The following is a 60,619-nucleotide window of genomic DNA, read 5'->3' as shown; positions in this document are numbered from 1 at the left end:
CATTGCCACAGCATGTCACACCGCAAGCCTGTTGGACCGTGGTGATGCTCCAGGGAGCTTGGGTTCAGCATATGCCATTGCCTGGCACATGATGGGGGTGGTTTTGGGGTCTCACTGCTGGCAGGGCTGGGACTGGTGGGTTTGCAGTTGCATGGGGTCACCTGTGTGGTGCCCAGGCACCTCCGTCCCATGGCATGGACAAGAGTGTGGTCAGGACATTAAGAAACATTCGTAAGCGAAGCCTGGGCACCATCTAGTGGAAATAAAAGCTTTTTGCTAGAAAAGTTTTGTGCCTGTTGAATGATCACTGGCTCTGCCTGGTTCCAAGGCAGGCACTGCTGCTCTCTTGCTACATTGGTTCCTAGGGACCGCTGCCCGAATGGTGAGGTCAGGTATAAAGCTGGCTAGTTCAGGTATAAATGGCATACATTTACAAAATAGCACCACCTCCTTGCACAGCTGCACATAGATTTTTGTGCGGTGACTCCAGAACTATGCCCTGGGGCATGCAGCATTTTGGGATGCTCACCCCAGGCCCTCTCCTCACCACCACCACCAAGGTGCCTGGCTGTGATCTTTCCAAAACTTGCTTGCCACATAGCACAGGTGGCCACCAAATGAAGAAACTGCACGTTTCCCATGGAAAAGATTTTTCCTGGAGTTCTGGAGCAGAGCAGGGAGGTGTTTTTTTCCTTTGCAGTGAAGGCCTGAGCTGATGCACGCTGGCAAGGCGGGAGCTCACAGAGTGGCTTGCTGCCATCCCTTGTGCCCTGACACCTGCAGCAAGCTTACAGCTGGGCGAGAGGCAGGTCTGTGACATATTCCTCTGCAGCGCTTTATTCTTCAGTTGGGCTGTGTATTTCTGTGCTTTAATACACATGGATTTAATTCCTGTTCCCATCTTTTTTTTTTGTTTTTTGTTTTTTGTTTTTTTTCTTTTTTGAAGGGCATCAGTGATTTATCTCCAGGGGTTTCTTCATACAGGGACAGCCAGAGGTGATGCTGAAGTTCCTTAGAGTCTCTCATCCCACCCTGTGAGTGAATAAGCCCAAGTGAACAGCACTTTCCAGGGGTCCAGAAACTGAAATTAATTGTCCCTAAAGATCACAACTTCCCTTACAAAGACTAACTGCAGGGATGTGGCCAGGCAAGTATAGGCAGTTGTTTATTCAGGTAAATGGCATGCTTAGAGGAGAAACATCTGCCATTCTGGGCCTTCACTAATTTTTAGTGCCTAAAAGCCCTGGCATGTGAGGTGCAGAGGGTTTTCTGCAGCAGCTGTGGCAGTGGAAACCCATCAGATTTTGCAAAAGTGGACTTCAGTTAACAGGGACTTGCACATGGGCCAGTATGTGCAGCAGTTCTGGCAAAAAGCAGGCACGGGGTAACAAGGGTATCAGCTGTCCACCTGGAGTCAGGTGGGCCAGATGCCAGAAGGGTAAACTACCATCCCTAATTGGGGATTGTTGCAGGTCCTCTCCCTGAAGCACACGCAGCTGCAAACATTTTTCAGTGATTCATTCTTCAGCAGCATCCTCGTTAAGGAAACCTGCTGAGCCCAGCCCTTTGGTATTTGGCCTTTGGGAAAGGCTCCTTATTTATTCTAGAAGAGATAGTGGTACTATCCCCTTTGCAGCCCCCCCTTCCTCCAGACTTTTTTGGGGAGGTCCTGAGGCTGTGGGGGCAGGATGGGTGCAGCATCTCCTGCCCTTGGCTATGGGGCCAGCAGCACTGCAGGTACTGACACCAGCAGCGGAGTGTGAGAGGGGGTGTGATTCCCTGGAGTTTTGGGCAGGGAGAAAGCCAGGGCCAGCCTTTCCTGAGCTCTCCTGCCTAGGACAGGCTTTTACCTGGGCAGGTCAGGGACTGGGAACCTGGCTGTCTCCCCAGTTTCTTTGCTGTAAAGAGGTGAGGGGGGATGACCAAAAAAACAACCCGCCCCCCAAAAAACCCCACCAAACAAACCACGCGCACACAAAAACCAGCACCCCATGACACTAAACCCTTGCTACATGTCTTAAAAGTAGGTCTCCTTGTAATTAAACTTCATGGCTTTGTGCCTCATGGCTGTATCGGGGCTTATTTGATCAGGCGAGCTGCTCCACCATGTGTGTGTTTAGAACATTGCATCTGGAATTGGTGTGATTGTGGGTACCTCACAGACATCCTTGGGCATGCTGGGTGAATTATCGTCACCTCTCCTTGCCATCACAACTTGTACCATGGCCTCAGTCCTCTCCTAGTGCTTTGTTGATCTGGTGGTGGTGATGCTGTAACCTGTGTGACTAGGAACCTGTTGCCTTGGAGCTGCAGACTAGGGAACTTTTGAGGCCTTGGGCAAATGGGTGTCATTGGGGTTCTGGAAAAGTGTTATTAACAGCCACTCTGTTTCAGTTTTTAGAGGATACAGAGGCATTTTTATAAAGTGAAAGGTTATCAGCTGCCTTGTGCTGTGATTTCTGCAGCCATGCTGAAGTGAGAATTAAACCATCTCTTTTTCTAGGAAAAAGGTGCTTTGTGCCTAATAATGTGGGTGTAGAGGACAGAGAACTTCTGGCTTCTGTGAAATTGTAAAAAGCAAAGGCTTCAGTATGCAGCTCCAGGTATCAACATCAACTTCCCCTGCCCTTAGGGGAAATTGCCCTTTTGGGGGCATTTTTGCCACTGCTTTCCTCCCCTTGCTAGCACTCACAATCCTTTGACTGGTCCAGTTCAAACCTCAGAAATGTCCCCATAGATTTCAGAGGGTGCTGACCCAGCTCAGCACTGTTGCATGTGGACCATGGCCCACAGGGTGGCTGTACAAAGTCACAGAGCCCCTGGAAAGGTGTTTTTCTTCCATGGTGACAACTGAGCCATGGTGCAGGAAAGCCACTGTGTGTTGAGTATCTTGGAGTACACAGCAGCTGTGGACAAGCCTTCCCATGCTCACCAACGTTTTGCCTCTCAGTAGCTGTGCTGGAGAAACCTGTCAGCAGCAGGTCCTGCATTTACACTCCCCTTCCATAAAGAAAAAAGCCTCTGATCCAAGGGCAACTTCTGACTATGAAAAGTACATGTTTAAGGAAATCTGGTTGGATGGCAGTCCTGCTTGGGCTGCTCTGTAAATAAACATTGGGATGTGTAATGCAATAGCACCTATACTTGGCTGCAGCTGGGCTGTTTCTCTATAGTGTGTTGTTTTGGAGTGTGTTCTGGATCAGAATTCTGTAGTTTTTGGCGTTGTGTTTGGTTTTTGTTGTTGTCCTGTTTTTGTTTTCTTTTGTTTTTTGTACCAGCGACTCAACCGCTGAACTGCTTAACCTCCTCCACAGTCAGTGCCAAAAGGGAGCGAGTCAGACTATATGAAAACATGAACTGTAGACTGGCCTGAAAGCCAAAAGAAAGCTGTAATTTACTGGAAGGGAAGGTCCTCTTTAAATTTACAGAAAAGAGCATATATAGAAATCTAACAAAAGCATGTAATGATTGTCTGGCAGAAAGCAGGGGATGCTGCTGCGGGAAGCAACCATGTGGATCAGCCATCACATGTTAAACACAGTTTGTTTTGATCAGGTTATGGTTCCACATCCTTGCTGAGGAGCATCTCTTCCTTCTTCCATCGTCTGCCTTACCCCAGCCACAGCCAAAGGGTATGGAGAAAGGAGTTAGAGAGCACTGGTGGCCACAGCACACTGCATTGACATGCCTGTACATCCACTGACTCCTGCATTAAACACTTCTGTCTGAGCCATAGAGCGTGCTTTGGGAATAGATGTATTAAATACATCTGTATTTGGTTTTATTTGGAGTGTTAACAATTGAAAGCCAAAGATTTAGCAGAGCAAAGCAGCACTGTAAAAAGCATCTTGCTCAACTGGAAGTCAAGAGAGGGATGAATTATTAGGGCTGGAAATAGAGACTTGGTTGGAAAAGGGATGCTTCTGCTCAGGGAGGATCAGTCACGTAGCTAAGGAACACACCGGGTTTTGACTCTTTCCTGTTTATTTTCTATTAGAGCAACTGAATGTGTACATTAATAGCAGCAAAGTGCTGATTGACTGCTGTGGCATCATCCCTCTTTTGAGAACAGTGCAATAAGCAAAAATGTTTTGTGACATGAGGTTAGTTCTTCAGCTGCCTTGCTGCCAGCAGTCACGTTCGTGTCCTGAGCAAAGCGGGGCTGGGCTGGCACCCTGCAGGCAGGGGAGGGCAGCTGGGGGCACCCAGCAGGAGGTGACATGTCCCCAAGAGCCTGTGCAGAAAGGAGGTGATGCTCCAGCACAGGGTTTGCTGGCATACGGCAGAGAAGCAGGGTGTGGGGGTGCCTGTAATTGTAAGTCTGATGGCAGCAGAGTTGATGCAGGAGTACAGAGGCTGGCGGATCTGCTGCAGTGGGGACCACTGCTGCAGACTCGGGCTGTGCGGTGCTGGTGGGGACAGGGTGGCTGGCACCCTGCTCTGCCCCTCTGCTTCAGCTCTGCCCTTTAAAATGGCTTCCCCTTCCTTATTTTGCTTCCCAGCCCTGCTTTCCAGTTCATTTCCTCAGCTACCTGTGCTTCAAGCCTTCTCCCCTGCCAGCCTCCTGACTTTCCTCCTCTGTTTGCATTTTTTTCCCCTTGGGCCTTTTTTTTCCAGCCTTGCCTTTTCCGCTATGCATTCCCACTCTGGTGTTTCACTTCTCCCTGTGCTGCCCTCCATCTGTGCTTGCCTCCTCTCAGTTTGCTCCATCCTGACTGAAAAATCTTTGCCTTTATTCCTGTTTATTATTAATGCAGATTGTTATTGCAGAGGAATGGTTCTTGCTGTGAAATGGTCACCTTGTGCTCTGTATGAACTATGAAAAGTAAATGACTTACATTAGGGATGATAGAAGTAGGATATCACAGAATCACAGAGTGGTTGTGGTTGAAAGGGTCCTCTGGAGATCATCTAGTCCAACCCACCTGCTAAAGCAGGGTCACCAGAGCAGATGGCACAGGAATGTGTCCAGGTGGGTTCTGAATGTCTCTAGAGAAGGAGACTCCACAACCTCTCTGGGCAGCCTGTTCCACTGTTCTGCCACCCTCAAAGAAGCTTCTCATGTTTAGATGGAACTGCCTGTTACCAGTTTGTGCCCATCACCTCTCCTCCTGTCATTGGGCACCACTGAAAAGAGTCTGGTCCCATCCTCTTGACACCCACCCTTGAGATATTTATAATGGCATACTTATAATTTATAATGTATTCTAGACCTGTAGGTTAGTTTGTTCAGACCTCATCTCCATGTAGCAGGAGAGGCTTGTGCTGCAGATAATAGACAGGTCCCTGAGTTTCACAGATGGCTTTCATGCACCCAGGTTAAGGTATCAATATTATGAATGTATATATGAATGTATGAATCACTAACAGGCTGGTATGTTGACCTCCAAGCTAATTTCCTGAAGCAAAGTTGCTTGAGGTGGGACGTGAGCAGCTGATGATTTTGTCACCTCATTTGGACCCAGTGACTGCCCTGTTGCTGTCCTGGCTTGCGTGGGCTTCCTTCTGGAAACCAGCTCTGACACATGCCTGGGGGCAAGATGGGATTTGCTGTGCAAAATCAGGAGAACCGTTGCTGCTCTCAGCATTTCCCAGCAATGAGTAAGTCATCCTGGAACCGGGTGGCAGGAAACCCTGCCTTCCTCCTGGGAGAAAAAGTGATCTTTGTCCTCCGCAAGTGCCCTCTCCCTTGTCACCAGCCATGGAATGCTGGGTACCAAAGATATTTAAGGTGAGATGCTGTGGTACACAAGGCATGACATGTTTGCACCCTCTCCCAGTTTCCTGCTCAGGAGGATGTCTCCTCTCCCAGTACAGCCTCTCCATAAGCCCTGACCGTTCCTCGCCCCATCTTGTCTTGCCTGCACTTACCGCTGTGCCCTACAAAAGGGGCTTTTGTGGATGTGTACTCCGGGGAGGTAGTTAATTTTTAGCTTCCTGTTCTCTGAGCCAGGAGTAAGATTTTAACAGGGGCTGTGCTAGACTAGAGATGTTTTGCTGTTGCTTAATGAGGACTGCCTGGCTCTGTGCCATTTAAAACCAAAGGACAGACCCCAGGAAAGAGCAGAGCATTGCTACGGTCACTTGAAAAACAAAACCGTGCCTTTTCTTCATGTGGCTCAAAGGCTGCTGAGGCTTGTGGTTTCAGAGCTAGAGAAGTCTCCTCTGAGTTGGTAGGTGGAGGCGTTTGTCAGGATGGGGTCTTGTATTTCTCCACTCGGGGGTATGGATGGGAACTGGGGGGCGTCTGTGTCATCTGGCAGAGCTTTGTGGCGAGGGAGCAGCTTTCATCCTCTCTACCGCAACCCGTGGCCACTGCATCCGATTCTTGGGTGGGGAAACTGGCACCAACGCCCTGGGGACTGAGTGCTGTCCTGTGTGGGACTGTCTGGGCTGTCTGCTCTGGCACACCTAACGGGAAAGGAAGGTACCAGTTGGGTTTGGCAGCAGCAAACTATGCACCCTGCTTCTTCCCTGAAAGCCTTGGTGATTAAAAGGCATGAATGCTACCTGAGAGTTTATGACTAACTAGAAAATGACATTAAGTTAACAAGGTATGCATTAGGATAGCAGTGAGATTAAATCTCTGGATTTTTAATTACAGCAGTAAAGTATTTCTGCCTCAGGGTACAAACCCCTTTGCCAGTCACTGACGTGACTCAGTTTCCCTCCTATTCAAAGACTACTGTCCGGGACAAAGCGGCTAGTACTCAACTTTGTGTCAGGGCCTTATCTGGAGCACTGGAAGAAACAAGCAAGGTGGCCCCTTCCCAGGGATGCTAGGTTCAGAAGCCAGAGACAGAGCTGCACAGGGCTTGCTTTGGTGCTGTCTTGCTGTTTTGGTTTTTCATGGTTCTACTTTGTCAGAATGTTTTCAAAACAGCCATTCTGCTTCTCAGAGTCTGCAGAAGATTTCCAATGGCCATGAGGGCCATGGAGAAGGTTTTTAAGTGCTCAGAGATGTAGGAGGTGCAAAGGCAGAGGTCAAAAGCTAATATCTTCAAGGGGAGATAAAGCCCCAAGGCTGTAAATGGCTCAGAGTGGAACAGCCGGGTCTGTGTGCAGTTGGAACCCAGGTACTTAGAGCAGCTACTGTGATGTGCTTTCTCAGGAGATGAGAAACAGCTGAAAAAAAGGTATTTTACTTGTTTTGCTTCTCCTTGATCCTCCACAGTTGCCAACTAATTGCTTGGTGTGATTTGTATCAGAAGGGGAATGGTGATGTTGCATGTTTTGATTTACCCTTTCTGCATGTAGGATCTGTGTTTCCAGAGCCTGCCACAGGTTCTGACCCTTAGCAAGGGCTGGTGGCCAGTCAGTATAGCAGGCATAAAGGGAAGGTTTTGCATAAGGTATGTGGCATGGCATGTTTTTCTTAACCCTGCTGCTTGCAGAAACCATAAAGACTTGTGATATGGGCAGCAAAATGCTGCTATATTTCAATTCAGTTTGTATGTAAATACCTACCGATAGCTACTTGTGTTTTCCTGATGTTGCTGGTTTTTCAGTGTTTGTGTGCTTGAGAGAGACTCACTTGGGGTTGTTCTTGCCTTATAATGATGTGCTGTTCTTAAAGACCCTCAGGAAAACAGACCTTGTGCTGGAGAGGTGCTCTGTGGCTGGTGCGAACATCCTCTTCTTTCTTTCAAGAGAGCAAAGCACTGCTCAGCCTGGAGCCTGCTCTCGTTAAGGTGAGCAGCAGAGCACTATAACCCCCTTTGTCGCAGGAACTGACACATTTACATTGCTGATTTGCCAGAGAAAACATGATTCATAAGCCATCAGCCCAGCACTGGAAGACTGCTGGAAAATACCAGTTGAAAGGCTTACAGGTTACTGAAGCAAAGTGGTCTGTCACACCTCTGGAGCTGGCTCAGGAATTATTTGTCTTTCTTTGTGTTTGGCATACAAAGGGGAAATTTGGCATCCTCACCCCCTCGGACCTTCTCGCCTGTGTTGCTTCCATGGCTGAGCATGAACCACCTGGACAGCTGTATCCCTGGGTGTCACAGATGCTCTCCCTGCTGCCAACACCCTGCTTGAGTTGGTGCAAAACGCAGTGGGATCTTGCCCAGTAACGGGACTGGTTTAGAATTTGCTGCCTCCTCATGTGTGTGGCTAATGAAGGAAGTGACTTATGTGTGTGTGATTGCATTTTCGTCACAGGTTTGTGCAAGAGGGAAATGTGTCTGCCTAAGGCTGGCGCTTGCCTGGCTGTAGGCGGCCTGAATTGGGACAGGCAGGAGGGCAGGTTCTGGCAGCAGTGCCTTAGGGGTGTTTTGGGAAGGCAGGGGTGTGCATCTGCTGCAGAGAGAAACAGTCTCAGCATCTGTGTCCTTGGCATCTGTTCCTGATGCAAGGCTAGATCAGTCACAGGCTCCACAAGCAGAACTAAAAGAGTAATCTGGAACCTACTGCTGGCTGGAAACATCAGGTCTTATCAGGAAACCCCTTGCTGAGCCTTAGCTGTCAACGTTGTATGGTAACAGAGTAAGTCACCGGTCCTAACAGGCCAAAACATTGTAAAACACATATGAGGGGACATCTTTGAGGCTCCTGGCTTTCAGCACCAGTTTGATTCTAGAAGCTCTCCAGGTTTTGTGCACTGGCCTTTGTGCAATTACCTGGAAATCAAAAAGCCTTCTCTTCACCTTCCTTTACTTTTTCTGTATTGCTCCTCTTGTTTTGGAAAATGTGGTTTAGATCTTAAACACCTTCCAGGTAGGATGGGGATACCTTCTGTTAGATATCTAGATATCTTCTGATATCTGGAAAAAATACTTTTAAAAATGTGCTACATGCATATACTGCTTTTTCCTAGTCGTGTGTGCTCCTATAGCCTCCTAACACATGCCTTGGCTGTTGGGAGAAGCACTCCTTGATGTCCATAGGTCACTTTGCCACCTCCCTGGGCAGTAGGGGTGATGCTACTGCTGCAGAAGGCACAACAAGTTTCTTTCTAAGATAGAATCATAGAATTATTTTGGTTGGAAGAGACCCTCAAGATCATCAAGTCCAACCATTAATGTAATTCTGACACTAAACCATGTCCCTAAGCACCACATATATACGTCTTTTAAACACCTCCAGGGGTGATGACTCCACCACTTCCTTGGACAGCCTGTTTCAATGCCTGACAACCTTTTCCATGAAGAAATTTTACCTAATATCCAATCTAAACCTTCCCTGGTACAACCTGAGGCCATTTCCTCTCATCCTATCACTTGCAAGATGCACAAGTCTGGCCAGAGCACCTGGGCCCTGACGGCACAGGAGGACAGATGGACAGACAGGCACTGCAGGAGACAAGAGGGCAGCAGCGATGCCCTCCTGTGTTCATGTGTCAGGGGAGAGCAGCTCTCAGGCAAAGGGGTTTTGCTCCCATATGGATCCTGCCAGACCAGCCTGGTGTCACTTTACCTGAGCATTAATACAATGTGAGGAGTTTGCTTGTGCAATGCTGATGCCCTGTGGTTTATTCAGCCAAGACACTTGTGCTGCAGTGCCTTTTCATATGGATGAAGGCCAGAGTATTTACTTGTAAATTCCTGCAGTGACTTGAGAAAATAAGGTAGGAAGTATCTGATAATTTTTTAAAGTACATTGGCTCAGAAAGGTTAACTATTGAGCCCAGATCCAAGCCAGTTCCGTAAGTGTGTTATACCTACTTATACTAGTGAGGTTTTCCCCAACAGAATGCAATTTTTCATTTTTGTTTAATGGTTGACCTTATTTGGAGAGCAGGGGCAAGTAAACCATTTGTTATTTCGGTCCTCTGGGTTCTGTCTTGAATTATACGTTTTGCATGTGGGGACACGTTGCAGGGAATTACCCATCTGGGTAAAATTACCTCCGGCTAGGAGATGCCTTGCCACTGTTGTCCTAGGCTGTGACCCTGCAGCCACGTCATGCTGTGCTCCACTTCTCTCAACAGCTCCTGGAGCTCAGCCGTACGTGTGTTTAAATGCTTTGCCACCTCAGGAGCAACTGCAAATACACAGCAAAATGTTAGAGCAGTCCTGTGTTCAGTCAAGTTCTTCCACAGTTAGGAAATGCTTTTGCAGAGGAAACTTTGACTCATTTCTTTGACTTTGAAGGAATATTTCACATCTTCATGTGAGCTGTGTTTGAGAAAGTGTGTGTATGTATATACATACATATTTATTTATATGTATATGTATATACATACACACATACCAGGTTTGTCAGAAGTATTTCTATGGAAGTTTTAATATTACTTGAGATCAGATTGGGGGTTGCCATGTTGAACAGGATCACAAAGCATGTGCATGTTGTGGCATATGTTCAGTCTTTGGAAAACTGCATTTATAGATTGGGGGAAACAGTTGCTTTGGGCGAGCCAGCTGTCATTATGGGTTACGGCCGCCCTTCCCAGACCATGGGCTTAAACAGGAAGGCAGAGAGACATCTGCCCTGTCTTCAGTTTGACAAACCAAACTTGTCACAATATTTTGAAATGCACAAACCATAGCCCAAAATAACCCTATTCTTGTGCTTTGGTTTATATTTGCGATTATACTTTGCGACAGGAAGAAAACTATGTTAATTACATTTCACAGAAGAAACGTTTCACTTGTGCTTTCCTAGAATGTTCTGTGGGCAGATCACTATGTTGAAATAAAAACCCAAACAAATAAACCAACAGCTGTTTGCATTGGAGAACCTAATTTCTGCCTCACCGCTCATTAGAGTAGGGCCTAGGCAGACCAAGAGATTTCTTGGAGAGTAATGGCTGAACCACCTGCATGAAGAATAGCTCCTCCTGGGCAGAGGTCCTGCATGATGCCCAAGTACAGGTGTATTGGTAGACCCAGCATGACGGATTCTGACCCTGCCCGGGGGAACGTGTCCATGGGTGAGACTCCACCAAGGTGGGCACCCTGCACAGAGCCCTTGGGTTCCACCACATGGAGTAACCCGGCAAGCTGTGGTGAAGCTTCCTACGTACAGAGGTGCTGAGCAGGTGTCGGGCAGGAAGGGTCCTCTGCTTTGGGAACTGACCCACACTTCTGTTTTAATTCCTTCAAATCCCAAAAAGTTATTCCTCTGGATTCCTAGGACAAAAGCTTGGAGTGGGATAACAAGAGAGTGGACAAGAGGGAGTTTTTATTGCATTGAGAGGAACAGAGAAATACTGTGCCTGATTTCTCCCAGTACTAATTTCCAGATTTTTAAAATTACATGTGTGCTTCCAATCCCTTTTCCATCAGAGGCTCAGCTGCTTTGGTCAACTTGCTGTCATTCAGAGCAGATCATTGAGGGAAGAAACATTGTTTGGAGCATCTTGTCCAGACTGTGCTTGTGCCAAGAAAGGTTGGACCAGATGATCCTTGTTGGTCCCTTCCAACCTGCTATTCTATGATTCCCAGGAAGCCAGGAGACGTGCATGCAGCCTAGTGGAGTTTGGGGAGCTGACACTTCCTAGAGGGTGCAGACCTGCTCACCGTACAGTAAAGCAAAGATTTACTGGGCAGCAAAGTCCGAAACTGGAGCAGGACAAGAAGCCAGTCTTCTGGGAAGGATTTCTCAGCTGTCAGCAGAAGGGTGCTGGAAAAACCTCGCCAACATTGCCATCAGGGCTGTCTCCCTTGAAAAAAGAATATAACTTGTTAATGGTGGTACTGGAGAAGCTGGAATACAACTGAAAATTGTGAGCCAGGCTGCCATGTTTACACGCAGTTGAATTGTATAAAAGGCCTGAATAATCTCTTGCCCACAAGAAACAATGGGGAAGCCTGTGCATAATTTAGTTCTTAGAGTTACAGATGGCTGGTGTAGTTGCGCTTATCAATGTGATTTTATGGAAAATGGCTTTAACACAGAATAACACCAGTTCAGTAGGAATGACTGGGGGTGAGCAAATGAGAGTGCTAGCAAGACTGTTAATGGAGCATTGAATACTAACTGATGGCACCTTGAAGATGTTAATGAAAATCGGAGGGTATACTCCTTTAAAAATAAAGCATGAGTAGCCAGCCACCTCTTATCAGAAGGCTAGGAAAATGCACTGTGCTGCCTAATATGTGGTTTAAAAAAGTAAATTAAGAAATAAATAAAAAAACAAACAAACAAACAAAACCCACACAATAAATAAATGTGCACAGTCCTAGAAGGGAACCATTGCCAGTGTTATCACTAACAAAAGAAATGCTTGCAGCAAATCTGCTGCATGGCAGCGTTCAGCCAAATGTCAGCTGTTAGGGTCAGTAGTATCTGGAGCCAGTCCTTCTGTCTGATTTTTGTAGTGGGTCTAATTAGAAGATGGTTAGAGGAGATGTGATTTGGAAGTAGAGCAGCCCAAGCAGACAGGCTAATTGTCAGCAGGCCATATCATGGTGAAACGGGAGCAGCCCTGCTTGCTTAAGCCTCAATTTGCAGTGTCTGTGTAGCCCACGTAATTAAAAAAAGCCGCCCTCTCCGCCTGCCTCCAACATGCAATCTGTGTATGTGTGAACATAGCTGTTTTCCACTGAAGTCTGTGGTGAAGACTTCCTGTTAAAGAAAGGTATTTAAAACCCACAGCTAGGGAATGCAATTACTTGGCCAGGTTAATTTTTTTTTCTCTTCTGCCTCGGTATTGTTCTCTGCTTTCCATCTCCATGATGATGGGATGCCAGTGTGTTAAGAGAAATGCTAGCATAACTGTGAGTTCACAGTGAGATTTTTAATATTTCTTGGGCATCTATTCCTTGTCTGAGGCATGGGCAGTATTGAGCCAGGAGCTGATAAACAACGGGCAAATCATTAAATGTTATAGTTGCTTCCTTTTTAAAAGGTATTTAAGAGTCCTTACGTAGGACCTAATAACTGCACGCTCAATAAGGATAAGCTCGTGCCCACAATAGCACCTTTGCAAGATTAGAGACATAATGAATATTAATTTTGTTGAAAATTATTTAAGTCACATGTTACAACATCAGGATGGGAAGAGGAGGTATGGTAGACATGAAGTTAAATGAAAGGCTACTTAAAAAAAAAAAAAATCTTGTTGTGGTAGTTTGCATTTCTTAATATTTTGATGTGCTTTTTTCTTGCCATGAGAAGGGACTTCTTCACCCAGACCAGATTGCTCAAAGCCTCGTCCAGCCTGGCCTTGAATCTTATATCTGTGATTTCCAGTCCAGTTCAGCCCACATTACTGCCCTGCTGCTTGAGGCCAGACCAACACAGCTCCAAGAGACAGTTGTGCTTCCTCGTTTTGTCTAATCAATTGCTTAGATGTGAATTAGGCTGTGTTTCAACATAGGTTATTTTTGGGTAGAGCAGATCAAGTTTCTCCATACAGAACGGATGTTGCTTCCCAAAATTGCTTGTCATCCTCTGTGTTCACATTTTCCATGGGTGAGGAGAAATCACTTGACTTCCTTCTGATAAACAAGACTCAGTGAGCAAACAGCAGTTCTGGTTTGTTATTTATTGACCAGGAATGTTTTTCCTAATGCAAAGAGCCCTGATGCTGCATATGCTTCTCAAGAGTTAGTTGCCCCATCGGCTGCCCCTTCTTATTGTTTGCTTCAGAGCCTGCTGGTCAATCCAGTTTCCTAGGCTTTCCTTTCCTTTGGTTAATGTATAGCTGCAGTTTCCTTCCTGCTTTGCATCCATGTGCCAACCACAGTTTGCCATTTATTCTGCCAAATTTATAGCTACATGCTTAACCAATAATCTGTCTAGGTAGCCAGTAGGAATTATGTGCAAAATGTTATTTCCTAAATCTGGATGTGATTATCTTTCAGCTGTGTATTTTCAAAAAAAGCCACCTCCCTTCCAAAGAGAGCTGGTAAGCAAGGAAGGACAGAGCAGGGGCTTGCCAAAAGTGTGCTGCAGTGTTCCTGTACCTAGCAGGCTGTCTGTCTGTCTGTACTCCCAGCCAGCCAAGTCCAGCATGCCTCCATGCAGCTCCTCTGTATTGTGGGCTGCTGGTTCTCAGTGCTGGGCAGGGTTAGGGACTGGCTGGTCCAGGAGGTGACAAATCTGGGGAGTGATGGCACCTGCCCTGCGTACATGAGCATGAGCTGCCAGTTCAGGACATAGCACACAGGTACTTAAGGAAACAAAATATTTGTGTTCCAGTCCTGCTGAAAGAGAGACAGGGAAGAAAAAGAAAACTGACTGAGCATGAGAGAAAGTGAAAAAAGGTACCTTTCTAAGCAAAAGAAACCTTTTTACTTTTTTCCAGACACTTGTATTGCCCATCATCTGAACCATTCAGCGTATCAATTATCCTATTTACTTGAAAAACTATACAATTAGGAAAACTAACATATTTTTTTGACTTGCTGATGGTAATACCTGTCAGGTGTGAGTTTGGCTGTTCCAGCCAAAGAAAAACCAAAACCAAACAAAACCAAAAAACACACCACCTTAATTTTTAAAAATTGAAAATATTAATACAACTTTAATAGGCAAAACACAAGGAAAAAATGCTGGGTCTGAGAGATGTTCTCTACTTGCTTATTGTACAACAGGTGGCTACCCAATACCGATTAAGATGAAGTATCCTGACATGCAGGAGGCATCCTGGCTTTCTAAGCCAGAACCAAAATGTTTCATTGCTGTAGTAAAGCCTGGTTCCAGCAGAGCTCCCGCCTGAATGGGCTTTGAGGGAAAACAAGCCTCATCCCCTCCAAGCTCCAGCAAGCTGCGAGGGATCTCTCTCTGACTCAGTTGGGATGGCAGAGGCCTTGACCCTTGAATGCTGGTTTTCTGTTCCCCCTCCAAAATCAGATCAGGTTCTCGGCCAAACTACTTCCTCCACAAATCCAGTCCCCAGCTCTTTAATTCCCTTTCTGTCGGGCCCACAGATGGGTTTTTCCTCCTACTTGGCTGGCAGGGGCTCCAGACCCCAGCGCACAGTGCGCAGGAGATGTTTGTTTCCACGCTGACTCAGTTCTGCATCCGTCCCACCTCAGACCGCAGCAGCCCCAGACAGCAAAACCTGAAACCACATGAAATCTGAAGGGTTTCTGGCACATAGCACAGCCTGCGGTCTGAGGTCAGGTTCGGTGGCGGGGTCACAACCTGTCCTAGCAGTCCTGTACTGCTTGTACAGTGCACGCTTCACCTTCTCAGGACCTTCTGGAGACATGAAAGTCAGAAGAGGCTGCAGGCAGGAGGTCTTGTGTAGAGAGAACCACAGATATGCAGGCTGTGAGCCTGTGTTGTATAATGCCTGGCATCTCTTCAAATTATCTGTTTTTGCTCTGACCCCTTCCAGGAGGCACTTGGACAGTGTGCGTTGTAAAAGGTTTGTCTCTGGGATTGGTAGTGACCTCTTTTTCGGACTCTGTGCTTCTTGTGCTGTGAGCCTTGTGGTGTTGTGTGTGCAAACACGACGTGAGCTCAACATGGTTTATGCGGAATGCAAAATCAAGGCTGATGTGTGATAAGAATTGAGGGCACAGTTAGGACCCATCCGCCATTGTGCAGTATGGGATTGCAGTGCTGATCTCAGTTATCATAGACTCAGAACATCCTGAGTTGGAAGGGACCTGCGAGCATCATCGAGTCCAACTCCTGTCCCCGCACAGGCCTGTGGAGGAGGAGTTGGCTCCTCATCTTTTCTGTCGTTCTCTCTTGTGCTGTTATCTGTTCTGCTTCTCACATTTCTGGCAGCAAGGACATGGCTCTTTGTGGTTTTCCAGTGGAGCTTAATAAAGATGTGAGCGGAGTGGTGCTGGGTGTGCAGTACCGTTCCTGTGGTACCCTGCCAAAAGTTCCTGCACTAGGTGAAACAGGCGTCTTGTGACTTTCCAACAGTTTCACAATGCAGAGCAAGAAGATGCTGTTCTTTCCATACCCATTCTGCATATTCAGATGTTTCCATTAAAGTTCTTTCTTACTAGGAGGAGAAAATTTTGCAGTAGGATAGGAAATGGGGAACTGAGTGGGGAGAGAAGGAAACAACTTGTCACAAAGTTTTTGCAATGCTTGTCTGTAAAGCAGTCTTCTGTGAAGCTGCTTCCTACCATTAAATTCCCCTCGGTACTTGGACTGTGAGCCCTGAGCTGGCAGCTGATGGCCACTTTCTTATGAGTACATAAAGGAGTTAAGGACAGGCACCCTGCATGCATTCCTTCATTCTGGAGCGTTATCTCTGCGGCAGGGTTCAGGCTTCGGAGCCAGCATCTTAAGATTGAGCTCAGCTCCCTTTGGGATGCTGAAAGTTTTGTTCTCCCACTCTCAAACATTTCCTTTTTGAGGGTTACATACATCACAAAATAGCACAATCAAGAAAAAATGAGGTATGCTGTATATGTTATACTTTCACTGGTTGCTTTTAGTAGTAGTTCAGACTACCAGTCTAATACTAGCTCAGACTATTATTGCATTTATTAATTTCTCCAACTGAAAAAAATGCAATTTTTTCCCCCTCAATTCAGAGCTGAAATGCAGTCACAAAAGCAGCACTGGAGTATCTGGTGTTTTGCACTGGAGTATCTGGTGTTTTGTTCTTCACATTGGTAACTGTGATGACCCGAAAATAACGTAATGTTTCTGTGCCCGTTTAATTCCTGCTGCTCCACTGACTTCAGTAATAAAATCCATGAATTTCAACAGGAAGATCCAGAATTTTTTTTCTAGTCAAGGGAGGAGATGTCAGGAGGGCTCCATCTTAGGAAGCTACAGACAGCTGGACTGTATTTATGCTGTAGTAAGAGCAGCCTCTGGCCTCTGTGAAAGCTGGGATCTGACTGAGGCTGTTCAGCCTCCAGGATTTGTGAGCCACAGCTGTATGACACTTCCTCCAATATATTTTTTTTTCCTTCAGTTTCCAAAGCTGTTCCTAAAAAAAAGGGCCTTTGATAATGTCAACGGGTAGCAACCAGTCTCAGAAGACAGAGCAGGCTCTCCTTAGCTTATTAGGAAATAAGCGCAGAATATAGGAACATGCTCTCTGTCAAACACTGGCACTTTTTAATGTGCTGTCTGCTTACAGTGGGGTTGTTGCCCAGAAACTCTCTGTTCTGTCCTGATTAAGAATCTCGTACAGCTCTAGGTTCATGGTGTGCCTAGTCCTCCAACAAACCCACGAACGGCTAGGGAAAGTAAGAAACCATAACACCCTGCATTGCCTGATAAGGGTTAAATGGAGCTCACCTTGCCAACCAGGCGTTACAAAACAGAAGCGATGGGGAGACTGGAAGGTCACGGACCCCACATTGTTTTGAGCTGCCCTGTCAATGCATGAAGGCTTTTGCTTGGGAGACTCTTGCAGCTGCTGCTGGTTTGATTGCTGCTCTGTTTTTGAAATGCTCCCAGTGGTGCAGAGCAGGAGACAGGCGGCTGTGCTGCACAGCGTGAGTTATTGGGGTGCCCTGCTCACACGTGCACGGAGCAAATCTCTCCTGTAATTTCTTTATCAAACAGCTCTGACACCTGTATCCCTTCTGCATGTCGAGTGCACTCCTAGGCCTGGACACGAATGCTGTTGTGGTCTGTGTAGTCTCTTTAAGAAGCAGAAGGTTTTTCTGAAGCCTGCCAGGTGTCAAATGTAAGCTTTTCTGCACTTTTGAAGCTTTAACTGGGATAATTCAAGGGCTTTTGGGGATATATAATACCGGCTGACATGCTCAGTTTCCAAGGTACTTTTCAAGAGTATTTTATGGTACCAATGCAAGAAACTCTTGATTTTCATCTGTTTTTCACAGAAAACACTGTTTATTAAGCCTGCTTTTCTTTGGGACATTCTAGCTGCAAACAGTTTGTAAGTTAAGAGTTTATAAGAGCACTGCCAAGCTGGGTTTTTTGGGGCTTTCACTAGATAGTGTTCTTCATGCTACTGAAGAAATTAATCTCTCTCTCCCAGTCTTGGTGTTTGCCAGACAGATGCTGCTGCTCTGGTCTCCCCCAGGAACTGTGGTGGGGTTTTTTTTGTGAACAAACCTAAACAAAAGCCGTCTGTCCTGAAAAACCAGGTCACTGCAGGCAGGCTGGGACTTCCTATGCTGGCCAGATACATTGCCAGGTATCGCACCGATGTCTCAGCTCAAGATCTGAGGTACGTGTTGGAGGCTGCACTGATAGCACTTCTCAGTGACACGAAACAGCAGCCTAACCACATGTTCCTAGTGCAGCCCAAGATGGAAGAAATTGTGGTCAAAAGCTTTGTTTGACACGATAGCTGAGTAGAAAATGTACCTATGTGCAACAAATTACAGCCTGTCACTGTCGTGTTCCACACAGACCCCAACAGCTCGTGGAAGCTGAAATCATGTACCCTCCCACCTGTACAAATCCAAGCAAGTCGCTTCTGCTGTGCCTCTGCCAGCCAAGTGCTCTCTCCAGAATCAGGCATCTTCACGTGGGAAGTGAAAATGGTGAAAGTTCCCCCCTTTCTGCCCTGCTTGTTCCTTATCCCTGAGAGAACGAGACAGTGCTACCTCCAACCAAGGCAAAGGATTTCTCAGATAGATGAAATGATTTACAGGGTGAATAACCACATAATGATGGGCATGAGACAAGTGCTAAATTTACTACAGCTCTGTACTGGCTGATCCTGCATAAAATGAAACCATTTAGTAATAACTGTCTCTTCACGTCCTGCTTCTGGATTACTGCAAAACATCACTGTTGTTCCTCAGTTCTTACAAAATCAACCATATAGCTTTGGCACCAGTACTGAGAAATGCTGCCGTTGCTAAGCACACTGAAAATATCAGTTGTTTGCCAGAAACAATTCCCTAGGGGTCACATAATGTCTCTGCTGGGAGACAAGTATTCCAGGTACTTGCAAAACATTTGCCTTGAAAAGCCACAGTGATAATTGACCTGTACAGGAAGGTCTTTGACAAACTGCAGGAAGATTGTGTTTCTGAAGGCTTTGAGCTTCTCCATCAGCATGACTGACAGCTGCTGCTGAACTTGGTGAACCAGGTTGTTTACAAGTCCTGACATTATATGTATTTTACTGAAAGTCAGATACACAGTAATATACCGTTATGCAAACTGCATGTGCTGGAAGTTTCTTGTTTTGATCAGGCAACAGCTCTAGGGAATTTTTCACTATGTTATTCAGTTCTGTATCTCTTGATGAATCATCGGTAGAGAAAATTGATTTTTTCAGGCTCCAAATTTGATCCAGTGTATGTGTGGGTAGGACAGGAGAGCAGGATGTGACATACCCAGTCCTGCATTCAGTGGTGTGAGCCACTGAGCTTCTCTGTGTCTCAGGTTCTTGTTCTGGCAGATGGAAGTGTGGTGATTTGGTTTGGTTTGGTTTGGTTTGGTTTGGTTTGGTTTGGTTTGGTTTGGTTTGGTTTGGTTTGTTTTTCTTACCAGTGCTGGGAAGCTGCAAGTTGCACTGCTCATGTCTATGGGTGTTTGAGATCAAAGGTACTTGGCCACCTAAGGGTCTGGTTTGGGGTTCCCTGGTGTCAATCACAGTGGCCTTCTGAAGCAGTTACTAATCACAGTGTATTGCAATCTAGGTGTATCAGCTACTACATAATGCTCAAGCCTAAACGTCTAGCTAGAACCCACTTACAGCTCTGCATCTGCACTCAAGAGCTTCTGTAGACTGTCTGGTTTTCAGAAGCACTGAGCCACAGAGATTATATAAGCCACCTAAATCTGCAGAAGATCACACTGCTGAAGTCCTAATTTCTGAAGGCTTTTTTGCTTGAAAAGTCTTTCCTGATTTAGTAAGCAATAATGATCACATAGCTCCAAAAATAAAAGCTAGGATAGTCCTCATTCAGGTGGACACATACGTGGTTTATGGACATGCAGGACTACTAATGACATACTATCTTTTTAACCAATCCACCTACTCGGGTATTAGAATATTAAGCAGACTAAGCTAAACTTTTAACTATTGCTGATCTCAGCTCTAAAATATATTTAGATAGATCCATGTGATGATACGATAGGCAGTTGCTGAGCTAACTTGAGTATGTTTCTCGTGGTGTTTCTAAACATGGCACAGAAGTGTTAGTAAGCACAGAATAATTGGTAACATGGCCTGGGGCATCAAGACATCTGTTTAATTGCTGCTTGACTAAGGACACAACACTAGCTGGGTATCAGAAATTAGGAGAAAGATAACTGCTTTGAAACAGTTGCAAATATTCTGCCTTCTAAAAGGGCTGCTTGGAATGCTTTCCTGTGTTGGATTGACACCTCGTTGTCATTTTAAAGAAACGCTGAAAGGAAGAGGGTCTGAGAGTCTTACAGCACATCATGGATGGGGCAGCATCTGCCCATCTGTTGCCCCTCAGCAGGCCAATGCACTGCTCCATAGCAGATGTGGAATTTCATCCCATGATGTCCTTTGCTAGTCATGGTGGTATTCATATTGGAGCTGTAGCTGCCTTTTTTTTCTCTTTTTTTCATCTAGAAAAATATCTGAAATCTGGTCCTTGGAGGCATCTGTAGCAGGTGACCCAACCAAACCACCTGAGAGAGTGAATGAAAATAAAAAAGACATAGAGGGGCTACAAATGAATAGAAAAGCAATAGGAACTTTTGAAAAATGTGCAAAAACTCTTTTTAATTGGACTATCAGTGGCTCTTGTATACCTTTCTAAACAAGGTTCTGGATGCAAAATGCCTATTGAGACAAACTTTTTTTTTTTTGACCCCGTTAAAACCAAAAAGGCAAAAGGCCATATTTTATACTGTGTCTTCACAATTCCCCTTGCAACATGTATGCACTGGAGAGAAAATGCACCACTTTTCAGAAGTATGAACACTTTTTTGGGGAGACTTTATGTTCAAGTCTCCTTCTTCCTGCACACATTACACGTTCCTACCCCCTACAGAACAGGGCAGGAAAGGTTTCGGGGAAACTGGGCTCTGCCTTTTTGCAAAAGGAAGGTAGATGTGCCCTGAAGTCCTCCTACACAGTACCAAAGGCTGTGCATTCAACAGACCTGCTGGTTAATGATCTTGCCCATAAGTAACATTTTAACCATAGAGTAGTGTGTGTTTGCTTCAAAAACCACAAAGCCAAAGGGGAAGTGTAGGAGAACGTGGGCAGGACGGTGGCCAGGAGCCTCATGACCTCATCTTTTTTCCGCCACATGGGGATTGGTGGCCGTGCCTGGGAGAGCATTTAAATTCCCCGAGGTTGGAGATGTCAGGCAGTCGGGGGACGAGGGGAGAAAGCCAGAGCCACTGGGAGCCAAGCAGTTTGAGCTGCTGCTGGGATCACTAAGAGAGCTCTTGTTGCAGCTGACTTCTCCAGCACCAGAAAGGTAATTTTTCTTGCCTTTTTCTTTTTCTTTTTTACCTGACATGTTCCGTTCTGTCTGCAGCTCTAGCTAAGGAAGCTTTGGACAGGTGATCCTGGAAAACTGCTTCACTGCCCAGGGGCGTTTGATGTTTCTCTGCAGAAAAAGGTCTACTTTTACAGGAGCAAGGTTGCTTTAGGGAAGCAGGGTACTATACCTAATTGCCAGTTAAAATCTGTGTGCTGATAGGTGTTAGGAGGAGGTTAGTGAAAAGTCTACCTGTTCAATTTCTCAGGGATGTTGCTTTTCCTGAGAACTGGTCTGTCCGCACCAAAATTTACTGTAGCTCAGTACTATCCTAATTTAATCGGGAATCACTCATTTATTAAATTGCTAAAACTGCAATGTGAGCAGATATTTCACTTCATTTCTTGCCTGGAAACACAGGTTGTTCTGTTCAAACTTCTGCAGGTGAAAATAAAGATCTGTAAATAAAAGCAGTTTATGCTCATATAAATGGAGTTTACTCATAGTGACTCCAGTTAATAACCCTGAAAACTAGTTACTTTAAAATAATTGAAACGAGAACCTCAGCTGGGCTTATCTTATCCTGTTTCTTCTGTCAAAATGATGTTAAAGGAATCATGATAAATCTAATCTCATCTTTGCAGTGCTTTGTTTTTCACAAGGCTTTTCCTTTTGCCAGTGCAAGTCAGCAGATGAGAGGAGTCTGCTCACCCTCTCAGTGTGGCTACTCTCCGTACTTTTCAATATCTGGTTTTAAAGTTCTTGTAGCTTTTGTGTTGCTAAGTCATTTAAAAATGGGCTGGGTGTGGTGATGGAAGACGGATGAAAAAGATTGGTCTTGGCATGGTGAAGAACACCAGAAGGAAGCAAAAGCATATGGCTTTTTTTGGTGGTATTTTACATTGTTGACTCAGAGTTTCAAAACATTTTCTAGGTAAAACATCACAATGAAGGTGGCAGTCCTGTGTTTATGCCTTATCAGCATTGTTGCTGCATGGCCAGTAAGTAAATCACAATGTGTATTAGCCATCACATATTCCCTTTGCACATTAGCAAAAAAAATTTCATTTAATTTCATTTTCTCCCTTCAAGGTGAGTAAATCCAAGCAGCATGCTGTTTCTGGCAGCTCCGAAGAAAAATACGTAAGCTCCTTTTGTCTTTCTATTAATTTTCCTTAATAAATACTTTTAATTTTTTTTTTTTCCTGTAATAGACATTATCTGATACATGGTTTATGACTGTAGCTGCTTGCAGAACATGTCCTCGCCTGGCTATTACGAGCCAGTTTCTCAGGTAGCTAAAGCACAGAGCCACTGAATTCAGTAGACTTTTGCCATGTTAGGCATCCTGGTACCTGGTTGTGGACTCTCATTGCAGTTACATCTCTAGACCAGCACTGGAAACCTCTTTTTCTTAATGAAAAATGTGTAAGCTGTCAGTTAAAAAGAGAAAAGGACTGTAGCATGGTGTAACTGCTATAACCCACAGTCATTAGTGTGGATCAGATGGCAATATTTGGTTTGGAAGAGCACTTCAATCCACTTCCCATGAATTTTTGGAGTGGTATGAGTGAATGGTACTGATCTTGTATATAGCTATCTAATTTATACTCCATTGCCAGCTACTGCTCATGTAAAATCAGCTATTTAGTCTGAGAATCAGCTACTGCATTTAACTTAGAGTCTTCATGATATGGGGGATAAATATTTCTTGGGAAAAGAACCTGAGAATTATTTGAAACCATGGTTGTTAGATATAACTCCAACCTTTCTTTCCTTCTCTTGAAGGATCCCAGGAGCCATCACTCACACAGACAGCACCACAAACATGTGAATTCTCAGTCTTGGGAGAGTCTGCAGCACACACAGAATGACCTGGCTCAGCAGGTATGTGCAACTAACTGAAAGAGAAAGAAGAGCATCTCTTAGTGCCGAGATTTGCAAGTTAGGATTAAATGCTTAAAGAGCAGTCAACATGCCGATCAGCTCTATTGTACATGCTTCAGCGTCCTAATAGTGAGTTTGCTGTCATTTTCAGACTCTACACTCTTCAGAAGAAAGCGTGGATGTCCCAGTACAACCGGTAAGTGATTTGAATGGCAAAATGGCAGCCCAATGTGGTTCTTGTGGTAACAGCTCTCCCGAAATAAAATAAAGCCTCAGGTGGGGTGAGATGAATTCAGAGCAATTTGTGCACTTAGTTCTTCAACAGTGTATAAGCCCTGGGTGAGACAGGACAGATAAGAGTATGCGTGTCTTGTATATGTTCTTTTGCCTGATGGATAATAAATGCTTTGCAGCGCTTTCCTGTTGTATCAAGCAAGAGCCACGAAGATGTCGATGGTGATGATGATGACACAGATGAATCCGATGAGGACGACGATGGTTTTCCCACAGACGTCCCAGTAACCGTACCCTTCTCTCCTTTCACCCGGGGAGACAGTGCTGGCAGAGGCGACAGCGCTGGCAGAGGCGACAGCGCTGGCAGAGGTGACAGTGTGGCCTACGCGGTGAGGGCAAAAGCCACAGTGGTGAAGTCTAGCAAAATCCGCAAAGCTGCAAAACAGGTAAATAGTACCCAGGTTTTAGGAAAAGGGTAATGAATTTGAAAACAGACATTTTATGGGAGTTAGCTGTGAAAAGGATTAGGAGAGGAAGGTAGGCATAAGGAATGTATTTGCTTTCTCTGGATGCCCTAAATCGGTGAGGGCTGCTGATAAGCAGAGGCAAGAGTGCAGCCTGCTCCTGCAGGCTCTGGGATACTGCAAGTTGCACTATCGTAAGGTCCTTGCACACTTGAAATCTGAGGTCAAGATCAGACTTGAGTTTCTCATAATGTGAAAGGTTCATGCAACTCCATTAAAAGGCCACAGCAGAGCAGTATTACTCAGGCTTTGAGTGACCATACAGACTATGCAGCTTGCTTTGGTGACAGACCAGTTCCTCAGTGACAACGGCTCCTTCTTGTTCTGCCCTGTTACACAGGTCATTGTGTACGATGCCACGGAGGAGGATGAGAGCGCCCTGGATGCAGACAGCCGGCAAGGGCACCTCTCCCAGGAGGACCTGTCTGCCCGCCGCTCCCTGGGGAAGCTCAGCATCACTGGGGAATGGGCTGCCAAGGGCCACAGGCAGGACAGCAGCGAGCTGGACAGTAAGCTGCGTGACCGGAGCGTGGAAAACGACAGTCGGCAGAAATTCGACAGCCGCGAGATGGAAGGAGATGATGACAGCAAGGCTGGTGTAAGAGGGGACAGCCACTGGAGTGTGGAAAGCAGGGAGAGCCAGGCCCGCGTTCTGCCTGAGATCCCTGATGAGAACAGCAATCAAACTCTGGAGAGCGCCGAGGATGCTCAGGATCGTCACAGCATTGAAAATAATGAAGTCACCCTTTAAAGTGAAACAAATGTAGTTTTTTCCCCTTCTTCATCAGTTCCTACCTAAGCGGGGGCGGGGGGGGAGTAGCTTCATTTCAGGTAACTGTTTGTAAATGTAGAGCCGCATGGTCATTTTTTTGGGTTTGGGGCATCCTCCCCTCGGCTGCCAGCGCTGCCCGTTGCACCAGCGCCCCAGGATATGGTCAGGGAGGGTGCGGGGAAGCCAGATGAACACTGCTGGACGCACAGAGCAAGCGTTACCTCTCTGGCGTGCTGCTTTTCTGTACTGCCAGCCTGTATTTTGCTGTAACTGGAGTTACAAATAAAAACACAAAAAACCCTGAACCTCTGGGCTGCATTGCTCTGTGCTGGGGGATTTCTGGCTGTGTAAAGAGGTTTAATACCACTCCTTTTGGAAATTATGTCAAGTCAGCCGTTCTCCCGCGCTTTATCAAGTGGGTAAAACCTTCGGCGGGGTCTGCTCGTGCTCTTACCGAAGCGGAGCGGCGAGCGGGCCGCTGCCACAGAGGGCGCCGCCGGGCTCCCCGCCTCGGGAGCGGGTGGGCGGAGGCGCTCGGCCCCCTCTGAGGGCCCGGCCAAGGGAGGGAGGCCCGGGCTGCCGCTCCCCCTCGGACAACGGCATCTCTCTCCGTGTCCCGGGCGTTCCGGGCCGCCGCCGCAGTGCCGGGAAGGGGCGGCGGCGGCTGCTAATGGCGGGCCGCGGGCGGGAGCAGCTGGAGCTGGAGCGGCTGGGCGAGGCGGAGCGGGCCGGCTCCTGCCCGCCGTCGCCGCCGCTCTCCGCCTGTTCGCGGCAGGCCTGGAGCCGGGACAACCCGGGCTTCGAGCCCGAGGAGGAGTCGGCGGCAGCAAGGCCGGTGCTGGAGATGGACGTGGAGTGGGGCAGCCCCGCGGCCGGCGCTTCGTCGTCGCTGGGCAGCGGCGCGGCCGGTCAGGCCGGCGGGCGGCGGCAGCGGCGGCTCCCGGCGGGGCGCGGCGGGGCGGAGGCACCGGGCCGGCCTCAGGGACCGCCCGACGGCGCCGCGCCCCACCGGGCGGCGTGGGCCAAGCGGCTGGCGCGGCGTCTGCGAGGTGAGACCCTCTGTGCCCCCCGCCCGCCTTCCTCACAGCCCGGCCCCTCCTCCCCGAGCGGGGCGCCGACTTTCCCTGGGCTCCTGCGGCTCGGCTGCCTCTTCCCGCAGGCCGCCGCCCAGAGGAACGTCCATGAGTTGTTTGTCGTCCTTCCCTTCCACCCGCCCCTTCGCTACCTGTCCTGTTTTTCCTCCACCCGTGTTCTTTTCCCACCTCCCGTCCGTGTCCCCACGTCTTCATGCCCCTCCATGTGCGCACCTCTGTCCCGTTTACACCCGAGCACACCCCTCTCTTCTTTGCTCCCCTCTGGAGCACAGAGCTCTCTGACCCCCTGAGCCCTGGCTGCTTCAGTGCAAGATCTCCTGAATAGTTTTTTGGATGCATGTGGCTTTCCTGACCCCCAGCACCTGGTCTTTCGAGGACTGGAGGAGAATACTTGTCTTCTTGCCCCCTTTTTCAGCACCCCCTGCCCTGTGAAAGGGCAGCATTTGTGCTTAGAGCGAGGTTGCTGGCAAGGTGTTTTATTTAAGAAGAGACTGGACAACGCCCTCAGAGACATGGTGTGAACTGTAGGGTTGTCACATGCAGAGACAGGAGTTGGACTTGGTGATCCTTGTGCGTCCCTCCCAACTCAGGATATTCTATGATTTTATGATTCTATGATTCTGTTAATTTTACAATACTGTGCATGGCCTTGGAGCTGCCTGTTGATGTGCAGCTTATGACTGGGCACATAGCTTGAAGCATAAGCGGGACCACATCAAGTGAGCATTTGGGGTGTTGTCCTAAGCTTACTGTATTAACTTTGCTGAGCCAGCCCTGCACAGGGGTTGATTTGACACAGCAGAGAAAATGATGGATGGGGAGTCCTTCAGAATCAAGGTTGTCCATCAGATTTTTTTTTGCTCCCCCTGTCCTCTCGATGCCATTCTAATAAAGGCTTGGTAAAATACTTTAATTGAATAAATAGTTCATATCCCTTGCCTGCCCTGCTACCTAAAACAATGTCCCTTGGGCTAGAATAACCAGTTTGGGAGCTGATGTGTATCTGTAGCTTGAACTTTTAAAAATTTCTGCTTTCAGGCTGATGGATGAGGACCGTCAAGTCTTTAACTTGATAACGTGATACATCCTTTCAACTGGTGTGGTTCTCTTTTTAGTGTGAGCCTATGCATCAAGTGTGTGCTGCGTGGAGAGGGTGCAAAGTTACATATTCCTGCAGTGAAAAAAAAAAAAAAAAGAAATCTTTTCAATAATGGCTGTGGATCAAGCTGTCTCTTGCTGTTTGAGACAGTGTACACTGGTAGTATACTATATTTAACTTTAAAATGAAAAGACGTGGTTTCATGTTCCAGGAATGTTCAGAGTAGGTTTGTCCCTGTGGTTACTATCCACAGTTTCTGTTGATTTCTGACCTGCGTACATTTTGTGTTTATAGGCAAGTGTAGCTAAAGTTACTTTTGTGTTTATAGGCAAGTGTAGCTAAAGTTACTGTAGTAGACAGATCCTTTTCTGGCTCTTCCATGAGAATGTTGTTGCCATTAATTCACAGGGACAGTAACTGCCTGGGTGTGACTGATGTGCTGTGGAGGAGCCGCAGGGTGCTGGAGAACACGATCGCTGCAGGCTGCATAGGAAAAGGGCCTATTTCAAGCCTGAAATTAATATAGGGCACTTGAAAGATAACCGAGATTTTAACACGGTAAAGAGTACTCAATAGATCTTCTGACATTTCATGGATAACCGTGGGGATCTTTGAAGACTGGAAAATGGCAAACTCAGTAGTCAGTTTTATTTCGAGATGTCTTAGAGGCAAGTTGGCATAGATTTATTTAATGAAATTCCATTTCATTAGGCAGGATTCAACACAAGTGATTAATCCTGTGGATATCAAAAGTGATAGTGTTACTGTGGCTAAATAAGTTACTGCTCATCAGCTGAGGGATATTGCATGGCAGCTTACACTTTTCTTGCTGTCATTTGTGAAATAAAGCTTGCACAGAGGATTTAGAGTAATGGGATTTTGGTAATTGCTACCATGAGGGAGACTGTAACAGGAGTTACTAAGTGAATAGAAACTCAGCCGCTTCAGACTATCTGTATTTTGGGTTCTTTTGGGGGATTCTTTTCAAATTCTAACGTGATTCTCTGTGAAGTAGCTTCAGTCCCCCTGGTTTTGCAGATCTCTTCAACAAACATCCCAGCTGCTGGGGGGGGAGTAGAGCATGACTTTTCAACTCTGTTAAGGAGAAAGTCATCAAAAGTTTTTATGGGTAAGAGCAAGATCCATTTCCAGAGCCAGGCCAGGAAGCTAATCTTCTCCTCAGAGCTGCACTTGGTCACCCGGTGCTACTGTGTCCTCATGTGCATCAACCCTAAGGAGTGGATGTGGGGTGTTTCTTGAAAGGTTTTCTTGGTTATTGTCAAATGGAGGTGTCATAAATAATTTCCAGTCACTTATTAATCCTTACTTTCATGAAGAATGCATCATGACCATTTTATTGAGTTGAACTAATGCAGGCTCCGATTATACCTTGCTAAGGGATATGAACTAAGGATTGTGAGGCTGTGTTTTGTTGTTGTTTTGGGACAAAGCATCTTTGCCTGAGGGTCACCCACCTTCCTCAGCCCCTTTCTTTCCCCAGCATCTGAATTGCTGAATAGGCAGATTAGTTATTGAGATGTATCTTGGCTTGAGGGCTTTCAGAACTCAAGACTTTTACATAAGTCTGAATTCATGTGCATTCTGTACCTTATGAACTTGGATTTATGATTAGGTGTATGTGTATATGTAAGTACATATACATTATATTACATGTATGTGTGTATATATAACATTTTATGTGTCTGTAAACAAAAATATTTCAATTTCTGGTGTTACGTGACAAGCTAGACTTTTTATTGTAAGATGAAATTTCATCTTTTTTTTTTGCAGTTGCATTTGATCGTTATTTTTTGACAGCTCTTCTGAGTTTGTATACTCTTTAGGTAAGCCATTTGGGCTACAGAATGAGCATGAGAGAAGTGTTACTTGCAGATTTGTTTGATAAATGAAAGTGCATAGATTCTGTCAAATACTTCATGAATAGGAAATTTATATAGGGGATGAACTGAAAATGATTAATCAAGGCTGGAAAGGAAGTGTTTCTGATGCTTGAAGTAGACATCACCTTAAGCCCAGCACTAATCACCACCACTGTTCTCAGTGCATCTAAACCAATATTCTAATAAGGTGAAAAGGGGAATAATATATGTATCTTCTGAAAACGTGGCATCTAATAAAAGCTTCAAGCTAGCTGGTGGGCAAATCAAGAGTTCATTTAGCACAAAGATAATTGAGCGATCACTGCTATTGGTTTATTTTGTTTGTTGGTTTTTGTTTGTTGATTTGGTTTTGTTTGTTTGTCAGTGTTTTTTTTTTCTTTTGTTTCTGTTTTTTCTTCGCATGTAACTTTCTGTTCCTTGCTGACTCCTAACAATATCCTAATATAACAGAATTTGAGCTGGCAGCCTCTCTGCTCGCCACATTTCTTGTTGGTGAGTAATGTGCCGACAGCCGGGACGCAGCTTTCTCGCCAGCTCAGCTCACTGCCTGTTCCAGCCTTTTCTTCCTCTCTTCCATGATGTTTTCCTGCCCTTATTATGAGGGTTGCTAGTGCAACGTAGTGCTGTATTAGAGGCAAAATTTATTGAGTTATTTTTTATTAGTGGCTCTGTAAATGTTCTGGTTCCTGTTTCTGTCTTCAAAAATGACCTAATGGTGAGGATTTGGCATTCTGTGTAGTAAAGTGGTAGTCTTTATCTGTACATTTTCAGACTTAGCTTTAAAGAACAGCCTCTAGTTTTGGGGGCTGACACTAGTGAAGGTTATAACTAATTTAGGAGTGCGAACAAGAGATTAATGCTAAGAATTTTAGTGCTTGCTGTGCCTGCTAGAGAAGTTTCCTAGCTGACTTTGTGGTTAGGTCACAGCTTAAAAAATGTGGTAGCTGAAAGGCTTCTAAAAACATCTGACATGTTATTTTTTTTTTCTGAATAAACCTTGGATTTGCAGGTAGAGCAAAGAGCTTCCTTATTCCTGTCTCTTAGTTAACAAATGAAGTTCTGTAGCAAGGAGATTAGCCTGTTCTAGCCTTGCAGCAATGGTTGCAAAGCAGCAGCTCTCGCTTCATTGTCACCTTTATAAAGTTGCTGTTTCAGTTGACTCCAAATTGCTGTGCTATATTTGGTGGATCCAAGCTTTTTTCCTAGGGAGTTTGAGGTTATTTCATTTCCATCTACTGGGAACATAAAGAATGTTTTAAAAGGTTGGCTGTTTAAAATACCTGAAAAGAAAAAGAGTGGAAGTTTGGCACTTTCTGAAAGAGTGAATATTTATATACTTTCTCTCCTGCTGTAAACTAAGGTCAAATCGCCTTGGTTTATTTAGCCTTAAATGAAGAGAAGTTCCTTGAAGGTAGCAGCTTTTTTTCCGTTCTATATTAGGCACAGAAATAAGTATGGTGGTTGATAACTGTCTGCTGTTCTCAGATGATTGTTTCTTTTAGTGATGCCATTTAAAAAAAAAAAAAAAAAAAAAGTCTGCTTTTCTTTAATGTTTTTGGGATTGCCAAAGTTCAATAAGTTCCACTGTCTTCTTGAAAACCTCCCGTATGATATCATGAAGCTACTAACAGGCATAAGTAGTTGAGCTAACACAGTTGCCCAGTTTGACAGCAGGTGCTCATTTAGACCACTCCTGGTGTTTCACTGATAACTTTTTTGTGCAAGAAAAGAAATCATGGAAATACTCACCAAGATCCCCACTGTGTCTTTATTGGACATGGCTTGCCTATCTGGGAGAGGACGGTTACTATTTGTTTCCTTTACAAATATATTTGACTGATGTATCCTCCTTTTTGGTAGAACATTAAGATTACTAATGAAGATTCAATACTGAAAGTGTGTTTTCATTCACCTGACAATGCTTTTTGTATTTTAAACAAACACCACACTGCGTTTCTTGAAGGATGGCTATCTGTGGGTGTCTTAGTGTACTTACGGAAGGGCAACCCAAAGAAGTTGTTCTTGCTTGAACTTATTAATACATCAGTTTTAAATCCTTAGAAGAACCTTCCACAGACATGACGTGGGTTAACCACTTGACTAATTATGTCGCTTGTGTATCTGGTATCAGACACCTGTGTATATCATTATATATATATTTTCCTTTTAAGGTCTGTGGGGGACAAGACTCATGGAAGAAAGCAACACCAGCAGAGAGCGATACCTGAAAAGTGTTTTACGGGAGCTGGTTACGTATGTGATTTTCCTAGTGGTCTTGTGTGTCCGTAAGTACCGTTCAGCATTAATGCATCTAGTTCTGTGCTGTCTGCTATTTGTGCTTCCAGAATGAAGATGGTTCCAGTGATGTGGGAGAATTAATGGGCAGGTGTGGAGACAAATATTTGTAATTAAATCTTTCTCTTGTTTCTGCACTTTGATTGTTGCTCGAGATTGAAAATATTAATACTGAAACTTTCTGTGCCTTAACAAATTTTGCATCTTTAAGCAGGATGGTGATATACTTGTTGTTTTTTAGGGAGCCTTTTTTGTGTGTGTAGTACCACATTGTGTGTCATGCTTCTGCTATGCATTTCAAAATCACTGAACAGAACTGTTATATGTGAAAAGTAGGAGTTAGTCATCTAGGAGTCTAATTAATTAAATTAAATCACTGAGTTTCAAATTTATCACCAAGCTTATGTACAGATCATTTTAAGAATGAAAGTTCTTGGTAGTAGCTGGAAAGACAGATGTAATGTTAGCTAGTTAGAAATATCTGATAATCTGTGTTTGCATGATGCTGGATGTTTTAAGCGTATCTGCAGCCTATGTATAGTCAAGTGTATATGGATCACAGCCGGAGACTTCCATGATATAAGTGTGTCACTTTTTGTCTATGAGATCATATCACAGAACCACAGAATCGACTGGATTGGAAAAGACCTCAGAGATCATCAAGTTCAACCCTTGGTCCAACTCCAGTCCATTTACTAGATCATGGCACTAAAGTGCCATGTCCAATCTCAATTTAAAAACCTCCAGGGATGGCGAGTCCACCACCTCCCTGGGCAGGCCATTCCAATGCCTGACCACTCTCTCTGTAAAGAATTTCTTTCTAATATCCAGCCTAAATTTCCCCTGGCAGAGTTTAAGCCCATGCCCCCTTGTCCTATTGCTAACTGCCTGGGAGAAGAGACCAATCCCCACCTGGCTATAACTTCCCTTCAGGTAGTTATAGAGAGTGATGAGGTCACCTCTAAGCCTCCTCTCTCCAGACTAAACAATCCCAGCTCCCTCAGCCTCTCCCCATAGGTCTTGTGTTCAAGTCCCTTCACCAGTCTTGTTGCTCTTCTCTGGACCTGCTCCAGCACTTCAATGTCTTTCCTGAACTGAGCGGCCCAGAACTGAACACTGAACTGAATACTCCAGGTGTGGCCTCACCAATGCAGAGTACAGGGGAAGGATCACTTCCCTTGTCCTGCTGACCACGCTATTTTTGATACAGGACAGGATACCATTGGCCTTCTTGGCCACCTGGGCACACTGTTGGCTCATGTTGAGCTTCCTGTCAATTAGTACCCCCAGGTCCCTTTCTGCCTGACTGCTCTGCAGCCACTCTGCGCCCAGCCTGGAGCGCTGCAGGGGGTTGTTGTGACCAAAGTGCAGGACCCGGCACTTGGCCTTATTGAACTTCATCCCATTGGAATCAGCCCATTTTTCCAGTCTATCCAGATCCCTCTGCAGAGCCCTCCTGCCTTCCACCAGGTCGACACTCCCTCCCAACTTGGTGTCATCAGCAAATTTGATGGTCTCAATCCCCTCATCTAAATCATCAATAAAGATGTTAAACAGGACTGGACCCAACACTGTCCCCTGGGGGACACCACTAGTGACGGGCCGCCAGCTAGATGCAGCCCCATTCACCAGCACTCTCTGGGCCCGGCCCTCCAGCCAGTTCTTAACCCAGCAGAGAGTGCACTTGTCCAAGCCATGGGCTACCAGCTTTTGCAGGTATGAAGTACCGCAACACTGTAGAGCACCAGGGTAACTTTTTTTAAAAAAATTTTTACTATTAATGTGTTGATATTGAATCCTAAATATAGACTTAGCACAGAAGTGAGGAACTTGGTGCATCTCCAACCTCATACCCAACAATATTCCTGCCCTAAATGGAGTTTAGGAAGGAGCCTGAACTGAATTAACTGTTCTTTACTTAGTGAAGAACCTTTGTGATACTGGAGCGCGGGTAGTACAGGATGTTTATCAGAGGCCTCACACAGCTCTGTGAACGGTCTTTTTTTCTGGCAGTGGGAACTTGAAGCCCTTATACAATTCTGTTTCAAGATTTCTAGTATTTTTTAATGTTAACTGTCAAGACATATTCATGTATTTGCATAAGAGTTAGCAAGACACTACAAAATAAAACTTAGTAAGGAGTTGTGGAATAGATGTATGCTTTATTTGGTTACTAGGGAGAATAACAACAGAATCCGTATGCATTAAGTGACTACACCTTTGGAAAGCCAGTGTGTTTCAAGCCTCCAATTTTTAGCATGGGCAGTTCCATTCTAAATGTCTGAAATGTCTGTGACGCTTAAGTTGTTGTCTGTGATAATTTATAACAGGACAAGATGATGTTTTGTGAGAGAGAATCTTGGAGTGGAAAAAAAAATGCAAAACTACATTGGTAGTCTGGCTCTGAGAGCAAGTCTGCATTGCTTGTCTGAAGTAGAATTACTAAAAAACTGCAAAACCCTGAACCTTTTACCATTGACAAAACTTTTTTGTTGTTGTGCTGCAAGCATGGTTATATACTAAGTATCATTTTTAAAAAAAAATTTCCTGGGTCATTTAAGAATGCTTAGTGCAGGTTTATGGAGAAAGCAGTGTAAGGCTGCTTGTAGCTTGGAGAGGTGTACCAGTGAGGGAATTGAATTAAAGTGAAATCAGTTTCAGTTGCAAAAGTCTGATTAAAGGCTGTTCACAATTTGTTTTGCTGGAGAAAAAGATTTTGGGTAACAGAAAAAAAAAAAACAGTATAGTGTGTTAAATATGTACAGATATTACTAACTCATTAGTATCTTTTTAAGTACTAATATTTTTTAATTTTACACTTCAGCAATAGCTGTGGGACAGGCTGGTCTGTGGCTTGGCATGACTTAGGAGGGAGCTTTCCAGTGCAGGCTAAATGATATTGGCGTTTCTTGTACTCTTGTATTTTTGAGAGTACATAGTTAGAGAGAATCCAGGTATTACACAATCATGTGACACATTCCATGTGCCACAGCAGAAGTCTATTAAAAATACTTCTTGTTCTCCAATTGCTGAAGAAAACACATTTTCTTCCATGTGATAAAATATTTTTACAAAATTGTCGAAACTGATGGAAATCATTCAGTGTAGGCTTAATCTCTCAGGCTTCTCTGAGTTTCAGCCATAAAACGGTTTTAAATATTTATAGGCAGTAACAGCACAAGCACCAAAGACTGTACTCTCAAGCTGTCTTGGCTTTGTAGATGATTTTGTAATTTATGCTCTGTGCTTCTTACTCAAACACTTGGCCCAGCATGAGGAAAAGTAACAACACGCAATTTCTGCGGGGAGATTCTCTTAGGAGCACCGGACATCTTGTGTGGAGTTTCCTTGTCTAACCATGGGCAGCTTGTGGCATTTGCAGTGCCCTGCAATATCCTGGTGGACCCTCATTATTTGCTCAAGCAGGACGTATTTCACCTGAGGGCTTGTGCCTTCCGTGCCAGCTCTCTGTGGATGCCTTGGATAGCACTAGCCACCCAGAAAGGCCCTAGTTGCCTCTCTTCAGGCTGCTGAATCCTGCCCCTGTTTTTCTTGAATTTAGCTTTTGTAGAAGCATTAATAATAGAACGAGGTGTTGGAAAGAGAATTGAGTATTTTAAGCCAGTCTATTGTTCACTGCTTTTTGCGTTTTAATCATAGTTGCTCGGTGTGGATTTTGTTTTGTTCTGAAGCTTAAACTTTTCAGTGCAAACTCTGTACAATACAACCTGATGTATTCAGTACAAGCAAAGTACTCTTTTTGAAAATTTTCTTGTTTTTTTTTCTTCTCTCCCCTCCCCTTTACCTCTCGCTCCTTACCAAATCTTTTGCAGTGACTTACGGGACAGTGAGTTCCAGTATGTACTATCACACAAGGGTTATGTCTCAACTCTTCCTGGAAACACCTGTATCAAAAATGGAGAAAACCGATTTCAAAACTTTGTCTACCATGGATGACTTCTGGAAGGTGATCTAAAACCATTTTTTTCTCTCTCTGTTGTTGCGATTTGCTTGTCCTCTCATGGACCATAAATTCAATCTGCAGACTCTTTTTTCTAATGTGGTGGGGGTTGTGCATGAAGAGCACTTTGTGCTCAATGTCAAAGCTATGCAACAAAGTAGGCCTTTAATATGTGAGTTTTTAGAACCCAGATAATGCTAGTAGGGCAGGGTGGTGGAAAGTTGGGGAGTGTCTTTGGAGGACACTTTGGAGGACACTTTGGAGGACACACAAAGGTAAGGTCTTTGCCTTAATGTCAGAAAAATTACCAGCTGCAATTCTGACATATCCACAGAATGAAGGTGTATAAAAACAGGGCTGGCGACATGTAAACTAAAATTCTGTCTTCCTCCTCAGTTCACAGAAGGCCCTTTGCTGGATGGTCTTTACTGGGACATGTGGTACAACAACAAAACCAGGGCAGAAAACAAAAGCTTCATTTATTATGAGAACCTGCTCCTAGGGGTGCCTCGCATTCGGCAGCTGAAAGTAAGAAATGGCTCATGCTCAATACCTGAAGATTTAAAGGATGAAATCAAAGACTGCTATGATGTCTATTCTGTAGCCAATGAAGATACTGCTCCTTTTGGGCTTCGAAATGGAACAGCGTATGTAGTATTTCTGTAGACACATATATGGGGTTTTTTTCTGACCCAAGTGATGCTGAATTACACAATGAGTCACTTGGCAGAGGTGACTCTACCTTTGCCGTATGTTCTGTCTAAAGCCAGGTAAATCCAGAGCAGCTGCCAGTTTTGCTCATGGAGAAACCATGCTGAACTTGGAGAGCACTGTGCTCTTGATCCCCACTTGAGTTGTCATCCCTAGCTAAAAGATGGGACTAGCACTGCCTCTCTTGGAGGACAGTGTGAGAGTTGAACTGTAAACGGTTTTGGGGGTAGAATGTAACTAAGTAAAAGCCAATTTTCTTTGTTTCCTGAGGACAGAAATTCCTTATGTTCTCTTTTCACAACTAAGACACTCATGACCCATTTTTCTATCTTAATTTGGTTGTACTAGTCAAAGGAACTTCGTAAATCTTTCTCCAGGGTACAAGTGTCACAAATTTCTGCAAATACTTCTTAAATGAAAGATGCTTTAAGTAACTGATATGCGTGAGGGTTTTTTTTGTCGGGTTTTATTGATATCTGGTTTTGTTAATTGGAAGTTGAAAGTGGAAAAACTCACATGCTCTGTTTCACTTCCTGCTGAACTAGTTGGACGTACACCACTGAGAAGGATTTGAATGGGAGCAGCCACTGGGGCTTGATTGCCACGTACAGTGGGGCTGGTTATTACCAAGACCTTTCACGGACCAGAGAAGTGACAGCGGTGCAGATTGCCAGCCTTAAGAAGAACCTGTGGCTGGACAGAGGGACCAGAGCAGCTTTCATTGATTTCTCTGTATACAATGCAAACATCAACCTATTCTGCGTTGTCAGGTATGAACAGAACCGTGACAGTGTTCAAATTGCACAGTGTATGTGGTAGAACTGCGGTTTTCTTCAAACTGCTTTGTTTTGAGGATGTGGGAAAGCATGTATTTTGTACCAAGGAGGCAGACAGCTGAAGCGATGTGCCTCCCTGTTGAAGAAGCAGGACACCACATGGCGGCTGTACTCGTCATCTGGAGGCAGTTCTGACTTTCCTGATGCCACAACGGTTTGGGTGCAGTTTGCAAGCAACTTCTATAGTGGTTGGCTTGTTAAAGTAAATCACAGAATCACGGGGTGGTTGGGGTTGGAAGGGACAAGATCATCTAGTTCAACCCAACTGCTAAAGCAGGTTCACCTAAAGTAGGTTGCACAGGAACATGTCCAGGTGGGTTTTGAATGTCTCCAGAGAAAGAGACCCCACAGCCTCTCTGGGCAGCCTGTTCCAGTGCTCTGGCACCCTCAAAGGAAAGAAGTTTTTCCTCATATTCATATGGAGCCTCCTGTGCCTCAGTCTGTGCCCATTGCCCCTCATTGTGTTGTTGGGCACCACTGAAAGGAGTCTGGTCCCATCCTATAGGTGGCTATATGACATGAGTCTTTAGTTTAAACAGCATGAAACAGATACAGATGAGGACAGGTCTTTCTGTCTCTGTTTTCTCACTGCTTCTGAAATGTTATGGGTTTCAGCCAAAATTGAGAGTGCTCAGATTTACACCTTCTTTTCTATGTAGTGTCTTCTCTGAATTGTATATGGGCGCTTTTGCCTGTTTCCAGTATTTAAATAATTGTGTAAATAAACCCATGTGTCTTTTAGTACTGCTGTTCATTGGCATTGTGTGAGATTTTTTTTCTTTGCCTTTTTTAAATGCAGGTTGTTAGTGGAGTTTCCAGCAACTGGAGGCCTTGTTACGTCTTGGCAGTTTCAGCCAGTGAGGCTGATTCACTATATCTCCACTTTTGATTTTTTCCTGGCAGCCTGTGAAATGGCATTTTGTCTTTTTGTTCTTTATTACATGGTGGAAGAGATCTTAGAAATTCACATTCATAGGTTGCACTACTTCAGAAGTCTCTGGAATTGCCTCGATATCCTTATCATTGTGGTAGGTAATCTTTATAACAAAGCTAACATTGCTTTCTGAGAAGCACTTTGTGGGAGATGTTAATGACTCCATATTCATGTTGTGGGTTTAAGGGTTAGGGCCATCGTTAAGAAGGATAACAACAGACTATAGACTGTTGGGCTGTTCTGTCTGAATAAGACAGTTTTATTCTGTGTTGTCATGTCAGTGTGTTTTACAAACTTGGTTGTTCTGGCTTTGATGGTTTCAACCTTTGTGTCTTGGTGAAAGTTTTAGAGTATTTGTCCAGTATGCTTTTTCGCAGCTTTTATCTCTAAAGACACAGATGTTTTGGGAGGTAACAAACTCCTACTCATTTTTCTTCCATATCTCTGATACAGACTATTGCAGTGGCTTCCAAGTAAGAAAATCAATGGCTTTAAAGTAGTGATTTGCATTGGGAGGAAGCGTATCGGGGTTTGAATATGTTCGCAATGAACCACAAAGAGATTTAATGTGGTATTAAAATACTTAGCAGCTAATACCAAGTTTGAAGAAGTGTCTCAAAATTGTAGAGTGCTAGCAGCTATCAGGGCTGCTCTCTTGATAAAGTGGACAGTGTTGCAGATCAGTAATTCTGGTATAGCAGAAAATCTGAGTTTTGAATTTAAACCTATGTAGTAAATTCTCTCTGGGCTTATGTCAAGCTGTGCTTACCAAAAATGTACAAAACCAGCAGTGCTGAAACAGTTCCAGTCCCATGCTTGTTTTGTGTCTTCAGGCTTGGACGAATCAAAGGTTTAATTTGTGAAGTTAGTATTTGTAATCAAGTGAAATCATACTTGCATCACAGTGCTTTGTAAATGAAGGACCATTTAGAAGGGTGTTTACATGAGCTGTGTGCTGTTCATTATACACTGGGAAATAAGATGCTTTGCTGTTACAGCAGTGAAGTGCATTCATGTCCAAGTGTTAAATTCAGTTCACACAAGGGGTCAAATTCTATGTTTATACCTTGTCTGAGAGACATTGTTTAAATTTAGGATTATTTACTTTATAACTGTATACCTGGTGAAGTGTTCACTTACACTAATAAAATGGACATTTGCAGAGGTCAGAGCAAGAACCTTACCCATATGATAAAATTACAGCTTCTGTGTTGTTGCTTGCTCTAGTTTAGTACTGGTCAGTCTGTGCTCCAGAGAAAATCTAGTACCTTTTTGGCTACTGCTATCTTCCTGCTATTTACTCTTTTTCACCTTTGTCTTTTTGAGTTGTCATCCTTTTTAGTTTGTATTTCCTTCTCCATGACAGCTTCGTTTTTCTGAGCCCTCTGTGCTTCACCGTCATCTTGTTCTTCAGCTATGGCAAGGCAAGGATTTCTAAATCATCTTACTCCCAGGCTATTTATCTGTAATCTGGGACTATAATAATTTTGTTGTGAAACTTATTTCCCGATCTGTTCAGAAATTCTGGTTTGAATCCCATCTCAAACAGCAGCCACTGGGCTGTTAAATGGCTCCTGAATGAAAGGGGGTGAAATATGCGCCCCTCCAGCCCTCGCAACTGCCTGGCCCTAAGTGCTAAAGTCATCAGTGACCAGAGGGGTTAACCCTGAAGGGCTGTGAGAAACTTGTATCTATGATTTATTCTAGGTTCTGTGCAGTCCCTAGCTGTTACTTTCCCATTGGAAAGTGTAGCTCTGGGGCCAAGACATCTTGCAAATAGTACTTTTGCTTTTACGTAAAGCTCACATTATGGTAGTGCTGTAAATAACATTAAGTTCTTCATATCTTTAACTGACGTGGCTGAAACAAGTTGTTTTAAAATCCTCATCACCTTTTGTGTGTTTGTGTGTTTCTTTTGTACTCAGCTCTCCGTGGTAGCTATAGGAATTAGCATCTATAGGATGTCAACTGTTGATATGCTCCTGAAGAAGCTGCTGGAAGATCAGAACTCATTCCCCAATTTTGAACCTTTGGCATATTGGCAAATGCAATTCAACAACATTGCCGCGGTCACTGTGTTTTTTGTCTGGATTAAGGTAACTCCAAAACACACATCCTTTTCCTCACATTAGAATGTAAGCAGCATTCTGAGTTTCACATTATATATATATATTTGAGGTTTAGTTATGTTTCTCCTAAAATTGGTCATGCTAGAAAGTCAGAGCACAGGGGTAACTTCTTGCAGATTAAACACAAGGTTATGGTTTTGCCAGAGGTTTAGTCAGCCCTTGTGTAAGTCTAGAAGTTGTAGACAGTGCTGGTGCTTTGTCACAGCAGAGATGTAAAGAAATGTTTTTATTGTTCCTGAATTGATAAGTCAGTAATTCTTACTGGGTATTACTTTTTCCTAGCCTGGTTTAAGTGTGCCCATTTTATCTGTTAAAAACTTCTGAATCATTAGAAGGGTTGGTAAAGCTAGTCCAATTCATTTGAAAGCTAGATATGTTGCTTTACTTAATTTCTCTATTCTATTGCCTCCTTCCTGTCCATACTGATTTTTCTGTCCTCTGTATGTAAAAAGTTGCAGAGGAGCATTCCATTAATAAACTCTCTGATGGGGAAAAATGTAAGACCAATGGTATGTGAATTTCCACTCTGAAACTCCAAACTGATACTTAGTTATCAAACAAGTTAGCTAATCTCTCATTGTTTTATAAGGCAAAGTTACATCTAATTATTGCATCATGATTTAACAAATAAAGTGGCTCATTATAAGACATAGTGGTAAACTGCAGAATACTGGACTAATACACATTGGAGGGGACCTTGGGAAGTCTCTTGTCCAGCCACCTGCTCAAGGCAAGTTCAGCTGTGAGACTGTCTTTTCTCACATTTTACTACTTCATGGCTATTACATCATCTTCATTGAAGATAAAGATAAAGGAATAGGCTTTTGGAAGCATTTCAGTAACACTGCTCTGAAGCCAGTCTGCCAAATGGAGGAGTGAAAAAAAAACAGCCAAACAAAACCCCACACCCAAACAAAAATTCATAGTTCTCACAGAATTTTCTTTAGATTTCAAAGCTCAGTGTTTTTAGGAAGTGATGTTATGTCTAAGTGTAAATTAACTGACTTTGTCTCCAGTCATATCAGTAACACATCTCATGGGTAACAGGCTGAAGAATGATTGTGTAAAGAAATTGCTGTCTTCCTTGTCCTTACAGTTGTTTTTTTCTCTTTTAACAGCTTTTCAAATTTGTTAACTTCAACAGAACGATGAGTCAGTTATCCACCACCATGTCTCGCTGTGTCAAAGATGTCATTGGCTTTGCTATTATGTTTTTTATTATTTTCTTAGCATATGCTCAGTTGGCCTATCTTGTCTTTGGCACTCAAATTGATGATTTCAGCACTTTCCAGGACTGCATGTAAGTACAAGAATAAAAAATACAAAGAATTTACATTGGTAAATGGATTTGTTTGCTTCATCAGAGACCAAACAAATCCTGTGACATTCATCTCAGCAGATAAGCTGCAGGCATATCACTGTTGATGTAGCTCAGTAGCAAATGCATTTTTTGATAGCATTATTAGTGTAAAAACTGTCTTCGCTGTGAGGGTAAGATTATACTACAGTTAGATCAGTGGGCTAAAAATGGTAACTTCTGATGGTGGAATTGACACGTTTTTTATAACAATTGGTCGTGTTCCTGGACAGACCATTAACTCTGTCTTCAGTAGCTGAATGATTGATTATGTGCTTACTGATGTTTGCAATGCTTACAAAAACTTTGTACACATAATAATGCTGCATTCCTGGTAGTGTGTGCAGTTGGTTGACTCTATTTGTGAGTCCATCTTAGACAGTCAACTAGTAACTTGTAAGTATACGCTGGATTCCAGGAGACGACTTAGTATAGGCTTGTTAGCTAGTTTTTGCTTTATTGACTTGGTACAACATAACCTGATTCTAACTGAGGCAATTACCAGTTTGGTCAGTTATTGATTTTCCCCTGCCCCCTTTCTTTGGGGCAGAGCATTGCAAAGAGTTTCTTGTAGAGAAGCAGAAGAACTTGAGATATGCTGGTAGTGCTGTACAACGCCAAACCTCCTCCAGCCTTGGCACTGTACAGATGGCTTTAGAAGGAGAGGGTTGGGGCTGTATGTATCTGAGAGACATGGGAGTGGGTCTTAACACTTCACATGGGTAATCAGTGGTTTTCTTTGCTTCTTGTTGCCTCTTTTACTGGTTATGACCAAAACCCAGTAGAAACCACCCTGGCTTTGTTCTGTCTGTGTGGCATCTGCAAATTAGGTGATGCCTAGAGACAGGCTTGAGGAATTGATTATTGCAGTGCCTGATAAAGTACTGTAGTAGCGCAGACCTCTCTGCTGCCTGTCAGTCAGGCTGTCAGGGTGAAACACATTGAGAACTCTTGTACAGCTCCAAAAGTGTTTTTTTCTCAAATCCTGGATGTGTTTTGTTTTGGTTTGTTTTTTAAGATTTACTCAGTTCCGCATCATTTTGGGAGACTTCAACTTCACAGAGGTTGAAGAAGCTAATCGAATTTTGGGACCAATTTATTTCACTACATTTGTGTTCTTTATGTTCTTCATTCTTTTGGTATGTATGCCTTTTTGCATCTCCTTGTTCTTTGATTCCTACTGCTACCGGGGGCTTTCTTTTTGGTAATGGTGAGTGTGCAGTCCACGTAGGGCCCTGAATTTTACGTGCCCAGTCACTACACTCTTTCATTTGTTTCTTCTTTTAAAATAGATTTGCTTTGTGTATTTGTTGTCTTTCCCATATGGTGCTTCACATTTTGTTGTTTGGTTTTTGGGTTTATTTTTAATTTTTAAAAATTGTTATTATTATTTTTTTTTTTATTTCTAAAATTTGAATTGTGCTTGGCTTGCATACACAGCAAGCCTGTATCTTTTGGTGAAAAGTGGCTGTAATATTGCATATAGGCTCCTAGTTTATAAAATGCTCTAATGAATGGCTGGCTGCATTTACAACAAGCTAGTTCATGCAGGCAACACGCAGCTTGTCTGCTAGAAGAGCCTACTTCATCAGCAGTGATAAATTCAGGGAGTATATTGTGAGTGGACACTCATTGTTTGTATACTCTGTTAGTATTGAATTCATATTACAGTCTTGCTAACAATTTATATAACAAAAAGTGGAGGAAGGAGACCTCTCAGAAAACTAGGAGACAGAGTAAAATAATTTTTTTTAATGTCGATAGAAGCAAAGAGGACCAGGATCTTCTACCTGGCTGTAGTTTTCAGTTAGTTTGGCACTAACATTAATATATAGTGATCTTGTTTTTTGATTATATGTGAGGGAAGCTGTTATGTGAAAAAGAAGTCCTCAAATTATTCCCAGAACTGTATGTCTTTTGGTGATCTGATAAGGTGGCAAGCATTAAAGCAGGATTTTATTAACCTTATCTTCGTAACTTTTAGAATTAATTACTGAATGAGGCTTTATGTTATTCCTTGAAGTGAAGAGAAATGGCACTTGGATATTATTTGTGGAGATGGGAGAATAATTCATCTTGGCTATTCATTAGTAAGGAAGCAGAGAATCTTATGTGTTCAGTGGGATGGACCAGTAGTCAATTGGAAAATAATATATGGGTCATTCTGGCCAAAGAAGCACATGAGACAAGTTTTGTGTTTCATTTGAAGCACCTCACAAATCCAGAGGACCAGAGGCTAGTGTCTGGCAAGGGAAATAAACACTTTTTTCTAAGGGGTAGCAGAAAAGCGCTGGAGTCTGAAGATATAGCAGGTTATCCAAAATACTGATTATATTTTGTATGTTTATTAATTTCTGCACATTCTGTAATTTGACTGGATTGAAATGTTGCTGTAAACTCCCTGGAGACCAGTCTGAGACCTGGAAACCAAGTTAGGGAAGATGGGTAGAAAGCACCAGCTCTTAATGTTGGGCATCTGAAAGGAAAATAGACACCAAATTATCTCTTACTTCTCTGGTGTTGGGCAAGAATGCATAAAGTTACAGCACTGGAAGATTGTTCTCCTTAAGTCATGAGGAAATAAAGGTTAATGCTGCCTTTCTGCATGAGAGTGGCACATGGAATGTGCCAGTAAATTGAGTAGCTCTTTCTGGACTTGAATGTCCAGATTGCAATTCAACAATGTTTACCCCATGTTCTGTGGGACCCTTTCCATAATCACAGCATGGCTCGAGTAAGTTATGTGCTTGGCACAGGGTTAATGAGACCAATTTTTTCTCTTTTGTCTGGACAAGCGACCAGACTCTTTTCAAGGTTCTAAGCTTTTTTGGTTTTATCTTTACTCTGTAATAAAAGCAGAGATGTAACTAGGTAAGAACCTTGTGTTTGTGCTGGTTATTACAAGATTAATAGTAAAGTTGGTTCCTAACTTTTTTTTTTTTTTGCCAGCTGTGTTGCCTAGATTAATTCACAGTTGTTACTGATATAAGTCTGGCCTCGCAGGTAGAACATGGTTTATTGCCACTGCTGTGTGTATGTATGAACTGTCTCTGGAAAGTAGTTCTCTAGTTATGTTAATAGCTAGCAGTCTTGATTAAAAGTTATTGGGCTTCAGTGTATCATATTTCAGTATCTCGAACTCTTGATGTTAGTGCTTTTTAAACAGCCCACCATTTTCTTCTGACCCCTTTTAAAAAGTAAATGTATAGGTCTGCACACGAAGGTCATGGGAGTAGTAGGGCTCAGACTTGGTCAAATCTAAGTAGGCTTTCTCATTTCTCTCATGAACAGAACATGTTTTTGGCCATTATCAACGATACGTACTCTGAAGTCAAATCGGATATGGCACATCAGAAGGCGGAAATGGAACTGTCTGACCTTATCAGAAAGGTATAAGTTTTGTTTGTTTGACATCTCATTCCTCACAGCTGAACTTACTCCATAAAATGCTCTATAAACCTACAAAGTAAAACTGGCAGCAGCTGATGAAAATACACATCTCTCACTTAAATGAATTTGAGCTGAGTGTTATTTAAATGTATTAAAACTTCCCATCAGAATGTATTTTAGTCGTCTGAGACTTTGCATTGAATGATCCGCCTGCTGAATATGACATAGGATTTGTCTGTCTAGGTACACAGAGAAATATTGAACTGGTGAAGCTAAACTGCTGTTTGGTTTGGTCACAGAATTCAGAATTACCTCATTTCAGGCAATAAGATGAGGCAACTCTTGGATAATGTGTTGGGAGCTCCCAGGGACGGCTGCCTGTAAGGTTGTTGAATACAGAGTTCAGAGTTTGACCTGACTCCCAGTTGAGGAAAAACATGTTCACGTGGCACGGATCCGGTGCTGTACCACGACCAGAAACATCTGAATGCACACCAGTAATTCAGTGTTTAAAACCTGGAAACTGGTTATGAAAACAGAGCAGAGAAAAATGAAAAGTGCTACTTTGTTGGGATGAGGATTTTTTTTTGTCAGCATCATTTAAAACTGTCACTTAACTGTCACTAACTGCCAAAGCTGACTTACTGGGACAAAATGCTCCATTCCTGCTGACCTGCAGTGCAGACTGAATGATGAAAGCCTTACCTCTAACTGCAAAGGTATTTGTATGTTGCCCATTTAAATGATGATATAAAAGATGGATAAACTGGAGGAAAAGACAGATTCCTGCAGGACTTTTGGAACACACTGAATGTGTATACCAGCTGATTTTTGTGATCAAAACAAACATTAGAAATCAAGTGTTAACATTTCATGAGAAGTAAAAAAACAAAATTTCACTTATTCTTTCAGGGCTACAACAAAGCCATGATCAAACTTAAACTGAAGAAAACTACTGTTGATGACATTTCAGAAAGTCTGAGACAAGGTGGGGGAAAACTAAATTTTGATGAACTTCGGCAAGATCTAAAAGGGTAAGGAAGATGTTACTTCTTATCCTGAGTAGTATCCCCAAAGATGTGTGATATTAAGTCTCTGATGCAAGCTTCTCTCACTTCTGTGTTGTGGCAGGAGTGTTGTGGTGGGAATAAAGACAACACAGCCAAGTATTTTCCTTTTGATTAGCGGGTAACAAAGGGTATGCTTTTCCTGTGTCTGGTGGGAGGTTTATGTGAACAGATATGTACAGGCAAACCATCTTTTCATAGAATCATAGAATAGTTTGGGTTGGAAGGGACCTTCAAAGCTCATCTAGTCCAACCCCCTGCCATGAGTGGGGACATCTTCAGCCAGATCAGGTTGCTCAAAGCCCTGTCCAGCCTGGCCTGGGATGTCTCCAGGGATGGGGCATCCACCACCTCTCTGGGCAACCTGGGCCAGTGTTTCACCACCCTCAGTGTAAAAAATGTTTTCCTCGTGTCTAGCCCGAACCTCCCCTCCTTTAAGGGTGTTATCTAGGGGAGATTTGTGCTATTGGCTAATGAAAGGTGAGGGCTGAGCTTTTTGTTATTATCAGCGTTGTGAATTTCTATGCAGCACTGGGTTCAGGTTGCGTCTTTGGCTTGGGGGTGAAAATTTGGTTGGAGTGAAAGGTTTTTCTCATACTTGAAGTTTGTTCAGCATCTGAAAAACGGAAAGTAAGGGAATGGTTTTTTCTCTGTTTTCAGGAAGGGGCACACAGATGCAGAGATTGAAGCAATATTTACCAAATATGACCAGGATGGGGACCAGGAACTGACAGAGCATGAACATCAGCAGATGAGAGATGACCTGGAGAAAGAGAGGGTGAGCTCAGCGTTGAGTGGTATTCCACCAGTACCATCTTCCAGTCTTCTTGTACTGGTTTACTGCCCCAGAAGAGTCCTCTTGTTTCCCTTTACATTTACATTTACATCTCTGGCTCTCTGAGCAGAACTGTAAAAAGGCAAGGGCGAGATGATGGAGGACTTTGACACCTCCATTCGCCTCGTACAGGTGAATGTCCTTATATGTTCTCTGTCTGTGGCTTATGTTTTCACAAAGGAGGATCTGGACCTGGACAGGAGCTCTCTTCCACGTCCTCTGAGCAGCCGCAGCTTCCCCCGGAGCCTGGATGACTCCGAGGAGGACGAGGATGAAGACAGTGGACACAGTTCCAGGAGGAGGGGCAGCAGCTCTAGTGGGGTTTCCTATGAAGAGTTCCAAGTGTAAGTTTATCCTTCTGAGGGGGATAAATCTGCATGATGGTGTTCTTTTTCCTTGTGGATTTTTTTCTTTCAGCTATTTAGTAGTTCTTCCTGCAACTCTGAATATTAATCAAATATTCATAAAAGTCAATGTTATGTTTTTAAGGTGTTAAGTTACTGCTTTTAGTAGCTTTCAGGTAATATCTGAATTGGAGGTACCTTAGAGGGGCTCCTGGGAATCAGTAAGAAAACCAAAAGCAACAAAACCAAAACAAAAACACAAGCACAAAAAAACCAACCAAACCACACCAAACAAAACCAACAAAACAAAAAAACCCACCTGTTCTTAAAACCTGGTCATTGAAAAGACAGAGAAAATAGTCGTGCTACACTAGTGGCAGAAGACTTTTCTGCTTTTTTTAAGTAGTAAAACCTTAAGGTTATTGTAGGTTCAGTGGAAACTTCAGCTGTTGTTTTTAATAAGTTACCTGTGATTGTGTATTTTGTCTAAAATGATAGAAATGCTAGCGTTGCTCTTAATTATAGCAGTGCTAGCTGAATGAAGAATTTGAGTAACTAGAACCAACAAGTTTTGATGATGATGCCCTAAAAGCAGGGAAAACGGAGTGGAATTTGTGCTTTTTTTCCTATCTGCTTTGCCCCTGTGTTATCTTCTTGCTCTTGTGTACCTTGTCCCTTCCTGGACATTAGGACTCATTTGCGGCAAGTCAGATGTGTGCTTGAATTAAAATGCTGTTTCACCCGCTCTGTGTGACTTGAAAGTGTCCGAGTCACTGGAGCTCCTGCTTGTCGCCCTCAGACTCATGAGACGGGTCGATCGCATGGAGCACTCAATTGGCAGCATCGTCTCCAAGATTGACGCGGTTATTGTGAAGCTTGAAGCGATGGAGAGAGCCAAACTGAAAAGGAGGGATGTTTTGGGCAGACTGTTGGATGGAGTGACAGAGGTAAGAATCGCCTGCTCTCTCCTCTCTGGCCACTACCTGCGTAGCTTCCTTCTTGTTAGCACTTCTTCCTTCTACTGCTGCTCATGGGAGGGTTGAGGGAGCGGTGGTTAAAAACAAGGTTGGTGCTTCAGCAGTGGCCAAGTCATTTCAGTTTTGTGTTGCTGGAGGGACATGATGCAAGTTTCAGATATGTCAACCCAACTTATAGTAGGCCTGTGTCAGGCTGAGACAGCAGAGCACCATCTAAACCCTTGGGCTGGACAGCCATGGTGTTCAGTAGTCGCTGAAGCAGCTCGTTCATCCCTTGGTGTCACTTAGGATCAATACAAAGCTTTTTATGGACTAGTCAATTAGAGTTAGGGGGAACTGGTCTGTTAAGAGTCAGGGGGATCCAGCCCAGCAGGCCTGTGCAGTCTGCTCTTCTTCTCCCATGCTGCTTCTGGGATTGTGTGTAGCCAGTGGAAGCAGGTCACTTCTGTCACCAGGCTTATCTAGCTTCTATTGCCTTCTCTCCCACCTTCTCTTTCTTGAGAGCCCTTTGGAAATGGCCAGTGGGACAAACGCATTATTTATGTGGACGCTAAAACCTGCCAAGTTCCTGATGGAGCAAGAACAGAGGAACAGGGCTGTTAAGGGGTGGGCAAGATGGTCTGTCTTGGTTTCCCTGCTAGCCTGTGGAATTATTTGAGTAGTATAAATATTTCCCATGTTTGTATAGGGTTTTTCTTAGGCTGCAGGTTGGAAGCTGTGTTTCCAGCTTGTGTCTTTTAATCTATTCAGGATGAAAGACTGGGCCGTGACAACGAAATACACAGGGAACAAATGGAGCGTCTCGTGCGAGAGGAGCTGGAGCGGTGGGAGTCGGATGATACGGCGTCCCAAATGAGCCATCGTCCGGGAACGCCGCTCGGGCTGAATGGCCAGCCCCGTTCCAGGAACTCTCGGCCGTCTTCCTCCCAGTCGGATGGTATCGATGGAGGAGGAGGAAACGGGGGGAATAACATCCATGTGTAGGGTTAATTTTGTACGTGATTCGAAATGTTTCAGGTCAGCGTTAAGCCAGGAAATAACACTCCTCCACGGTTTCTCCAACATGAGGTGGTCATCCTGATCAGACCACTAAGGACAAGTTTCACTGGTGGGTAAATGTAATTTTTCAGACCTACGTAAGCCACGTGTCAATTCAAGCTGCCAACAATGAGACTCTCAGCCTTGGACAAGAAAATGCAGGAGACAGAGTGGAAACCAGGTGTGACAAAATGTACCTGGACAGAAATTTGTGTCTGTGCATGTACTGTAGTGAACAGTTTCATGAGGGCAGCAAGTTTCAGGCAAAATACTGTGCTGTGGCTAGAGCACTCAAATGAAGGGCTGTGTGTTTTCTGCTTTCTCTTGGAAAATACAATTTTAAGTACTTTAAAAAGCAATTTATAAAAGAAAATTGCATCAGTTTATTGTCTTAGTCGTTATTAGAGCTGACACTTTTCAAAGAGATAAAACAACACTTTTTCTACTTCGGGTTTCTTCCTATTTTTCTGACTCTTGGTGTACTAAAATTTTAATTGATTTAAGATGTTAATTTTTTTCCTGTTTTTGAGAAATACTATGTTTCTTTAAACAGAAGAAAGTGGGCTTAGTTTGTACAACTGCAAATCACATTATTCTGTAATAGAAACCATATGCATTACGTGGTTTTGCATTTCATTAGCATTTCAAAAGTAGTACTTGGGAACTGCCTCTTCACACCCAACTAGCGTAACAATTTTCAGCTCGGTTACACAAGTGCCCATTTTTTTAATGCTGTGTTTTCATGATCCGAGTGTTCCAGGGATAAACATTCTACAGTTTCTTAGGCAAAGATGGTTACTTTCTGGAAAATATACTTTTTTAAAAACAATTGAAGAACACTATCTCTTCCTTGGGTGTGACAGGGAAGGGGGCAGAGAAGTTGCCAACAGTTGGGAAAAATCTGGTCTTGTGGTCTACAAGTTCTAATAGCATCTTGACAATATCTGTATTTACCTGTAATGGTTTTCAGTGTACTCACTGATTTTTAGTATTTAATCTCCTCTGCTTTCTGTGTCATAGAAGCTTTCTTTTTGAAAGGAGATGCAACATTGAAATTATGTTTGTTTCCTACAGGAAGTGTTTGTGGGTTTGCCCAGCAAAATGTTTCAGTGTGTGGCACGCCAGCTTAGGAGGGAGGTTGGCAATTGTGCTTTTTTCCTGAAGATGGCACTTGTCTTGTATTTAGAGACTTAGAGTTGTTGTAAAGGAAAATGGAAAGCTACGTAATCAAACACCTTAGCTATTAGTAAGGTATATAGAGGAAAAAATGTCTTGTTTGACCATGTATATATATGTTATGTTGGTGCTTTTTGTTTAAAAAGCAGTTATTGCCAGGGATTAGCACCTTATTCTTTGGGAGTACAGCTTGGGCAAAGCTACGTCTTGCATATGTTCTTAGAACTGTATTGCCTGGATGTACAATGCCTCAGAATGCCTTCCCTCTAACCAGAGGACTTGCTAAAACTAAATAGACTTTATGCCTTTCCCTGTTTTAAGTTTATGAGAAACCATAAGCACAGAAGCATAATTAATGTAAAGTGGAGCAGGAGAGAGTTCAGTGTGGAGACTGGAATTTCTTAGTAGCTTTGGCTCGAGAACAGAATGACCAGGGAGAACAGGTTGTGATTCTTGTCAGGTATTTTTTCTTTCTGTGGGTTATTTTGTCCTGTACTAGGAAGAAATTTATACTCTTTCACAACAGACCCCATCAGCTTCCCAAAACAGTCTGGTGCACAGTGAAGCCAGAGACACTAAGACTAAGCTCTGTCTTGCCTCGATTGTAAGTTTTTGGACCTTAGAAACCTTTCTGAGGAAAGCTTTTCCATGTTAAAATGGCATTTCTGACTTTTAAACCAAAGAAACAAAACCCAAAAAACCACTAGCTCTACACATGGCCAGCTGGTGTGCCGGGAAAATAGAAAATACAATACAAAGCAATTTAAATATATGTGGCCTTGTGTAGTGTCTTGCTATGTGACATGGTTTCCAGTCTAAACTTTGAGGCATGCGGACTAATTACGTGTGTGTAACATGTAATTGATGTTGGGTTTCTAGGCTGAAGGGTTACCTAAATGCTAAGATAGTATTTCAAATAATTATGTACTTAAAATCACTGACTTTGGGCCAGATGACCAAACTTGAGTTGTCCAGCTGTTGGCTGGAAGGTTATGACGAATGTCTCATGTTAAGGTTTGTGCCCGTGGCCTGCAAAGCATGCGGCGTGGAGCTATAGATGCTGATGGAGAAGTCATGTCATCTGTTGGTGACACAGGGCCTTCCTGGGGGGAAAGAAGGCAGAACTCAGCCTATTGGGATGGTTTTTATATAGGTTTTTAAATAGGTTTCCTGTTAAAAAAAAAAAAAAAAAAAAAAAAGGTATATTTCAACATGTAAATTCGATCACACAGCTTATCTTGTATTTGTATTCTATTTTTATTATGAAAGGAAAATATTTGCATTCATAGCTGTATTTGTTGAGGTATATTTCTGTAACGTGTCGTTACTTAATAACAAACTTCATCTTGAAGTGCAGTAGGTTTTCATGGGGTACCCGTGCCTGTTGATAGTGGGCCTTGCAGTAAGCGTGTGGCCACTTGACAGATGTTACAAACATTTTAATCATTTTGTTTTTCAACTTTAGATTATAGTATAATTTCCCACTTATTACAAAGGTAAGATTTTTGCATAGTAATATAATGTACAGTGTTTGGTCTTATTAGGAAGCTGTTAATTATGCAAGACTTCTACAGTGATCAAGAATGTATTGATTTGTAAAACTGAGCACTTTACTTCCTAATAAACGTTTTATATAATCAATAAAGCAAACGTCGTGCCATACACTTGATTTGTTTATAAAGGAACATTAAGAATCCTACTTTTTTTTTTATGTGTGTTACTTTTATCTCATGCCATATTCTCAGGTTACCTAAAGGGAGTACAGAGTGTAAATGAGCAGAGAGGACTGGGCTGATCCTACTGCTTCATTGTCCAAACAGTATTTTTTTTAACACTTTATTTCACATTTGCATTTGTGCAAATGAGCAGGTCTATTTTCTGCTATTTCAGGTAGCAGCTCTGACTGCTAATAACTCTGGTCCTTTATTACTCACAGTTACTGTGTAAGTTAACTTCTCTACTTTTTTCACTATCCGCCTTGATTTTCCCCCATTGTTTCAGGGAATCCTGCAGCATCTGGAGGGTTGCATGGTCCTTGGGAATCCCAGGCTTTCATATGAGTTCTGTCTGGGCAGCAGAGAGTTGGCAGTTGTCTCACCAGGTCAAAAGCGTATACCATAATAATGAAAACTGAATGCTTAATGTAAATCCCTCTCAGTCTTTAATGAAATACATACATACTGATGGTGGTGTCGAAGGTACAGAAGCAGCTCTGCTTTCAGGAGGGAGAGCCTGGCATTTCAGAAATGCTTAAGGAAGTCGTGACAGTCTCTTTTCCAAATTGTATTGCTGAGATTCTGATGCTCACAAAACGTTCTTCCCTTTTTGCACACAAATTTAATAAATTCAGAAGCACAGTTGTCTTCTGTTCTGCTAAAAAAAGGGTTTTTCAGTCATGGCTCAGATTATTCCTTGTTTTTACCTGAAAGATGCTGTGGATAGCTGGAAGAAAAATGTGTTCTCAGTTGCTAGCAAATAAATGATGAAGTATTATTTACTAAAGCATGCTAAAGAAAAGAAGATGGTACTGCTGTATACCCCTTTAGTAAGAGCTTAGTTCATGCTCTGGGTCTTCCAGAAAATAACATTATATTTCAAAGGAAAATAAGTAGTTTGCAAAACAAACCAGCTTTCTACAATGGAAAAATGAAAAAAAAAAAAAGGCTGTCAGAAACTTTTTTTCCCTTTGTGCAATCTTAACAAATACCAGCTTGCGTTCTGAGTTGTTTTCAGCAACGCACAAGTGGATTAGAAGGCTTCTGATTCCGATTCCACAGTAAGTCTGCGTACCTCCAGGTTTTAAGCACTGATTGTGCAAAGTAGGTGCAGTAAAGAAGGAAGCAAACTCATGCCTTTTGTAATAGACCTGAATTTGGACTTAGTACAAGAGCAGCCTTCCTGCAGCCGGGTATTTTGGAGCAGGCCTGCCAGCACTGGGATTCGAGAAAAACAGCAAAATTTTTGGGGGAGACCCTGAGAGTGGCCTGTGTCTGTGGGGGTCTCGAGAAGTTTTTAATAATAAGTGCAATACTTAGATTGCCAGTGGACTGATGGTGACAACTTGTGTCAGCCACAGTTAAGCTGGTGACATCTTGACAAAAGTTTGGACCAGTAAATGTGTTCATTTGCAAAGCCGTGAAATGTAGAAAAAGATGAGCAGGTATTTGCAGGGACTAAATGCTTGTTCAAGGACTATTCACGCAAAGCAAATCAACGATATTGAACTGTTACAGGGCTAGAATTTGCTTCAGTAGATTTTGAGATTTCTACTTTTGAAAAAAATCGTTCCACTGGGAAGAGTTGAGCTTTGTGTTCAGGTGAGTCACATTTAAGGTATTTTCAAAATACTCTTTTAACAGTGCTTTGACGGCAAGAAATCCCTGTTTGTGCCTGCATGGGCTGCTACTTTTCACTGTTGTGTGGAAGACGATACGATGAAAACTGAGACAAAACAACAAAAAAAACACCACTTATTTCAGGCTAAACTTGCAATTACCATCTCATTCCAATGCCTGAGGTAAGCAGACTTTTGTACTGCCATCAGCTTTTCCTGCAGCTGAGGTGGACGCTTAAGACCCCAGAGCAATGTCAGACCGGACCGGGCTTTCCGGGCTGTCTCCCTTCACAGCTGATGGCACGGAGCCTCTTCCCTGCCTCCCAACTTCTCCCAACGCAGGAGGAGACAGCCCCGGATCTGAAAAGCTCTTGGCTGAAGTAGGTTTTTAATATTTATATATTAATATAGATTTATATGTCTAGATTTATATAGAAGTAGGTTTTTAATATTTATATAGAAAACCACAACAGCTGTTGTGGTTTAAACTGTTACTGAGCTTCAGGTACTGATATTGTAAAGATAATAGCTGTGCTTTGCCAAGTAGACCATCACAGTAACACACATCAAGGACTGAGGACGATTTATGGAGGCATGGCTTTAGAAACTTGAGTGCAGATAATTTCCCTAAAATTTGGGATACTTTTTTTTTTTTTTTAAAAAAAAAAGAGGCAGCAAGTCCCCTTGTGAGAACCTCCAACTTTGGTCTTGAAAAAATGATCACCTTGTTCTTGTGAGGCCCAGAAGAAAGCTGAGGAGGAATCCTTGCACGAATCATGCATTTCTCCTTGTAAAAAATTTCCATTTCTCTCAATGTTCTTACGGTGTTAGAGCTGTGTAATAAAGGCCAGTTGGGTTTCCTGGCTTAGTTGTTTAAGTGAAGAAACAGGTTTGATGAGGGTTTTAACAGTCAAACTGTTCGTTAATTTGTGGCCAGCAGGCAATAGGAGGGAAGCTCAGACTGGGAGAGAAGCAGCATTTATAGTACATTATTTTCAGAAGTCTTTTCCCTTTTTTGATGGCTAGCATTGAGATTAATGCAAGCTCTGTCTGACAGAAGGAGAACTCATTAAAAAAAAGGATGGAAATATTGAGACTGAAAGAAGTTGTTTATATCTGTAAGAGCCATAATCACACAGATGCAGATTACTTAGAAGTGTGTCACATGGAAGCAACTTCAGGACTCTGTTGGCACTGCTGCTGTTTATTATACATTATCAGACTGCACTGATAACGTATGTCTCTCATGCCGTGCTGTACCATTTGTGTAAAAATACACTGCTAAACATGGAGTGAGTGATTGCACTTTGTCGAACGTTTGAGGGACAGCAAGTTGATGTTTATGCACATAGCACATACTAGTTAATACTAGAAAACCATTTTCCCCCTTTTATTTTCCAAATTAAATTATGGTCTCTTTTGGAATATTGAGTAAAATGTGCAGAAAACCTAGCACTGCAGCGAAGAATACTGAAATTTTTCATCCAGGAATGAAAAATTTGAATATTTGTAGTATGTATCGGCATCTCAGAGAAGTTCTGCAGAAGCACGAATCCGTAACAGGTTGGTTTGAAGAGGTTTGATGCACTTTGGGCAGATGCCAGTGCACTGTCTAGAAACAATTTTCATCACATTGCCCGAGGTGCTTGTCTGCAGGCATACAGAGCTGGGTATGGCACCTGAAGCCTTTGACCCCCCAGCTCAATGGGAATGTACTCAGCTCCTTACAGGAGGAAGGTGGTCGTTCCACAATACTGGAGAGCCAGGGAATAATTGCGGTGCTATATTCTTTGAAGAAGGATGCCTAGAATATTGGCAAGGCAGCTTTCTGGAGAAGGAAGCGGTCTGCATAGACAACAAGACTCTAAATCCTACAGAGGCAAAGATTGTTCCTCTCAAAGTATGAAGCAAATAGATGACACTGGAGAAGCAAAAATTATTAATTTATATTCAAAAGCGAGGTTAGGCATTTGTGATGTTTGGAATATGGTCCAAAAGCGGGGTCAAGAACTGATAGAGTGTCATGGTCTGTGAGCACATTTTGACCTGCCTGTTCTTGTGTTCTTGCATGGGTTAATCAGTAAGTATGTCTGATAACCTCTCACCCTCATTCTGTCGTTATTTCAGTTCCATGTATTGTCTTCATTTTTTTGGATAAGGATGGTTCTCAGCAGTGTGGCAGCAGTTCAGAAATTGCGCAGCCTCGGTGATGCGGTCGGGAAGTGCTTCCATCAAAGAGTTCTGTAGGTGTAATACATCAGAGACTGCAGTGGCAGCAACCTGGCCTGAGCATCAAATGTAAGTTTTCTTCTGCACAAGGCACCTTTGTCTTTTTTTACATGCTCTTTTTCAAGGATTATAGCCATCAGGTTTGCAGTGTAGTAAATGGGACAGCGTTGTCAGACATTGTTCCAAACAACATTGTAAACATAGCTCAGCTTTCCAGGGGGCTGCACTGAGTTGCTTTAAAGCGAGTGTTAGAAACTTTTGTTTTTCAGCAGTCTGATTGTGTGCCACATCAAAGACACTTAGCACAAACTTTTAGCACTCACAATCATAAAAACAAAATAAATGTTTATCAGGAGATTAGCAACAGTCATAGCATTTTGTACAGTTGCTTTTGCTAGAGCCATCAAACTGGCTGTTTAGATGCTGGGATGAGAGTAATTGCCATAATGGAGAAGGCTGCAGCTTCAGCTTGAAACACTCAAAATGAAAACGTTAGTTGGTCCTACACCAGGCCAGAGCTTTCTGATTTGGCTGGTAGTGGTGTGGTTTACACTAAAAAAAAATCTTTCTAATTGAAGCTTGTTGAGAGACAAGGTAAAAACAGGAGGAGGACTTTTTCTGTGTAAGCAATACTGGTTGTGTGGTTGCCCAGAACTCTCTGCTGGGTAGGTAGGGCTTATATCGATGCATTTTACTTTTGCAGAGTACTTGTCTATGGTGAAATCATGTGTCCATGTGAAGGTGATGCTTGGCAAAGTCCTGCTGGATATTAAATCAGCCAGTATCCAAGAGAAGAAATAAGCAGTCACATATATACTTATGTCTTGAACACAAAAAGAAACATATGTTAGGAGCATATTTTGGTAGCAAAGTCAATATACTATATACACAAGGACAGTGATTCTCGAAGGAACAGAATCATTTGAATCCTAAAATGTTTTTTAAAGTACAGTAACTGCATGAAGAACTTGTTAAAAGAACTGCTGAGACTGATCCTGCCAGCTAAGCACAAAAAATAATTTATATTCCCAATATTGCTCAATAAATACATTGGGACTAAACCAGCCCAGTCTGTTCAGTCTATTAGTATCTCTCATAGCCTCTCCGTGCCTCAAACTCTATCATGGTTCCTCTTGCACTTTTGAGGTTGTGTATATGTTTCCAGTCCTGCCTCTTTCAGCCATCTGTTGAGGCACTACATTGCCTTTTTACAATTTTTAATTTCTCGTGTAAACTCCTGTGGAATGCTTTGAAAATAAGTGAAAGTAAGTGATTTTCAATTTTTTGGTACAGAATCAGAGAATCACAGAAAAGTCTGTGTTGGAAGGGATCTGTGGTCAAGGAATTCTGAAGAACAAGACAGATTGTTTTCCTCTTCCTGAGTGGTTTGGACTTATTAATGTTTTAGATGAAAAAGCATATTACTTTCATTCAGTTGAAAGCGAGTTTCAGTGATCTGTGATTTCCAGAAACTGTGTAACTTCGAGTATAGATATTTGTGCAGCTTCCATTATCTGACTTTTCTTCTCGTCTTCTGGCTTTTGATAGGAGTCCGTACATTCTGCACTTCCAAGTATTTGCCTGACAACATCTTACGCAGACTACTTGCTGCCCTTCAATTTATCCATCTGTTCCCATAGCTAAAGAAACCATGTCATTATGAGCTTTTTAATCCATAACGATTTAGTCTCTGACGAAAAGATAGACTTTTTTTTTTCATTGGTGACGTTGCTATCTTAATTAATTCTTCCATTTCTTGATTCTCTGGTGGATTTCTTACCTTTATTGGCTTTATTGCAAATCTCTTTATTGATTTATTATGATTGTACCAATGAGCATGTATTATGATGAGCATATACTCATTGGTAGTCAGAAAGAATAAAGCACTGATTCTAAAGAAAGAACAATTAAAAGCAAAAAATGAGTTGTGCAGTTTGTTGGGGTTTTTTTAGTTACTGAGGCAGAAGATATTGCATGTTTACAGTAGAATAAAATACAAGAGGTAATAACAAAAATGTCTTGTTTGTCTTGTAAAAATGTGTCTCTATCCCGAAACCAGACAGGAGGTGGCTGACTAATTCTGTACTTCATGTTCAGATTTGGCTTCAGTTACCTGACATGTTTCCTCAGACTCCAAATTCCTTGCGGAATGGGTTGTCGTTCCCTGCCTCGGTAGGATACTACTCTACAAGTACGATTCCCTCAGTGCCTCCTGGAAAACCCAAATTAAACAACTGTGTCTTTCCTCACAGGTAGTGAATATATGGCCGATAAGGTTTTTGTTGTACCCACCAGCACAGAAGTCAAGAAATAAGGTGATGCTTCTTACACAGCCCAAAGCAGCCAGCCAGGAGTAGCAGCTTCATCAGCAGAACCCGTAAGTCCATAGCAAGATCTACTTAGCCTTTAAAAATTGTCTTGGCTCAAGCAAAGATTTAATAAGTGCCTGTGTACGCTGCAAAAAACAACAGGACCAGTTCCCGAGTCAGTGTAACTCATGGGCCTTTTTAGACGTGCCATTTGAAAAGTCAATAGTGTATATCTCATAGTTGTCCAGCTATGTGTAAATATTTTACAGAATCAATTAGATAACTTACATGCTAACATCAGTTTTGAAAGCAAGGCAGTAATTCTGAAAATGAAATTTGCTTTCTATAGTGTCCAGCCTCCTGCTCGCTTCATCAGAAGCCGTTGTTCAAATTGTTCCACTGCCAGGCTTACTAACCTGTTTCAGATTTCACTGGAATATATCTTTATTCCAACAAAATTGCTCCAACAGCTATTGATATTATTGATTACTAAATATTTTTTAGCTACAGAGAAGTAGCTAAAAAAGTAAGTAGTGTGCTTTCTATTAAAGGAAATATCTTGTTGAAAACTGTAATAACCATGATATTAGACAAATATACATACAAATATAAATACACAATAAAAAGGAATTTATTAAAATAAAATTTTTTTCAACCTTGGAGCTTAATTAGTAGTATAATAGTGTAATTGTATATTAAGGTAAGTCACACTTTAATGAGTCTTATGGACACAGATGATTTGCTTAGTCAGTGAAGGCTATTTATTTGTCTCTATATCATTATTTGTGATTAGGACAAAATGCTTTCCTTTGTAACAAAGCAAAACAAACAAAAAAGCACCCAGTAAGCGTTGTTAGGCACTTTGTTTTCTGTATTGCTAATATTTTAAAGTTTTGTGTACTTCCTAAATTTCAAGATCTAAAATTGTGATAACTCAGTCTGAACTCTACACAGCATTAGCCATATTCTACAGCATGGTAAATGCTTAACAAAGCTTGCTTAGCACATTACAAATCAAATACAGTTGTTTCAGAACTATATCCAAACTTGATGTATGAATTTCAGGACAATGGGAAATTCACCAGATATTTAGTTACTGGTGTAATTATTTTTGTTATTTTTTCAGTTGTTTTTATTTATTTTTTATTTTTAATTCCTTTTTTTATTTTTCCAAATTGGATACTCCTGATTCTGGTTTTGTCAGTGGCCTTCTACATATCACAAGATCTCAAATAACATATGTTTTGTCTTTAGGCTGATATCAGTACTTAGGTTATCTTTTACTTTTTTTCCTCTTCTTTATAAATAAACATTGAGCTTTTTCTAGCTTCACCAAAGTAAGGCATTTAGAACCTGTAAATTCACAGTAAATTTCTTCTGTAAATGGTTTTAAGATTTATTAAGGCCATTTACACCTTTTCACGAGTGAGTGGCAAGATGTGATTGCTATGGAATCAAACGATAATTCTGTCGATAATCGTGTATCACATCTGTCACTTGTAATCTATAGGTGCTGTATAGGTGCACCTATTATTTAGCCACACTAAGGCCTGTGATAGAAGTGAGGGCTCTTTCAGAAATCTTGGTTATATTGAACCCATTTTTTAATATCTGTTCTTGCCTGGTTTGTGGCAATAACATCAGGTGCTTGCTAGGAACAGAATCTATAGCTGAGAGATTGTAACAGCAGATCAAACAGACGGAAAAGTTGTGATTTAGGCAATGAAAGAAAAGAATGTTCAAACTGAGCAAGTCAGAAATGAGAATCTCACATGAGATACACAGGTTTTGGGGGGAAAAACATTTCCCACGAGAACCCTGGTTTGCTGAGGAGGAGCAAGGGTTAGTAAAAACATAAAACCTCTGCTATTTAGCAATGCTGTGCTATTTGTTACAGCAAATGGAGCATTCATTGCAAGGAACAAGGAATTACTTTCAGTTACTGGCACTGAAAATATAAAAACCTTACTTTTGCCAACCCAGCACAACTTTCTGTAGTGAAGGCAATAAAATTTAAAAGCGGGAGCTTATAAGATTATTGTTCTCATAAAGCTTCCTTCAAACAAATCAACTCGAACTAATTATAGTACATCTCTAGAAAGTAACAACCTTCAGCTTGTGATTTATTTTTAATTATTTTAAAGTGGTTCAGACAAAAGATTTAAAAGAAAAATCTTTAACCAGATTGAATAATTTCACATGAAACCTAACCATAAGCAAGTCTCTTAAAGTTTCCTAAAGCCCAGATTAAATATCTTACTGTCAAGGGTAAGCAAACTGGATCAGGAATTTTCATACACAAGATTACATTTTCAATCAAGTTAGTGATATAATCAGAATTATTAAATTCTGTACATCACAATTGTTTTAGCCTAAGTTCAAATGGCAAAAATCTCAGGAAAACAATAGTATCAGGCTGTTCTGTCATTTTTAAGCCCGAGTGATGCATGAACCATAATACTGTAAGCCCCTCAATCCATGGTGCCCCATTGCTAAGATCCTGCCGAAAGGAGCAAATGTCAGGGATAATTCAGCTCCTAAGCCAATTGCAGTGGGAAGCAAGGATCATATCAAGACCAATTTGGAGCAGATTAACAAAAAAAAGGCTTAATGAACTCTGTGCCTCAAGAATGCTGGTAAAATCCACTCCTAATGAGGGTGGGGAGATGGAAGAGATGGTGAGAAACAAGTCAGGACCTTGGGGTATTATGAGATCCTTGGGAGTCTAATTCTTGTCACAAGGTCAAGCTTTTACAAAGCAATTATTAAGGATCTCCATAGTATCAGCATACAGATGCACACACATACTCAAAGCCTTTTAACTCAGGGATTCTGGACTCATTTCCCTTCTCCCACTAATCACTTTTATTTTTTTCCTGGTTTCCTTATTCATGCAAGTACATGTTATAGCAACGTTACAGATGATGTATCTATCTCCCGGCATCTGCAAGGTGTCTCATTGTACTAG

The 60,619-nt window shown here is 42.9% G+C and overlaps 2 protein-coding genes across 3 annotated transcripts; both read left to right on the top strand.

Moving 5' to 3' along the window:
- Positions 1–21,063: 21,063 nt before the first annotated feature.
- SPP1 (secreted phosphoprotein 1) lies at positions 21,064–24,940 on the top strand. The gene is made up of 7 exons (XM_082050967.1): positions 21,064–21,215; positions 22,153–22,219; positions 22,311–22,361; positions 23,007–23,105; positions 23,257–23,301; positions 23,519–23,785; positions 24,204–24,940. Exons 2-7 carry the CDS (start codon positions 22,166–22,168, stop codon positions 24,612–24,614), a joined length of 927 nt encoding a protein of 308 aa, XP_081907093.1. The 5' UTR covers positions 21,064–21,215; positions 22,153–22,165; the 3' UTR covers positions 24,615–24,940.
- Positions 24,941–25,185: 245 nt separating this feature from the next.
- On the top strand, positions 25,186–51,429 carry PKD2 (polycystin 2, transient receptor potential cation channel). Of its 2 annotated transcripts, none has more exons than XM_082050421.1 (15): positions 25,186–25,684; positions 30,901–31,014; positions 34,858–34,991; positions 35,382–35,632; positions 36,242–36,466; positions 37,332–37,560; positions 39,392–39,562; positions 40,714–40,895; positions 41,971–42,091; positions 44,244–44,342; positions 45,255–45,376; positions 46,070–46,187; positions 46,425–46,588; positions 47,388–47,535; positions 48,316–51,429. In XM_082050421.1, exons 1-15 carry the CDS (start codon positions 25,306–25,308, stop codon positions 48,547–48,549), a joined length of 2,691 nt encoding a protein of 896 aa, XP_081906547.1. In that variant the 5' UTR covers positions 25,186–25,305; the 3' UTR covers positions 48,550–51,429. The 2 variants fall into 2 exon arrangements, with proteins under 2 accessions (XP_081906547.1, XP_081906548.1); XM_082050422.1 differs by lacking the exon at positions 25,186–25,684 and adding an exon at positions 26,467–26,566.
- The last annotated feature ends 9,190 nt before the right edge of the window (positions 51,430–60,619 follow it).

This window comes from Streptopelia decaocto, assembly GCF_964273445.1.
Source record: "Streptopelia decaocto genome assembly, chromosome: 4".
NCBI classification, from domain to species: domain Eukaryota; kingdom Metazoa; phylum Chordata; class Aves; order Columbiformes; family Columbidae; genus Streptopelia; species Streptopelia decaocto.
The sequence above is the reverse complement of the archived record's forward strand: the minus strand, read 5'-3'. Positions and strand labels throughout refer to the sequence as shown.

Excerpts from the sequence above, each read along its gene's own strand:
- SPP1 (XM_082050967.1), top strand. The coding sequence starts at position 22,166 with ATGAAGGTGGCAGTCCTGTGTTTATGCCTTATCAGCATTGTTGCTGCA. Across the intron at positions 23,302-23,518 it reads TGGATGTCCCAGTACAACCG|CGCTTTCCTGTTGTATCAAG; the intron begins GTAAGTGATTTG and ends AATGCTTTGCAG. Across the intron at positions 23,786-24,203 it reads TCCGCAAAGCTGCAAAACAG|GTCATTGTGTACGATGCCAC; the intron begins GTAAATAGTACC and ends CCTGTTACACAG.
- PKD2 (XM_082050421.1), top strand. The coding sequence starts at position 25,306 with ATGGCGGGCCGCGGGCGGGAGCAGCTGGAGCTGGAGCGGCTGGGCGAG. Across the intron at positions 34,992-35,381 it reads CCATGGATGACTTCTGGAAG|TTCACAGAAGGCCCTTTGCT; the intron begins GTGATCTAAAAC and ends CTTCCTCCTCAG. Across the intron at positions 44,343-45,254 it reads TGTCTGACCTTATCAGAAAG|GGCTACAACAAAGCCATGAT; the intron begins GTATAAGTTTTG and ends TTATTCTTTCAG.